Source organism: Melitaea cinxia, chromosome 19, assembly GCF_905220565.1.
Source record: "Melitaea cinxia chromosome 19, ilMelCinx1.1, whole genome shotgun sequence".
Taxonomy (NCBI): domain Eukaryota; kingdom Metazoa; phylum Arthropoda; class Insecta; order Lepidoptera; family Nymphalidae; genus Melitaea; species Melitaea cinxia.
Genome location: NC_059412.1, coordinates 13,046,094 through 13,118,182, shown reverse-complemented (window position 1 = coordinate 13,118,182; position 72,089 = coordinate 13,046,094). Strand labels below are relative to the sequence as shown.

Genomic DNA, 72,089 nt, shown 5'->3' with positions numbered 1-72,089 from the left:
GAATTGAGTTAATACTCAAATGGATCAAACATTTCTTAGATACTGGATCTAATGCATATAAAACTAGTAAAGGATATTATGTGGTGTGGCTAAGATCATCTAAATATTCTTCAGTGAATTATGCTCAGAAATAAGCAAAAAGTAGAGAAGTCAATATATATTCCTCCATCTTTGATACAATACGCTGCAGCTAACAGACACAAAATATACCAATGTTTGCTTATCATGATAATGAACTTAATTTAAAAAAAGAAGAATATGGGTAATGTCTTGTTTAGAAGGTTAAGAGATGGCGCTAGTAGTAGTGTCTACATCTATATTTTGATGTTTACAAGTGTATTTGGATATAAAGGAAGACATAGTAAAGTAGTAAGACAGCAGGAAGGCAAAATATTCATTTCAGATCCTTTATATTTCATATTGATTAATTTCTTGGTCAATTATTAATTAACCCCTTTTTATTTTATTTTTGTTTTTCTGCTTTTATTACAATCTGTCTCCTTCTTATGATAGACATAGCTTTAATTGTCGTACAGTGTAGTGTAGTGTAGTACCAGTGTGACATCCAAAATCAAAAATAATTTTAGTCAAAGAGACTTCGAAAGCACCTTCAAAAGGTCATTTAGAAAATATAAATGTTATTTATTGTTAAAATTGAAGCTACCACTCATTCAAAATTCAGATTCTACAGAGAAGAAACGACAAGAAGCACCGCAATTACTCTTTCACTTAGTTTACTTTGTCTGGTCAAAGGTTGGTCATTGTTGTCATAAATATTTGAGCAAATGTTTGGATATTGTAAAATGGGTTATAGGATTTGGTATATTGTTCAATCTCTCTCATGCTTGCCTGCAGTTATTTTTAGATCATAATGTAGAATTTCGTTTCTTACTATTAGGAGCCTCGATAATATTGATGGCTCCTAAGTATACTGAGTTACAGGTAAATTAGCTTGGAGAAATTTTTGCGTTTGTAGTAGTGTATGGTCAGCAAATAAAAAAAAAAAACAACATTTTATTTTTAGTTTTTATTTTTTTAAAGGTAATATACGTTTGTGGCTGGAGCACACCAAATGCGTACACGTCTACGCATACGCACTACGTACTAATACGGACGTGAAAATGTGTATCCACTGCATTGTAATCTATGGAACTGTATGAGGCAGACAAGCCAGTTCCAAACATTACAAGCAGTGAATGCCGGTTTTCACTTCAGTGAAGACGTGTATGAATTAGGTGTTCTCCGGCCATAAATGTTTTATTCTAATAATTCATCAACCCCAGGCATATCACAATCATCCCCATCCTCGCTTTCATCAGATGAATTATTTAAATTAATTATGATTCGTTCTGATATTGTGTCTAAAGCTGCGTCTCTACCCTGATATTTGTTTTCCTCCTCAAGAGCATGCAGACAAACTTTTCTCCATTCCTCTACAGTTATGGCGTTCATTTTTTCTTCAGCTAATGACATTATAACCTTCATATTCATTGCGACATTCTTTTTTGCGACATATGTTTTCACTATCCCCCATATATTTTCTATAGGATTAAACTCCGGATGGTATGGTGGTAAACGCAGCACAGTATGACCGTGCTGTCGTAATATTTCGTCTATCTTGTACTCTACAAATCTCGCCTTGTTTTGCAGAATCAGTTCATATAATTGAGGCTTAAGCAACGTGGATGAATGCTCAATGTTTCGCAATGTCAGCCAGTCAATCATTTACTGTTTTCTAGAATTACTATTCGGTGCAGGATTTTGTATTGAGTTATGATATGGTGCGTTGTCAACAACAACAACAACACTATTTGGTTGTAAGTTGGGTATTAATTGAGTTTGAATCCACCTTGAATAGTTGTCATAGTTCATATTGTCGTGGTAATCTCCACTTTTTTGGTTGGCTTTAAACATAAGCAATGCATTTGGTATAAAGCCATCCATACCACCGGCATGAACAATGATTAAGCGGTTGCCTTTCGATATATGTTGCTTCAAACCTGAAGTGCTTCCATCTGACCAAGATTTCGAGAGGGTATGTGATGTATGTATATATGTTTCGTCGGTGTAAACAATTGGTCGGCGTTGTTCACGATATTCAGCAATTTTCATCAAATAATTAATTCGCAAGTATCTATTTTCGTGTTTTTCCATAAGAAGTTTCCGGTTATCTTCTGTTTGCTTCCAATTAAAACCTAATGACATGACGTGTTTTCGTAACGTGCTGACACAACCTTTATAATCGATATCTTCTTTTAATTTTGCGTGCAAAGTTTTCAAAGTGGGAATTTCTTTATATGTGATGTGGAAGTCATGAATTGTTCTTCTGATAACTTGCTGATCAAAGTTATCGATTACTATTGTAGGTTTACGATTCGGTTTCTTTTTAGGAGATTTTAATGTTACTTCCTGATCTGAAGGTCGACATTTGCTTTCTGATACTACCTTTCTGACGGATGCTATTGAAATTCCTGTTGATTTAGCAACTAATTGAGTGGGAGTCATAATACTGCTCGGGTTGTTATTACACTCATTTTCGAAATATTTGTACAAACAGTACAAAACTTCTTTAGTTTGAGAAGTCAAAGGCTTGCCTCGACCATGTTTTAACACTGGAGCCATTTTGAATTAACAATATAAAGTTGCAACACTTACACACAAATTAAACACTTCAACAAATATTATAACAATAATAACAAACAATAACAACAATCAACAAATACAAAATTTAACAATTAACGTAATAATTATAATTTTTGAATGAAATGTGTGCTTTATGTTCTAACAGTACCAAGCGACTGACGCCGGACTGCACGTGGCACCTGCGGACAGCGTAAACTGGTTTATTCTGGTTTTGTGCGTGTTTCCACTTTCCACTATCAAGTGACGATTTTTTGCTTTAGATTGAAATATCTCGGAAACGGTGCGTCCTAGGCCAAAAATAAATTTTGACCCCCCCGTAGACCCCCCGGAGTTTTAAAAACCTAGATGAAAGGAAAAAAAAAATTATATATCGGTCTCTCCTCTTTGAAGTTTCACTTCTATCGTGTGTGAATCGCGCACACACCTTTTTTTTTTTATAAAGTCAAAACCTTTTTTTTTTTAAATAAAAACTTGTTTTTATTGATAGCAAATATCAGAGTGTTGCTAGGGATAAGTATAAAATTAAATAGTAATGTTAGGATATCGAAACATTTTTGTATAGGCCAGAACGATATAGAGGAAACGCGCTCTAAGATCTGAGTAATATACACACCACTACATATGCAAAAATTTCTCGAGACTAATTTCACTTTATTTAAATCCATGTATGCCATTACTTGCCGAGAAATTTATCAAAATGTGTGGTGTCCATTATATGGACAGTGCCTTATAAAGGGTTATGACGACAATTATTTATGAACAATCATCTTATTAGTTGTAATGAAAATCACAGTAATTATATAAGTAAATATCTTAGATACAATCTACGATTTCGGAACAATCCTCTTATTACTTATAATAAAAATCACAGCATGCATACAAGTTTAATTATTTTTGATACTAATAAAATACAACCTTACAATAAAATCAGTCTCAAAAGTTAGTATATGAGGAAAGTACTTAATAATTACGTGAAAAAAAAATTCAAATAAAAAAAGAAAAACTATATTTTTACTTATTCTGAATCGCTTTCAACTGTATTGTTGTCAGCTTTAATCAAATTAGAAAAAAATAAATGATATTCCTTAGGTATTATCAATTTGTGACACATGTCCATTAAATCATTTTTATCGATTGGTATTGGCGTATTGTAAGCTGGGCGAACATCATGAAATTCTGTATTAGGGACAGTTTTGTTACGCCTTGCTCTAGGTTTATTAGCACAATCAATCCAGTTATACGAATCTTGCGTGTAACCAGTTTTATAAAATAATTTGTAAGGATTTTCTACCTCAATTCTTATTTCGGGACTTTATTCCACTGCATCTTACACCCATCAGAGCTAAAAATCCAGTTATTAACCCTTTTAAGCATCGTTTTGAAGTCCATTACCAATATCTTGAGACACTTCTGTGACCTTATAAGATTTTGCATCGGTTTTTGCAAATTGAAAAGCCGTATACTTAATGTTTAATTATTAACTAAGGGTCGTAATTCAGCCATCTGGGATATTACTTAATGAATTGGGAGAATAATATTTTCTAAATCTATGTGAGTTCGCTCTCATAGAACTCTTGCAGTGTTAAATGTTTCAGAGTAAGCAAAGCTAAATCTTTATACAAAGCGGTCTCATCTCGTTGGTCCGAAAAGTTATTCATTAAGGTATTTCTTATACCCTGGGAGGTTTCAGAGATGCCGTTCGAGGTGATTGTGCGAGCGGCATATCCGGTAATTATATTGAGGATGCCGTTTAATAAAGCTAGGTTACTAAGCTCAAATCCTGACTGCCCGAATAAATTGCGTAACAAGTTGATCGCATAAATGAACAAAACGCGTGAACACATTCGGGTTGCCGTCGAACTCGGGTAAAAGGCGTAAGGCCTTATAGACTTGATCTACTAAATCAACGCTCATTTTTTAATAAGATTTCGCTCAAATATTAAACAACTAGATTCTACACTATCGCTATTCTCTAAAATACACTCTAAATACCTATTCGCATCGATTTGATTCTGTTAATATTATTTGACCCAGAGGTCCGCGATTGACGTGGATGAAAAATTTTGAAAAATTAATAGAACTACTTGAGGAAATTAACACTAGGAAAATTACAAAGGAAAATTAAAATAAAGGATAATTAAAGTATAGGAAGGCGAGCAACTCTAGTAAGAGGTACTCACCAAATCTGCATTTCTCTGTTTCTCGATATTCGGATACTCCTCCTTAGCCAAAAAAATACAAATTAAACTTAAAATTAATTTATTAAATTAATTAAAGAAACTATAACTAAATTACATTGGTAACAACACAACAAAAAAAAAGATGTTGTTATTAAGTTAATACAATTGTTGATTCTAACATTGTTATCAGTTTCGAAGTTCCCAGCTGTCCCCATGTGGGACAAATTAGTTAAAATAGTAGTTTTAAGCCCTGCAACAAATTGCCCAAATTTAGGGTTTGTATTTAATACCTTAAGTTCCCACGAATGCATCCAAAACGGTTTTCGAGTGCATCCTGTTGGAGCCTCCTTGTCAGCCAGACTCTTAATATTGTGCTTTAGGAATATGGACGTTTTCGTTGGCTACCAATAAATTTTAAAGTACATTTTTTTTTGTCTTTAAAAAGTTAATGGGGGCTTATTGCAGTTAAATTGGTAGCATGACACTTTCCTCTTCTCAAATCTGATGATTCACTGTTTAAGCAGTCAAATAATTTGTCCATGTTGGCAATGACATTGGCTGTAGTCGGAGCTGCTGCAGTAAGGCTTCCTGTAAGGAAAAATAGATATATCAGGATGGAAATAAGGCCTTATATATAATTTAATGATATACACTTTCCTCTTCTCAAATCTGATGATTCACTGTTTAAGCAGTCAAATAATTTGTCCATGTTGGCAATGACATTGGCTGTAGTCGTAGCTGCTGCAGTAAGGCTTCCTGTAAGGAAAAATAGATATATCAGGATGGAAATAAGGCCTTATATATAATTTAATGATATACACTTTCCTCTTCTCAAATCTGATGATTCACTGTTTAACCCTTTAACGGTCACCTTGACTTTTTTTTTAATATGCAATTTATTTTAAGTAATATATATTTTTTGGCCCGAATTAAAAAACACTGTCAAAGTAAAATAAATCTAGACTGCATATTTTTCGAGAAAATCCAAAAAAACAAGTGGCCAGTAGACTGGCCACTGACCGATCTGCACCACTCACTATCACGGCAAGTTCACTGGCCAGTAAACTGGACATGCACAAAAAAAGTACATTTAGAAGGAAATAGAATAAAAAAACAATACGTAGCCATCAGCCTTATATTTCAGGACATGAATAATCACATTTCCATAGTTTGAACTATGTTACGATAAAGTTTTCTTCTAAAAATAATCACATTTTAACAAAAAGTTCTTTTAAAAATATTCATCGTTTTAACTTTAGATACATATTATAAACGAAAAATTCTTCTTAAATTTAATAATTTTTTAAATCCTATAATTATAAAATCTTAATCGGTTTGTAAAATTGTCAAATACTCATTATGTTACCTTTAGGAATTACAAATCAAAATTTCTTCTTTCAAAAATATAAAACTAACAGAAAATTCTTCCTCTTAAATTTAATAAACTTTTTAATCCTATTTTTATAAAATCTTAATCAGTCATTAAAAAAATCTACAAATATTCATTGTTTTAGCTTTAGAAATAACAAAACAAAAACTCTTCTAAAAATATAACCTTGCAAAAAATTAGATTTTCTTTTTCATTCCTGAATTATGAAATGGTACAAAGCATTCTACACATAAGGCGACATTGCACTTAACACATTCATAGGTACTTCTCTTTGGCTTAGAAGCAGTACTGCAATATCTGCATCGTCTTAAATTTTTCTTGGTTGACTTTATTGGCCTGTGGTCATTCTCATCATCGTCATTTTGAATAGGTACAGAGGGTTTTTCATCTCCAATAAGTTCATCAGCTAATTTGCTCCTGAATATCAAATGAGTCATGGGTTTTGTACCCCCAGGGTAAGCCTTCGTCCAGGTATCCTTGTAAACAATGTAGGAGTTGACAATCGCAGATTCAATTAAATAAAACCAAATTTTCATCCACCAACGTCGTGATTTCCACGATATATTATAGGATGCCATGTGTTGATCAAATTTATCAACCCCTCCCATGTATTTATTATAATCGATAATAGGACTAGGACAGGCGACTTGTTCCTTATTACCCTGACTATTAGTACGGCGCACATATCCTTTTTTGCTTGGGTTATGCATATTTGAAGCAACACAAACTGCTTTTTTCCCTCGGTCTCTCCATTTACTAACAGAAATGTTGGATTTCGTCATTGCGCAAGCACTATCACCCAAAGCCATGGTCCGGTCAAGGGGAAGTTTATTAGACGGGAAGAATTTTCTTGTAGGCATAATAGTACCAACAGCGAAAATTTTTTTTCGCAACAGCTTGACTAATAAAGGCAGAGAAGTAAAAAATCTATCAAAAAATATGCAATAACCCAGATGCTCAAACATTCCAGCTAATTTCATAACAACTGTTTCGCCCAGACTCATTTCCCTCTCAACTTGTAACTTTCCTTCGTAAACATCAAAGTTAATCATGTAACCCGTTACAGCGCAGCATATTACCCACACTTTGAAGCCACGCTTTATTGGCTTCAGTGGCATATATTGTTTTAATGTTGATCTACCTTTGAATGCTATCATACTTTCGTCTATTGAGAGTTGCTGATGCGGACTAAAAACAGAAGAAAAAATCTGTGAAAAATGGGTGAGCAGAGGTCTTATTTTGAATAGGCGATCGTAACCTGCGTTGCCCCTGGGGATCATTTTTTCATTATCGTTCACATGCAAAAATCTCATTATTTTTAAAAATCGGCGCATGCTCATGACACTGCTAATTCTTGGCACATGAAAATTTGTATCTTGCGACCAATAAAGCCTTAGGGAGGGTAAACTGTGGAACCCCATAATTATCAAAATCCCTATGAACTTCTTCAGCTCCTCTTCCGTTAGGTTCAGAGTCTGATGGCACTGTGTGGCATATCTGTTACTTTCAGTAATCATGAGATTGAAAAAAAAAGGTGTCAAGAAAAGGGTAAGTATTTGTAGTGGTGACTGTAAATTGACTTCTGTATTTATTCCAACATAATTTTTGAAAGTACTATTTTTGAAAATAGGTGGCTCACGAAAATGTTTATTGCTCCACTTATTTAGATCATCGTTTACCTCAATAGTACTTGGGGCTACTTGAGGATGGGGTGGTAGGGGCGAAGACGGGGGTGGGGGCGACGGCGACGGAGGTGGTGGCGGTGACGACGGGGGTGGTGGCGGCGGCAACGGGGGTGATAGTGGCGACTGCGGCAGCGACGATGAGGATGTTAAATTTAGTGAAGGTGATGATGTAGAGGGAGGAGGTTCTGACAAACGTGATGGTCCTGGCAGTTGGTCTCGGTTTCTCCTACGGGTACTACAGCTACTGGCATTATTGGTGATGATACTGTCGTTGAAACAGTCTTCACCATCAGAATCACCACCAACGTCAGAATGGACGGCCTGGTCATCTGTGATGCCCATAAAATCATTCCACTGGTCTTCATCAAGTGCTTCCAACTCCGAGTAAGTGTAGCTTTTTCTAAAGCAAAGAAAATTTCGTTTGTTAATATAAAATTAAAAGATTTTTATTAACGTTTCAACACTGGCACGAAAATGCACGAAAAAAGTACTAAAACTGGCGGGATTTTGGGTTATAACTACCGAACCAGAATGGTTGTGATTAATCTATTAATTAATATAAAAAAAAGCTTATTATTATATTGCAAATAATATTATTTCAAGTGATCACACCAAAACAAAAACTTTATGCAGTAGTTCAAAGTTACATATGTAATTTTTAGGTTATGTTTTTCTCAAAGACCGACTGGCATTCAATCGTTCATAAATCACATTTTTATTATAAAACTATATCATTATTGGGAATAACATTAAAGCTTAAACTATAATCAATAAGTTTTACTCACCTGTTAAAGCCAGACATATTTATTTTCACTTTAGCACATCAAAAAACATCCTGCACTCGCGCGGTGACAGTAAAAACTACGCTGCGGGCGCACAGTGGTCAGTATACTGGCCACCGTGAAAAATGGCGCGAAATTTCTTGAGCGCGCAACTAAAACGAACGCTGGCTAGCTTACAGGCCAGCGTGCTTCAACACAAGTCGGAAAAGTGCATAAGGTTGAACTTCGGAACAAAACTGTATTTAATTTCGACCTTAACGTAACAGTCCAGTTTACTGGCCACTTTGTATGAGCCGTCCTATAAGGGGTTAAGCAGTCAAATAATTTGTCCATGTTGGCAATGACATTGGCTGTAGTCGTAGCTGCTGCAGTAAGGCTTCCTGTAAGAAAAAATAGATATATCAGGATGGAAATAAGGCCTTATATATAATTTAATGATATGAGATTTTAAGGCAGTATGGAAATATTCTGAACTACATATGATTATAGAAAACCTGGCTTAGGTCTCCAAAAATTGTGAAAAACATTGATATTATATTTTGAAGTGTGTAACGTACCTTGCGATATTTTAGAAAACATTCCAGCTGCAACAGAGTGGCTTAACTCCTGAGCAGCTAGATTTACTTTCATTTTTTGCTTGTTATTGGGGTTCAAGTCATCCTTTCTCAGACAGGGGGCACAAACGAAATTTGGGTTTTCGTTGTCAATTTCATAAAATTTTATGATGACTGTGTTCCCATTTAGCAACACCTGTAACTAAGAAATTATACGTCAATATTATGAATCATCCAAGGCTTCTTTTAGTTGGTAGGGAGATCTTTCAATAAACCTTAAGAGTTTCCAAATTTCAGTCTTGATGTGAACATTAAGTAAGTTAATATTAATGTGTAAAATCATAACTCACCTCTACCTGTCTGTAGGTGGTAGTTTATATTCGTATTACATTCAGCATTGTATTTTAGAAGCTTGTTTCTAAAACATTTTTAGTAAATGTGGTGTGTCAAACATAACTACAATTTCCCTATTTTCCATAGTTATATATGGGTGTTCTGTAGATACCCCCAAGATAGTAAGAGCTTTCCTGTTGACACCATCTATATCACACACTGTGGCTGCAATGTTCACTCCAGCTTGACAACACTGATGAGGAACCTGAAATGACATTAAGAATGCATTAGTGTAACAACTTGTAGAAAGATAAGGTAAAAACAATAATTGATCCCACTTGATATTTCAGTCAATATTCAAGTGTGTATCAAAAGTTTTATTTGCCTTTGTATTAAAAACTGCTAGTCTATCTGCTGTGTAAGCAAAACCACTTGAAAAGTAATGCGCTATAGGTTGCTTAACCTTCTTCCCTATTCCTCCAATTATAAAAACAAGGGCAAAGCTCATCCATCAGGCATCAGCCCTGATCTTCCTTGTGTACTATGATCTTGAAAACCCTCTACTAAGTCACTTTTGCACTCATAATTTAGGGTTTTTTTTTTTCAATGACATCTCAGCAAACATGAGTATTTATTCATTTCCACAGTGTTTTTGTGTTTTAACAAACTTTTTGAAAATTTTGAAAACTGGTTCATTTAGTCCCACACCAAAAGGTACCTACTCTGTTCAAAAGATTCTTTAAGGCGCTTGGTGTGACTAAAGTGAATAGCCTCCGCAGCAAACAGTTGCATGTCGGGGATCTTTTAAATATTCTTAAGGCAGTTATTTTTTCTTCTTTTATTTTCGATAATTATTGAACTAACTTGTCTCCTTCAATTTCTTTAAAAATTACAATCTTATTACAATCTTAGACTTCATAGTCTTCAGACGGTTTTGGAGCTGACATATTTTTGTTATATATTTGCTGAATTTTGAAATAGGTCTTTCTTCCGTTCTGTTGGCTTCGGTCTACAGATGGGCTGAATATCACCAACATCATTCAAATTGCTTCTCTCATCCAGTGGTTCCCGAGCTTGAGAGTGTGTGGTACAAAACATCATGGAACAAGCAAATCGTGTTTAGACTGCAAGAGAAATATTAAATATTAACCCTTTATAAGGCATAAGCATCTAGGGGTGGATAAGTAAAACTGTTGATGGGTTTAGACCATATTTATTGTAGTTTTTCACAAAATGCAAAAAAAAAAGTTAAAAAAAAAACACGGTGGTAAATATTTTCCCGCTACCCGTGGCCCTTTACTTAAATTCTATGAAATGCAGTAAAACATGGTATTATGCAGAGCGGAACGTTGCATTTTTCACATATAACTTTCAACCTTTTGTCTTTTTCTTTTGTACAACACATTCTGCAACGTTTATATGTAGGCGATTCAACGGGCATATGATCTCCAACGTTGGTGAAACGAACTTCCCGGGCGACAACATGCAAAGCCTTTTGGCGGTTCTCAGACGTAGCAATTTTTTTTCTGCAGATATAGTTGACTAGACCACCGGATCGTCGTTTTCTTCTCGAGAACCCACTGATCAGTCCTCTAGCAACAGAGACTCGAAATTCAAGATGGCTTAGTTTTGTCGCATTCGTATTTTGGCAATATAACAATAATAATATATAATAAAATATTTTCAATATTTTATTATATATATTTCAATATAATATCAATAAATAATATATTTTCAATCATTCTCTTTCATCTAATACTTTTCCTGAGTTATGGCGTCTTGCTCATGTCATTCCTATTCCTAAGCTTTCCAACCCCTCCTCACACACTCATTATAGACCGATTTCCGTGCTACCATTCTTGTCCAAAGTTCTTGAAAGAATCGTTCATAAGCAACTAACGCACTACTTACATGACAATAATATCCTCAGTCCTTTCCAGTCTGGTTTCCGCCCTGGGCACAGCACTGTTTCGGCTCTTGCTAAAATATGTGACGACATGAGGCTTGGGATTGATAAGCAGCAGGTCACAATTATAGTTCTATTAGACTTTTCGAACGCATTTAACACTGTTGACCATGATATTCTCCTCGCAATTTTCGAAAACTTAAATTTCTCACCAGATGTTGTTAATTGGTTCCGTTCCTATCTTTATGATCGCGCACAAAGAATTCGAACCATTGACAAGCTCTCTTCATGCAGCCGTCTCAGAGCTGGAGTACCTCAGGGTGGTGTTCTTTGCCCTCTTCTGTTCTCCATATTTATTAATTCTTTAACTTATATTCTTTCTCTTCCTTTTCATTTATATGCTGATGACTTGCAGATCTATCTGACAACTCCTGTTGACGATCTGGCCACAGCAATTGGTCGTGTTAACCAGGAACTTGCAGTTATATGTTCTTGGTGTAAATCGTATGGACTGTCGATAAATCCTAATAAGTCGCAAATTTCCATAATAGGTAATTCTATACAGATATCCAAAGTAGATGTTTCCTATCTTCCTCCTGTCTGTTTTGGTGGCTCGAAATTAGAATTTCATGGTAGTATCAAAAATCTAGGCCTTATTCTAGACAGCACACTTTCTTGGAGACCTCAAGTTGCTGAGATCAGTCGCAAAATATATGCTGCAATCGGCACATTGAGAAAGTGGAAAAATTTCTTGCCTATCAAAACTAAGATATCACTTGCCCACACACTTCTTTTCCCTATTCTTGATTACGCTGATGTCTGCTATTCTGACCTGTCTGAAACTCTCCTTAATAAACTTGAACGCCTTCAAAACATGATCATCAGATTCATATTTGGTTTAAGAAAGTACGATCATATCTCAGATTATCGAGCACAGCTTAACTGGCTTAAAATAAGAGAACGCCGCAACTTACATCTTCTATCTTTTCTCTACTCTATCCTTTTCCATCCCACTACTCCCCCATACCTAAAAAAATGTTTTACTTTTCTTGGCTCGGACGTGCCCAGTACGTTAGGCCTTCGTTCTCAGGGTGACAACAGACTTAAACATCCTATATCTCACAGTCAATGTTACAGCAAATCTTTTTGTGTTAAGGCCGTAAAACTGTGGAATGCCCTCCCGCGAGACATTCGCCAAGCAGAGTCGATTGATATTTTTAAACGACGTGTTAAAAAACATTTTCTATCTACATATCGTTAATAACATTTATTTATATGATATTTATATATTATTATTTGTAAATAATTATTGTTACTGTATATTTTATGTATCTAATTAGTTTTTTATGCATATTACTATGTAGATATATGTATGCCTCAATGTAATTATGTATGTGTATATTATATGTATGTATGTATGTATGTATGTATGTATGTATGTATGTATGTATGTATGTATGTATATATCGCACCTTTGGGAACAAAGGGTCATTTCTGCATGTTTTCCAACTTTACAGGAAGAGCATTAATTATTATTTTTTTACGTAATTTTTTAATAACTCTGTACTGTTTTAGATTTTTAAGGCGATTTTCACAGTCTTAAATTAATTAGTTCTTCACGGACAAGCGTGAAAATTATTTTTTTTTTATATAAGAAGGGGTTTCAGAGAAACAAGCCATAAACTGAGGGAAGGCTACCAAAAGTGACTTTTTGTTACAAATCTCTTACTGTTATATTGCAGAAGTGACCTTTTTAAAAAAATAACAAAATCATGAAAGTACGTATTTTTCATGTTTAAGGATGGTTTAGTAAAATTGTATTTGATTAGAAACCAATACAAAAAAGTACACTATTGGAGGTAAAGAAGAAGAATCGGTAAAATACTATATTTATCAATAAAATGGAGGATTATTAAATGAAATAAGTCTTATTATCAAGTTTTTATATTTAAAATTCAAACAAATGTCATCAAAAAAAAATGTAACATACAATTCGAAATAAATTACAGAAAATGGCCTTTAAAGTTACTGTATAACTAAGAAAACCTTAGTACCTATATACTGAATAGTTATCAAAAATATTAGCAAAAAGTAAAAAAGAAAACAGTAGCAAACATAACAGTAGCTTGCTATGTTAGTATTATTAAATATGTATAAAAGTTAAAGTTGTACTTAATATTTAATCAAATAATCAAAAAAATCTCTAATAAATATGTCTTAGGTTCATGGCATATAAAATCTAAACAAAATTAGGCAAGTCCCACATTTAAATGTAAATAATCTTTAACTAAAATCAATCATCAGTCTTAATACGAAAGTAATTACAATACGATTAAAGAGTTCACCGTTCGGCACTTATCATCTAATGAAACGAGTATGGTGAATAAAATCTTATTAATCTATAATTTCTCAAAGTGACATAACAATATTATCTTTTATATTTAACAGTCTCACAAATAACTCTAATGCTTAAACATCTATAAACACGTTATAATATTAAATTTCTTACAGATACTAAAATCACATTTTTCACAGCATTGTTTAAGGACTTTACTATCCAATTAGGAAGGAACTACAATTTTGGTAAAAAAAAATATATAAAGAAAATCAGTAACAAATGCTCTGCTAAAAACATAGCATAAAGCACGAGTACGACTCGCATTTGTGTAATTGTAAAATAAAGAAATATCAAAATATTGTGTTGTAAATAGTTTCATAAACTTTCGGTATAATGTTGGTGTCAATTAAGTTTTGTATATCTGCCTTCTTTCGAGCAGTTAAGGGGATTTTACTCTCATAAGCCTGCTTTAATGTTACTTCGTGAGGTTGTTGGACTCTTGTGCTTCGTGTTACTGTTTGAGTACGATTGACTTCAATCCAGTTGCCCTCGTATGAAGTTTTGAAGTAATAAACATCGCTCTCTTTTATAAACTTCAGCTGACTTATTTCAGTTACTTTAATAGCTTGTCCATTTTTTGCTTTGGTTAAATTCAAACTAATATCTTCGGTCAGACTCTTAAGGTTATAAAAGTCAGTGAAATTCATTTCTTTTAAATAGAAAGGATTACCTGTCTTTTTAGCTGACCTTATCAGTTGACAATACTGGGCTGGGACGTAAATGGGGCCAGATTTTTTGGCCCGTTTTACAGCTTTCTCTATAACAGAATGGGCGTTATCAGCCGCACTTTGTGTATGCCCTCGAATGAGGAATTTATGTTGAATGGAATTTATTTGCAGTTTATTTACTGCATAATAATACAGGTTAATCATAAATCTGAAATCCAGAACAAAACTATTACTCAATAGATTAGCTCTAAATAATAACATAAGTAAAAAACTGTCTAGTAAATATTGATCTTAAAAAGGCATTATTATGATTGTTTGTTAACATCATTGAGGAATTCCTTTGCTCAGCAGTGAGAAGACGTCCATGTATAAGCTGGAATGATGAAATATACCAAATTTAAGCTACACTTACTTGTTTTTTTGTTGTCCACAACAATTATCTGAGTAGAATATTACGTCACAATTTGGATGTTTCTGAGCTAATTCTTCCAGAAAAATGTAAACGCATGAGCCAATTTCATTAACTCCACGGTTGCCTAAGCCTTCATGCCAAAAGAAACAGGAAGTCTTTTTCTCCTTGAAATCTGTCACCTAAAAACCAAGTTAATAATTGTTTTTATTTCCGTTCCAGAATCGTCAATGTTAATTATTCTAGCCGTGTATAATCTATATTAATTTGCTCACAAGGCACTTTGACCTTAGTAAGAAAAAGATGCACCACACTGCCCTGATGCAATTTTAGCATAATCGTAACAACTATAAAAAAACTTACTGTAAAATTATAGCAGTTCAATTTAGATTTATAGAAGAAAGCACTTGAGTTCCCAATAGGTACTGGCAATACAGCCTGTAAATCATATATTGCAACAATTAAATTGTTGTGTCCCAGTTCTTTTAATAGTTTCATATCTGCGTCTTTTTCTTCTCGGCTTAGTGTTTTTTCTTTCAAATGGAGCTTATACTCAACTTCTTTTTTCAATTGTTCGGGCTTGGATAAATTATGATAAGAGACGCACTGGTCACATTGATCTTTCTTAGGAGTAAAAAAAGATAAATTGAATTCGTGGTTGAAGACTCTGTTATAAAAATCATAGGATGCACAAGGTTTGTCATTTGCTTTTCGGTCTTCACAATATAAACGATGTAGTTCAGCAACGGTGTACTGTCCATCTATGTATTGGCGGGTTGTTTGGGCTCTTAGATAGTGGCTTTCTATTCTTGGTATGGAGTTTATATGTGACCGTACGGATTCATGGATTTCAGTATCTATTCTCTTTTTGGTAAGTGTACCTCTTCTATCGGGTGGAACGGTTCCTGTTGCTGTTCTTTTGTCAATGATGTGGCGTAAATATCTAGGAGTAATGGCCAAAGTACTTAATAAAAACGTTTTACACACACGAACCTTATCACCATTTATAGGTAAATGAAAACAGCTATTAGGTTTTCTTGCAAATTTAGGGTTGGTTTTTAGTCGTCGGTAGTCAGATGCGAGCGTGGTAATACACGAAGCAATATAATCTCGCTGCCTCGTCAGACAGCCTAGTTCCCAATATCCTGCGAAAAGCTTTTGTCGATCTTCAATAGAAATTCTTTTCGAACAGCTGAATAAACATTTTTCAGTACAAGGCGGTCCCATTTTTTTGGCTGGAATAACTTTTCCTGAAGAATTAGTATGTTCTTGGCCAGTATTCTTAAGAGCTTTACGTTTATTTTGCTTCCAGGCAGCAGGATTTCGGGCTTTCTTTTTAGCTTTAGTCGCAACAGGTGTATTTTGAAATTCACATTCAAACTGATATCTCATCTCCGTATTTAATTCATTGTTAGAGTCTTGAGTAGCGATTTGTTGCACGATCGGAGGTGGTTCCTGGGCATCAAGCAACTGTGTATTTGTTTGGTTTGGGGTTTCAGGTAAGTTTGTCGATTTGGCTGATTCTGAATCTGAGCTCGAAGATGTCGTACTCGAACTTGAGCTTGATGACGAAGAAGAGTTTGACGATGGAATTAGTTTCCTTTTAAGACCTTTATCGGGTACGAAATCTTTATCTCTATCGCTATCTGTTCCAGAAAAATCAGATCCATTACTTTCGGAACTGGTTTCTGTGTTATCTGTAAAAATATAGCGTATAATTAAAAACAGCGTTAAACAAAATAATATGATAATTCTTAACACAGAAATTAGAAGCATACTCTGTCCTGACTGAGATGTTTCTCCTGTTGAATTTCCCTCTTTGACATAATTAATTATTTCTTTAACATTATCTGTTTTTTCTTTGACCCCGCCTATAGTTTCTTCAACACTATCTGTTCTTTCTTTAACCTGTTCTGTAGTTCCATCAACATTGTCAGTTCTTTTTTTGACCTGTTCTGTGGTTTCTTCGACATTATCTGTTCTTTGGTTGTCATTAAGCCATTGTAATACTTTGAGATCTAAAAATAAAAATAATTACAGATTATAGACGATGTGAAATATTTTATGGATCACAATTATGCTTTTTCTGTTTATTCACCTTTTTCGTTGTTATTGCTATTATCTTGATGAGGTACCACCTCGCAACCTTTATGATCTATTTCAGAGCAGTCTTCCTTACTCAATACTTGTTTTTCACTGGATGAAGCATATATTCCTTGACGCGCAAGATTACAGAGTAGCAAAGCTCGTTTAGACATTATAAAACCTAAAAAGTATAAAATACCTATGACATTAATGTTAACCTTTCAACCATAAAGACGTTTCTTTTTTTAAATGACCCATACATTCTATTATAAAAATAAATACTATAAATATAATGTCATTTTACAACTTATGTAACATTAAAATATCAAGCAAGAGATTATTATATTTTAAAATTAAATGGCTCTTTTAGGTAAAAACCACAAATTAATCCAATAAAATGAAAATAATTTTTCAACAAATTGTCGTTTTTAATCAAAAAGTACTTTATGTTCTCATTAAATTAACTATTTATTTTTATAATAAAAAGACACTGTCTATCAAAAACAACTTATTCATTTTATAAACAAAACAATCATTTTTATAAAACGTTATTTTTAAGCATAAATGCTAGTTTGTTAACATCAAAACAAAGAGTATTTTTTGAAGCAAAAATAACACTTCTATACAATAATAACGTTCTGTCATCATATAAATACTAATCATTACAAAAATAATGTCACTTGTTTACAGAAGTAACGTTTTGGTTCCAATGATAAGAAAAGTTTTATGCTATAATATCATTTAAAAACAGAAGTGACATTATGTTTACAGTAAACAAATACCAAGATTTGGTAACAAAACGTGATTCTTAACCAGAAGTAACATTATTATTGCAAGAATTATGTAAACAAATAGTCATTACTTACCGTAGTGCCTCTCCGTCACAAATGCGCAAGTTCACACTTCGGCTGTCAAAACACTACTGACAGGATGAGACGTTACGTTTCAAGCAAACGGACCAATCTCGCGAAATAATGTAACGTCCCCCCTCCCTCTAAACGATGTTATTCATGCGATTGTCACCATTTTTGCTGTGTATATAAAGTCGATAATCGCGGTTTCTTCTACATAATATTTAAGTCGTTTTTAGAAAAAATTGCAGAAGTGACGCTTTGTTCCCAAAGGTGCGATATGTGTTTCATACATTATATACTAAAATATTTACTTATTTATAGGTTTTTTTTTTTCTTTTTTAATAATTATGTAAGTTTATCATATCGTAGTTTTTATCTATTTATAATTGATCTCTACTCCTTAATTTGTGCACACCTTAACCGCTGCTACTGTATCGTGTCCTGTACCCAAAGGTTATCTGGAAGAAATCGCTATTTAGCGATAAGATCGCCTTTGTACATCTTCTATTGTATCTTTCTTTACATGTGTCTGTATTTCGGTGTACATTAACCCTTTATAACTCAATGAAAAATATTAATTTAGATTGTCGATTTTTTAGTACGTCTTAATAAATAAAAAGACACGTATTTTTTAGTTTTTAATTATTTTTTAATAAAAGCTAAAAAACTTAAAAAATAGGGAATGTGACAGATATGTTACATTGACTCATAATGTTCCTCTACGTCCTAGGTAATAATTATGTAAGAACAGTAACTCTAGGACGTATGAAATGCTTTAAAGCAGTTATTCTGCTTATTGTAGCACAATGCTACGCCACACTTTTCACAAATGGTTTGTGATACGCCAACACAGTTCGGATACTTGCAGCGAATCCTTTTTTCGGCCCATACAGGCCAGTGCCCAATTTGGTCCTGTCGCACAGCTGTTGGAGGGACATATTGGGCTGGACCCTTACGTTTTTTTGCCTGGATTTCAGGTTCAATATTTCTCCTTGTTGCAACTGCTTTTGTCCCAATTTTGCAGAGCACCGTAGCGATCTCTTCGCGAAAATCTGCTGACGATAACAGATTGTCTTGTGGGTTCTTTATTTTGTGTACTCTTTTATATAACAGCCAAGCATTGGACATGACAAGATCTAAAAAATGGTAAAACATCCGGACCTGCCATCTTTTGCTTCGTAGTTTTATTTTATATCGACCCATTATGCTGTCGATCAAATCGACGCCGCCCATATGGCGATTATATTCCCCAACTATCTTTGGGCAGTCAATGGTCATATATCTTTTATTCACCTTGTCGTACCTTGTGACTTGTGACTTGGGTAGCTCACCCACAAAACTTGATGCAAGTGTAACAACTTTATTGTCTTTCCAGGCGACTGTGGATATCTCCGTTCCTTCGACGCTACCAACGTACTCCACCGAGTAGCCACGTTCTTTTTTTGAGATCTCTTTATCCGTTGGCAGTTTGCAGTCTGGTATTCGGTTACGTCGGATGGTACCAAGACTTAGTATGCCTTGTTTAGACAGGTATTCCAAGAGTGACAAAGACGTAAAATAATTGTCGAAATATAAGCGGTAATTTTTATTTCGAGGTATTTCACGTGAAAGTCTGACAACAACATTTGATGCAGCACCCAAATCAGGCTCAGTAAACTCAACTTTATTTTCTGCTCCTGTTTCCGGCTCAAATTTGTATGCAAATCCACTTACACCACTTAGGACATAGATTTTGTAACCCCATTTATTCGGCTTTTTAGGATTATATCTTTTCAAATTGTGTCTTGCTTTGGTAGAGCAAATTTGCTCATCAATACAAAGATACTTTTCATATGGCACATTTTGGCAGATATCATTTAATTTTTTTACGACCGGTCTAATCTTAAAAATTCGATCGTGGTTAGGATGATCGCGAGGAACATTTTTTGAATTATCATTGAAATGTATGAAACGCCTGATTTTTTCAAATTTATTAACTGGCATTGTATTTTGTACCAGGGGTGTTCCTAAATTACCACTCCAATGCTTTGTTACCCTTGGAAGATGTACTAACGACATAATATATACAAGTCCGATAAATTGTTGTATATCAGTTTCAGTAACACGAAAAGCCATACTCGGATCTTTCTGAACAATATACAGATTAGTTTGATTGGCAATTTCTTCAATCAATTCTTTGGGAAAAAGTTTAAAAAAGAACTGGATAGGACTATTGAGGTCTAAAAACTCTGGTGGCAAGGTTTCATCGCCCGTAAAATGGATCTGGTGGTCATTTAGTTCCAGGTTCTTCTTTTTCCAGCGTACATTCAGTTTAGGCTTGCTTTGACGACGTACCGACGGTCCTGGCTTAAGAGAAGGTTCCGTGGTGTCTAGGTGTTGAGAAGTACTTACATCGTGCTCAAGGTTCTCAATAATTCCGTCGATACTCGATCCTTCAACCGTTTCAAAAGGTCCCTCTTCAAAGGGGGACTCCAGATCGGGAATAAAAGATGGGTCCGCAACGCTGTCATCGTCACCATCAAATCCATCCTCACTAGCCTCATAATCAAAGAGGTACTGCGTAATTTCATCTTCCCCTAAGCTTCTGGAAGCCATTCTGTCAAATAATAAAGAAACGGTCAGTATACTGCACTATGGGAGCATTATTACGCAATGTAACAGAAATGTTACAAACAAAAATTTTATGATTTTGTCACAAATTACGAAATATTATAAGTGACTAACGATAAATAGTTAAAACCATAGACTTACCTACTAGATTCACGATACAGATTCGTATTTCACTTAGTTATTATATTTTATTTTTATTTTTGTAACTGTCATTCGCAAACAAATTCCACAAATTGGCGGTTACTAATTTTCGAACAATATTTGATGTAAGTAACGCCATCTATTAACTCACAAATGCACCAATTTCAGCGAGCAGTCTGTTACCGTCGTGAAACATTGACTTAAAATGGAATAAAGTATCAATTTGAAATTTTATGAGCAATGAATTGGTTTGTTACAGTTATGTCACAAGGTGATATAAAGGGTTAAGAATAAATAAAAATAACAAGTATGCATTTGTTATACTTGCATCTAAAAGGAAAAAGAATATGCGGACCCACCATCTCCTACTCCTTCTACCAACTGAATAGGTACCTTTTATGCGATCAAAGCGATCAACGCCTCCCATCCTTTTAGTATACTCCTTTATTGCTAACGGGCAACTGATTTCTTGTTTTGTGCCATCTTTCTGAGTCCGTAAGACAGTGGTTTTGCCAACTTTTGGATGGAATGCATTACTCAATAGTAAAACCTCCTTGGTGTCTTGCCAAACTAAGAAAGATACATTTCCCTTCACTCTCCATTTATATTGTCCTTTTGCAAGCTTCTGTTTAGTTTTGACAAGTACAGGAAGATGTTTTCTGTGTCTTCGTACGGTTCCGGTAGCATAAATGCCATTTTCATATAGATATTGCATTAGAGTGTAGTCACAGAAGAAATTGTCAAATGTAACAATAATATGATATTCCTCCAGTGCTTTATTTATCAGCTTTTCAGTCAACTTCTTCACAACTTTGGATCCTAGTGCCGCGCTTTGTAGATTTAGAAGTTGTTGAAATAGAATAATAAACTAATTTTAAAGTTATAAAATTTTAGTAGCACGCGGTCAGAAAACGGGGTAGGTTCGGAATCAGGCGCGTTAGGCACCTGATTTTCAGCCTTTATTTCCTTAGCTGGCCCACGCCGCGACAACGTACCTTAGAAAGTAAAATGGAAGGACACTGGCCTGACTAATTCCCGGCGATGATGGTCTTCAGTTCCGTCTTTGTCCGATGACCCGGCGGAGATCTCCACCGGTGTAAATGCCGGTAATCAGTCCGCCCGTTATTAATCGAGGGCAGTGACTCGATTTGTAGCAAAGTATAATTAAAGATATAAATCTAAAAATAAATCCTGGAACGAAGAAAGTTCCGAGTCAGGAAAAGAACAATTCAGAAACCAGTGTCACAATTAGCAAAATAATAAATAATTACAATTTTCTCGTTAAGTTAAGAACACCAGCAATATGTAATTATAATAGATATCATGAGAACTTACCCCAGCGGGATTTAAACCGAGTTAGGGTCGAGGTTAGGTCTCGAGGTTCGGCGGCAACGAAGTGAAACAAAAGCATCAGCGGCATCTATCAAGTCTGTTAGAGAAAAAACGCCGATATGAAACACAAATAGTCACGAAGTGTTGAAAAATGCCGATAGATGGCGCTACAAGTAGAAGCATGATAAAAATAAAGTGAAAAAACTTAACCTTTACTACAAGATCTTATTTATTAGAGTAACGTTCCAGCACAACGTTACACTAGTCCTTCCTCTGTTCCGGTTTCTGATTTTCCAGTGTATATGTAGAATTCATACAGGTACCCAGTTTTACTGTCACAGCGACACCATACCTTGTAGCCTCTTTTTATTGGTTTCAGCGGCATATACTGTTTCATGGAAGATCGGCCTTTGAAGAGAATCATCGATTCATCAATACTTTGGGATGAAGAGTCTTTGGCATTTTTCTGAGATGCCTGATTGATAAGATCCAATAATGGGCGTATTTTGTAAAGTTTGTCATAATCCTCGCTTGTCTTGTCTGGTATATGTGCTTTATCATTCAGGTGCAGATTTCGCAATATCTTCTTGAAACGCTTTATGGTCATAGTTTCTGCTATTTCGTCTACCCTGAAACCAGCTTAAGTAGTGGGAACAGAGAGTAAGAATTTTTTTTATATTTGGTAAGCTATCAGGTGCATTTTTAAGTATATATTGCCATTTTTCAACTGTACTTTTCACTGAAAATTCTTTATCATCATTAGTGTTTTTTTTTTGGATCTCTTTAAGTCTTATACATTCGGAATATATATCCTGCATCTTAATATTTAATCCGTCTTGTAATTTAGTTTTTATAATTATCATTTCAAAATGTTCAAATTTAACCGCAATTTTTAAGGACACGTTAGGAAGTATTGAAAGCCAGTTATCTTCGCTAAGGTCAAACCATTTTTCCAACCATTGATTCCTTAACTACATATAAACAAAGCCAACGGTCAATTTTTCTACAATATCGTTGATAGTGAGTAGTGACATCTGTGACAAATGTCAGATTGTCACCTGTCCTGTCACATTCAAAACACCACATCTGACATCTAACATTTCGTTCAGTAATTTTAAATCCTTTCCATCATCCGTTTTACCTTATGTGTACCGTTAAATACTTAAGTACCCATAATGAGTATTTTGTTTCACGCATCACAGTAAAGATTGAAAATAAAGTATTTTCATATACTTTATTTGTATGCAAAAGTATAAAGTATATTTACCAAAAATAAAGTAGAATACTTTATTATAAAGTATGGTTGGCAACCCTAATTGTGGCTCTCTTCGTGAGGTCTGTTGGGTGCCAGAAGAACTGGATAAATTTTGAATTATTTTTGCCCGTCTAGGACGGTTACTGCTGATTGGTTGGGGTGATTGAATAAGTTGGCTTACAACAGACCTATTACTTATATCACTAATAGGGCTATCAGGTGGATCGGGTGTGGGTGCTAGAATTCCATCATGAGGCTCATCAAGGCCATCTAAAATCCTCTGAAGTCTCGCTGTACTATACTGCACATCTTCCTCATCGGATTCTAAATTATCATCTGACACTTAGGGGTCATCAGGTAATCCAAAAATCTCCTCTAATGCGCAAGCTATCTCTAAGTCATTCAATGCCTTTTCAGTCATTTTCAAATCTGTAACAAGAAATAAATACTAAAGCTATGACCAGCTCCACGGGCAAAGGAAATATTTTTACCACCACAAAAAACCCCTACTAACAAAATTTGCGAAATCCAAAATTGAAAATATGCACAAATATCAATGAAATATACAATAAGCTTTAGAAATAATAACAACTTACCGTTCATGAATCGCAGATATCAGAGATTTATAAAGAGTCTTACCGAAACACACCCGATTTCAATCTTCCAAATGTCACAGCAAAAAACTAAAATGGTGACTTGTCATTATTATAGATAAAACATTTAGACCAAATATCCATAAAAATGTTACCAAAAGAAAAAAAACTTTTCTTAAAATTCGTTCAACAAATAATTTAGAAAAAGATGGTGGGAAATATATTCCCGCTGCCTTAAAAAGGCTTAAGTAACAAAAATTAATATTGACAAACATAACATAAATGAAAAGTTGGTGCATCAGTTATTAGATAGGTGACTGCTAGTAGCTTTAGTTGATCAGGGCACTCTGTCCTTTGGATGGTAACGCCCGGTTTCTGAAACGTTTGTCAAAGTACAGGTCTACTAAGCGGCTGTTAGATTTAAGACGGCTGTCAAAATTAGCTAGTCCTCGATTGGTTTGATTTGACATTCGGTTTGTAACATCTGGTCATGTAACATCTAATATATAAAATTCTCGTGTCGCGGTGTTTGTAGTTAAACTCGTCCGAAACAGCTTGACCGACTATCATGAAATATTGTGTGCATATCGGGTTGGTCTGAGAATCGAACAACATCTATTTTTCATACCCGTAAGTTAGGGGGGGGGGGGGGTTGAGAATGTTAATAAAATATATCGACGGCCCCTAGTATAAAAATTGTAAAATGACCGTTTCTACGTCGTCTATGAAAAAAGGCCTAAACGTTTAAGTCTTACATGTCGGTTTTTACATAGGAAAAATCAAAACATCATTTTTTGACGTAAACAAAATATGCAATTTAGAAAATGATTTGTATTGTTAGCATTTTTTACATAGTTACGTTCAAGTCGAAGTGATTCATTCTCACGTCTAAAAAATGGCAATCAGACTGACATATCCTTCTATACGTTGCTCAGTGTCATGATTGTTAGTAAGCAACGAAAAAAAAGACATCTTCTCAATATAGGAACATAATGGGCATAATACTAATAGTTTCATTAGCATTAGTAAAAAGTTAAATGTCCACCATAAATTGTTTATTTTTATTAAGGTTGTTCTTTTATTAATGTTATAACTTCTTAGTAATCAAATTATTTTTTTTTATAATTCTAATCAGACTTCAAGTAACTATTATCAATTCACTTATCATCAAATTATTTTAACACAAACAATAATAATATCTATACTTCTCGATTTAAAAAAAAATAGGTAACATGTTTTTTTTTATCTTCTTAATTTTTTATTTTATTTCTGATCAATTGTCTTACTTTTTCTTGTAACTATTTTGTTAAAGGTACAATTAAGTTGTCGATACCCTTCTTCAAATAAATCGTATTTAAACTGTACAACGTCTGGTTGTTCTGCACGAACTTTTAACTATCTTATTTTATTCCAACAAATTTTTTCTTCATTGGTGTCTTTAAGCCAGTATTTAGTATTTAGCATAGCTTTGAAATTAAGTACAAAATCATTATCAACTTCTATCATTTCATATGGAGGACCTTTTTGTTTTGCCCAACGAACCAAAGTATACCATTCGTCAGGCACGTATATCAATTTATTATTTGCTGTTCGTTCTATCAACGAGTGAACACTATCAGCCTCGTTCTGCGTGTGTCCCTTTTCTAAGAATCGATGGCACACGTCTATATTAAAAGTTTTACTTGCATACAAGTACATAAAAAAGACGATTCGATTACGGTTTTGGCCCGCTCAATTGTCGGACCAAAAACGAAAATCTTTTATACCAGCTTGAACTCTGTTTCTGATAAATGAAAACAAACAACATGCCACTTATTTTGCACCTCGTTTTGCTCGTGATTCGTCCCACATATAACAAATACCTTTTTTTAGTCCAGCATCAAACACAGTAAAATTGTAAACGGATAGTTTCCTTTTATAGTATAGTACGCTAATTTAACCGTGTGGAGTATTATTTATCTTTTGAAAATCATACATCGCTGTGCAAAATTGGGACGAATCAGACTGAGCTTCAATTTTGTCTATAGTCTTTAATTTTCTAGCAACTTTTTTATTGTTTATATGAACATTGTGTTTTATTTTATCAGCTTCAAATGGTAAAGTGTTGTTTTTAAATGCGTGGCATACGTTACATTGGTCCTTCTTTGGTAAATAGAAGGCAATATTTAGTTCATAGTTTATTATATCCTTATATTGCCGCAAAGAAGAAGCAATATTTTCTGTAACATAAAGGTCCTCACACCATTTTAAATATAAATCATACATTTTTTTGAAATTCAGTTCACTGTCTAAATATAATTTATTAGATTCTTTGCGTGTGTAATGACTTTCTACAGGTATAAAGCTATTTGCATGTTGAATCGCGCTCTCTTTCATTGCAGGAGTAATAATTTTCGGATGGTTTTGATGGTAACCTCATATCTTTTGAACACATACCCACCTCATTAATGGACAGAACCTTGCTTTCCAGTTGTGATAACCTGATGAATTCTCATTGTACCTGCCAACGCAATTAATTCTTCGGGAACTTTTTGTTGCATTTCTCTTATTTCTTCCTCTGATATAAAAAATGTTTCACCTTTTTTTCTGATTCCTTCAACATCTTGAAAGCGATGGTTGCATTAGGAATGTCTGTTCCGCGAGATACAAGATCATCCAAAGTTCTTTTTACTGCTCCACCCACCCCATCTGCCGCCCCTTTTCCATTGGATGCTTCGAAAAAGGACCAAGAAGCATAATCCAAAGTCTTTAAAAAAGTCGTAAAAAGATAAAAGTTCTTTTTCTGTTTTTATTGTGTGGCCGGGGAATCAGAAAACATGTGTACAGCTTTTAAGGAAGGAACTATTTGTTTCGCATATTCAAAAACTGGTGAAAGGTGAGCCCAAATCGCTCCAGGATCGTGGTCACAACATGGAGATATAGAACAAAACGATGTCGGATTTTTGTTCTTACTATAAATTACTCCCGTATGGAGAGAAATGACATCGGGCATCTTTGTATGGGACACTTACCTACGGCGAACAAAAATAAAATTAGGTCCGGTGGATAGGCAATTAAATCTAGTTACAATGGTACAGTTCCCATATCTGGGTCGTGGGAATAAGAAGAAAATAGACATTAAAAAAATAATTATAAATGTTTTTTTAATGGGCAATAATAATTAAAGAGGAAAAAAAGAATCAAAAGATGACAGAAATAGGACAACTCTATGTATTAATTAGTTAATCAAATGTTAGAAATATCAAAAATAACTAATAATTAACATTAAAGAATATAGTCATCAGAAGTGAGGGTAGTTAAATAAAAAATATATATAGATGTTGAAATATGTTTTATTATCGGTCCAAGGTCAATTAAAAAAAAAAACATTTTTCTCATAACTTTTATTCTGCTGCATCCAAATCTAAAATAGTTTCATCTAAAAACGCCGCAGGTGCGTGAAATTCGTCTTGATGCCCAAGATAAAAAGTATACCACACTGGCGATGTGCGCGCAACTCCCAACAGTGCGACGGCCGTGTATACAGGAACAGTAATACCCCTCGAGGCTTTGTCTTCCCTGCAATGCCGGATTTATTAGTATATATGTATAATAGCGTTTTGCTCTTATGTGACGGGACTGTATTCTGCCTCGTATTAATATTTTATTTTCTACAAACTCTCTGCGATGGTATATTTCCATTATATACACTCCGTTTGTAGAAAATGTAAATGATACATTAAAATAAAGAAGGCACACTCCACAATTGTTTTTTGGTCGAAATTGGGTGTTGTCGCCTTAGTTTTCGAAAAGTACTGTTGAAATTTACGTAAACATTGATTCTACGGAATAGGCTGGTTATCATAAATAAGTCGCTCAGCGGAAGAGTGGGCCAAGCCTTGCACATTAAATATGGAGATAATGAGCATTAATGATCTGAGAATTACATCAGTACTGGTATTTTAGTATTTTCTCTAGTTATGTAAAAATAAAACACAGACCATACAAAGTAAACATTTTATTGGTAATTTATGCTTACAAACTATTAAACAACTGTGTGTTGTGTAGGCCACTATTCTACTAAATAAGAAAGTTAGTCTTGGGTTAGATCATCATTATAGAAGTCAACTTCAGTATCTGGTGCAGAATTATTTGTCTCCAGGTTCCAATGGAAATCATGTCGAAACATGAACACTCTTGGAAAGACATATGGTAAGAGCTGTAATAGATCTTTATATTTTTTCTTTTCTATGGGGCGACCATCGGGGTACAAAATATCTAAATTAATGTCAAAGAGTTCAATATCAAAGCAGTTAAATGGAGAAAAAGTTTCACTATTCCTGTTGATGTACTTGTAATATATTTTGTATGGATTATCATGGATAATCGCAACCACTGAATTTTTTGCCATTCGACTTTGGTTCTTTCACTCTTGTCAGTATTGTTATTTATTTTTCTGTTTGTTATTAGCTTTTCTAATTTTTCAATGCTTCTGTCATCATCTTCACAATAAAAAATTTTGGACTCTTTTTTTGGCATTTGATATAACGCAATTCCAGTCTACAGGTACAAAAATGTCCTTATTATGTTTCTTTTCCTTTTCTACTAACCTGAAATCACGGTCACAAGGTAGATAGCTATGATAAGCTACAAAATGTAAAGACCGCAATAGTTGCTTTAGCTGTACTTCACAATATTGCAGTGGACCATGGCGACGTGCAGTTAAAGAGTACGGTCGAAAATAACAGAAGTGTCCGGAGAAGTTCCAAGGAGTAGTGCTAATGCTGTGTTACAAACTTTTACTAGGATATTTTAGTAAATAGTTAATAATAAAAAATACTGTATAATGCAAAGTTTAATTTGTTTTTATAATATTCTAGTTTGTTTTTTGATAGTTCTATTTTTAATAATATTTTTTTTTAGTTTTTGTTTTCCACCCGCCATCTGCACCTCGTGGACTTCCTGTCTACAGGCAATTTCGTTTTCAGGTATTTGCAGTACTGCATTTGAACTGCCCTTATTGATCTTAAATAAGAAATAAATAAATATCTACACAATGTTATAATTATATCCAAACAATAATACATATACAGGGTGTCCCAGAAAGAATGGATAACCCTGAAGCGCCTAATAGTACGGCTATCAAGGGCTCTAATAAAAATACACAAAACAAAAAATTCCAAGTGGTGCCAAAAATATGAGGTTTTTTAAAAAAAAGTACATATTTATTGACCTTGCTCTACTTTCATGTACACCACGGCCGCAAATTAATGAAATTTGTTGTGTTTTTGGTGTTATCTTTTTCCTCATAGACTATTCTATTAGAAATGCAGTAAAGAGTATGAGTATCTATTGTACTTTTTCGGAAAAAAAAAATATCAACTTCAATTTTTAGCATAAAATTTGATAAGAAAATAATTTTGACAAAGTTTGAGAGCCTTTCGTGAAAAAAAAAAGTATGAAGACCTAAGCGGCCAACTATTTCAAAAATATGCGCAGTTAATACAGATTACAAAATGGTATAATACATGATTTTATTTAACGTTAAGATGCAAAAAGAGTAAACTCGACTGAAGAAAGAAAAAAATAATGTTGTCTTAAATTGTTAAAATAAAAGCGTTAAGTTGTACATAAATCAATCTTTATTTTATAAAAGGTGTTCGAATTGTCTGCCACCGACTCTGATACAAGCTTGACATCTTCTAATAAATGCTCTTCTAAGAAGTCGTGCGTAGCGCCGTTCAGTTATTATTGAAGCGGCTTCCTGCACACGACATCGTAATTCCTCCAAACTTGAAATAGGCTTGAAGTACACCTGTTCTTTTAGACAGCCCCAGTAAAAAAAATCTAGTGGATTTAAGTCCGGGGATCGCGGTGGCCACAAAATGGGACCCAAACGACCAATCCATCTATTTGGATACGTGGCATTTAAATACACACGGACGTTTGCAGCATAATGTGCAGGACAACCATCATTTTGTAGCCAGTGGGATTGTCTCACTTCCTCAGGCACGTCTTCCTTTTTTTTTTATGTCACTAGGTCGGCAAACAAGCGTACGGCTTACCTGATGGTAAGCGATCACCGTAGCTTATAGACGCCTGCAATACCAGAAGCATCGCAAGCGCGTTACCGACCCAATCCCCAATCCCCCCAGGAGCTCTGGTCACCTTACTCACCAACAGGAACACAATACTGCTTGAAAACAGTATTATTTTGCTGTGATCTTCTGTAAGGTCGAGGTACTACCCCAGTCGGGCTGCTCCATATTTTGAGCAAGAAATTCCTGCTGTGCCCTACCTCAGTTAATCCTTCCTACCTTACCTTCCTTCAGGCGTCGTCTTTTTACTGGGGCTGTCTAAAAGAACAGGTGTACTTCAAGCCTATTTCAAGTTTGGAGGAATTACGATGTCGTGTGCAGGAAGCCGCTTCAATAATAACTGAACGGCGCTACGCACGACTTCTTAGAAGAGCATTTATTAGAAGATGTCAAGCTTGTATCAGAGTCGGTGGCAGACAATTCGAACACCTTTTATAAAATAAAGATTGATTTATGTACAACTTAACGCTTTTATTTTAACAATTTAAGACAACATTATTTTTTTCTTTCTTCAGTCGAGTTTACTCTTTTTGCATCTTAACGTTAAATAAAATCATGTATTATACCATTTTGTAATCTGTATTAACTGCGCATATTTTTGAAATAGTTGGCCGCTTAGGTCTTCATACTTTTTTTTTTCACGAAAGGCTCTCAAACTTTGTCAAAATTATTTTCTTATCAAATTTTATGCTAAAAATTGAAGTTGATATTTTTTTTTTCCGAAAAAGTACAATAGATACTCATACTCTTTACTGCATTTCTAATAGAATAGTCTATGAGGAAAAAGATAACACCAAAAACACAACAAATTTCATTAATTTGCGGCCGTGGTGTACATGAAAGTAGAGTAAGGTCAATAAATATGTATTTTTTTTTAAAAACCTCATATTTTTGGCACCACTTGGAATTTTTTGTTTTGTGTATTTTTATTAGAGCGCTTGATAGCCGTACTATTAAGCGCTTCAGGGTTATCCATTCTTTCTGGGACACCCTGTATGTATCATAAATAATAATTGATTCTACAAGATTTTACTAGTTTCACCAACATGAGTTTAATAAATTAATTTTGATTCAGTTTGTATATTGTAGTAATTAATTATTATTGATATTACGTGTTTATACTGAATCTTGATCTTAGTGCCACAAACAGATATAAATATTATGTACTATAGGTACATATTAGAAAAAAAAATAATAAAAATAAAAAATAACATACCTGTTTATTTCTTAATTTATAATTCGGACTTCACTTTTTTCTTTGTTGGTGTGGTTGGTGGTGATCTGTAGTGTGTCCGGTTGTTTAGAAGTTTTTGTTTTTTTTTTTTTTTTTTTAATTATTTAGCTAATTGCTAAGTACATGCAATATGATGCAAATGAAGTATAAACATGTTTCATATTTATCAATAAGTTACTTGTTGGTGTGTTGTGTTAGGTCTTTATTGATGTGCCTGGTTGCGACATCTAAAATAATGAATTAAAATTATTTATTATGCATTACATTACAGTGTATAATAACATATATAAATAGTAACAGCATTTGGCTACTACAAGTTATTAATAACTGTATAATAAACATACCATTTCTATTTCTGGTTCAGGATTCTCACAGAGAAGTGGTGATTTAAGTACTAGAATTGGTGGTTCTGGTTTTCCTATTTTATTGTCACTTAATAGCTGAAACAAGAATTAATGTAGTTATATACATGTTTCTTTACTGCAGATGGAATACTTATTGAAGTATGTGTGGGTCAATCAACTATTCTTTGTAAAAACATTGTCCCTACACTTAATATATATATATATATATATATATATATATTATGTGTGACTCACCATACTAATCGTTTTCCAAACTTCATATCATAAACAGTTTTTAGAATACACAGCATTGCTATTAAACGGAACTTCATTATAATCATTCAATTATTTTTAATTATTTTAACGGGAACTTAATTGACAAGATCTTGGTCCCATACAAGTAATTGCTGTTCTCATGACTAGTTCAGTTATTCATTGACGCATCAATTTAAAAATATTGCATGGAAACGCATTGATTTCCATTTTTTATCACAATCTATAATACTCTCTAAACCCATTTACATGTTTTTCAGTTTTTTAATATTTAATTTTACCATTAAAAAAATATTAAACTGTGTCCCCAGATTTTTTTCAAAACTTTTGTCCACTAAGTTACGGCCTTTGAAAGTTCTAAAATAAAAACAAAGATAGCCATAGTCATCCTAAACATATCAATGAACATCAGAATATGATTAGTAACATTCTAATAAAGTGGAAAGAAAATGTAAAAGAAATTCGCCTTGTTTTTACTTACTGTTTTTTAAAATCCTTACAAATTGTAAATATAAAGGACAGTTGATCGACCCGTGTATCTTTGATGTACCTGGTTATCCGAATCAAACTCATTTGAGTCTACAGTAAACTCATGAGTGAGTCACACTGCTATCTCATCACCAGTTGGTGGATTAGTAGCAGGTGGTGGACCACCACCAGTTTTGAATGGTTTTGAAAATCTCTGGTGAAGTCGAGCACAGAGTTGAAGGAGATGGCGTGCGATTTAGAGCAATTTGTGAAGAAAAAGACGTTGTTTCTTTCATGTTCTCTTTGCTGATAATTTCGAAAACAGAAGGTACGTAAATTGAAGGAAAATTGGTACACTTCTGTACAATGTCATCCCCTTCTAAATCTGTTTCGTCATCTATGGGTTGTTGCGGAGGTCTCTCAGTTTCCAAGCTGGACATAAAGTCAATATCTTAAACTTGGGGAATTCCCCAGCAAAGAAGCAGAAAAAGTAGGTAGGATTACTAATCTTACCAAAGCAAAAAAATATACCCAATCAGTGATCATAAATTGTGAACTGAGGAAATCTATACTATATGACGTGGTCACTGGTGGCTGGTTTTTTGGCTGGAGAAAACGAGGACCACGTCGTCTGCAAAGGCCTGGCAATATACTCCTATATCGCTGATCTTTCTCAGCAGCGAATCCAGTATGAGGTTCCAGAAGGTCGGCCCGCTAATGGATCCGTGGACGCAGCCCTTCGTGGTCTCCTTCTCACTGGTCGCTCTGGCGTAATTAACAATGACCTTTCGATCCTGGAAGTATGAGGCGACCATAGTAAATAGGTTTCTCGGGCAATGCTTGTCCACCAGCGGTTTTTTGAAAGCCGACCACCATGCGTTATCGAAAACGCCCCTCTATGTCAAGCGATACCAGAAGTACTATCTTCTTAGAGTCCATTTCCTGCCTGATATGCTTGACGAGATCGTCGAGGGCGTCTTCCGTTCCCCTCTGTAACATGAATCCGTACTGGCTTCGGTGCAGCGTAGGGAAGAGCCTCCACTGAAGTCTACTTACCATCATTTTCTCAACTGTCTTTCCTAGGATCGACAGAAGTCCGATAGGACTTCGGGTGAGTGTAGTCCTCTTTGGCTGGTTTGCGGAGGATGCATACGTGGGCGACCTTCCACTGTTTGGGGAAGTAGGATAGCGATAGGCATTTGTTCGCCAAAGCTAGGAGTCTCCCTGTCGCAGTTTATTGCCGCCGCGCATATATCCGACGTTAACCCGTCTAGGCCTAGAGCTTTTTTGCGATTTTGGCTCAAGAGAACCTGGTCCAGCTCAGCGGCCGTAAATGGCGGGTCATCGTCGGACAGATTAACTCCGCGGGAGTTTTGCTTTCTATGGCTTCTCGGATCTGTTTGTGATAGACGGTCTCGGTGTCTACAGAGTCATCTAAGTAGAACGTTTTAGCCAGGAGTTTTGCTGACTGTTCTGGTGACAGCGTTTCGCCGGATTCGTTCCTTAGCAGTACGTTCTCGTCCCTACGAGAGGTCTTTCTGATAACTCTGTAGATACCGTCCCCATACACTTTCACAGCCCTGTGCCGTACAGAAATCCTTCCAGCTCTCAGTGGCTGCTTCATCTGCCGCCTGTTTGTATTTTTCCTTGGCCCGTACGTATTCTTTTATGACGCCAGCCCTTCTGCGGGGTACAGCATTTCTTATGCGACGTTTGGCTCTTAATTGCTCCTTTTTCAGAGAGTCTAGCTCAGCCGACCACCAGGGTGGTCGGAGATCGCTTTTCCACGGTTTTATCCTCGGAATGGTCGTCGCACATGTGCGGTGAATAATCGTGACATATTTTGCGATCATTCCCTCCAGCTCATCCTTGTTCGGACTTTATGGACGGCACCCAGAGTGACGCTTTCTTCCGCGAGGCCGGATGTAAGAGTCGCGGTGAAATCTGTCCATCTCGCTTTTTTGGTGTTGTATCTACGCGTCGAGATTGGGACCAATGGTTTTAAGGGCCCCTCAGTGCGCAGACTAAACGTTATGGCGTTGTGATCAGATGTGATCAGATTTCGTTCCACTTGCCAGGTTTCCAGTCTCGCGAGAAGGGACTGACTGGTTAGGGTCAAGTGCACGCAGCTCGAGTATAACCTATCTTCTCTGTAAGTCTCGAACGTGGGTACATCCCCATTGTTATGAATGTGGAGGTCCGTTTCAGTGATAAATCCGTGGAGTTGTGCTCCTTGCTGGTCTTCGGAGCTGATGCCCCACCAGTGACTCTAGGCGTTGACGTCACCGGCCACTATGTGATGGTGTGTGGGAAACTTCGCAGTAGCCGTTCTCACCTGTTTGAGATATGGTTCCATATCTTGGTCCCTTGGTTCGAAGTAGACGGACAGTATGCCAAGTTCGAGTTGGCTGGCCTTTACGAAGACGGCGGCCACGTTCTCTGTGACAATTTGGGGATCATGAATGACTTCCACGTTGTCACCGAACACGATAATCGCCGCCTTTACTGGTTTCTGGCGGCCCAGGGTACACTGAATGATCTTCGTGCCTGGGTATTAATTACCTCATTTCGCCCGTTCTACCTTCAAGAACCGTATAGATAGATAGATACGGTTCTTGTACTGGGGCGAAAGAGATCCCCTTTTTCTGGGCCACCTGAAGCAGTTCGCTAGTTGCCAACTTGAGCACTGCAGGTTTGCTTGTATAAAGTGCAAAGCGCATCCTGCACCTTCCGCCTCTTTGTTAGGGACCAGAACTTTGGCTCCCAGGTCGCCCTTAGCAATATTGCACCCGTGATCTCGCTATATTATCATATTTTATTCATTCTGGGCACTCCGCGCTGTATGCAGTGTGTCCCAGGTCATGACCAGATCTTTTGGCTCTGAGACAGTTTATACACTGGGGTAGGTCACTCTTCGCTTTCGAGGCGCAGTTCCCCTCCCGTGTGTTCACCAGCACAGTAATTGCAGGCGTCTTTATCCTGTTTGCAGAGTGCCTTTTATGTCCGAAACCAAGGCATCTCATGCACTGGATGAGGGGGGACTGATCCTCGACTGCGCATCTACCGAATCCTATATATATCTTGCCTTTGTCTATTAACTTTCTCCAGAGCACTGGGAAAGCTCGATCACAGGGTGGCACTCGTGGGAGTTTCAGGCGCGCTTCCTAAACCGCACCTTCATTTTAAGTGCTTTAAGGATGTGGCCATTTTGGGCCTTGATAAGGTCTACTATCTCCTCGTTGGTGTAACTTGAAAGCACTCCCCGCACGCAAACCAGGGGGTCCTGGTTTGTGGGCTCTCGCGCCGTCAAATCTGCGTTTTTCCGGACCTGACCCCTTATCCTCTTTTGAGGCGCATCTCACTACAATTTTTTGGTCGCATGCTTTTCGGACCCTTTCCATCCTTGCCTCGGACTTCGTTAGGTCTAGCGAGTCTTTGATTTTGTTCAGTACTTGCTCGCCAGTTTCCTGCGGGTTGCGGGACGAGATGATGAGAGTATGGTTGGGTCTTTGCTCCGCACTCCTTGTTTGGGTCGAGTTGCGACCTGGGCGTAGGTAGTCGGCGTCCAAGGAGCCAATTTTGTGACTCCTTCTTTAATTGTATCAGGGTCTCTTTGACTTTCCAAACCGCCATCTCTGTCTCTAGTGACGGTTTCTTTGGGGAGGCCGTGATCTTGTTCGAGTCCCTCAGGGTGCGCAGCAGTGATCTCCGCTTTTTCGTTAAGTCTTTCGAATAAAGGGGTCAGGTCCGGTTCTGGGTGTGTTTGAGGATTGGATACTTTAATGTTGGTTATTTTTATTTGGTGTAGAATTTCTTCAATTTGGGTTTTCAACAACGTGTCCATATTTGGTTGTGAGCTGCTTTCGTCGTCCAAGGCCAACGGAATGTTGTTCTTTAGAAAGCTTGAGATCGAAACTATCTTTCCCCCCACCGCCTCTAGTGCCTCTTGAGATACGAAGTTCGTCTGCGGGGGCACTTTACTGCCGGCCTTAGCCAACGAAATCGCCTTCACGATCTCATTTTCTTTCTTCTGGAGCTCCGCTTGTGTCACCCGGAGTTCGCGTATCTGATGAAAGGGCTCAACCGTCTCGTAGCCCAGCCAGGAACGCACGGCTCGAGTCTCCCTTAATGACTCTGCAACATCTGTCTGCACTGTTTGTATCCCCGAAAGGAGCGTCTTTTTCATTTCTGTGAGCTCCTTTATATGGGCTCTTTCAACCCTCACTAGCTCTTGGGCGATACGGGCGCGCTCCTTCTCAAGAGCACATTTGTGCCGGTTACGTGAGTTCAAAAGCGACAGGACCGTTTTATACAGCCCCTGTAGGCTCTTAGACTTAGAGGGTGATCTTTAACTCCTGTTTCATTTTCTCCGCACTCTCCAGTGCTTCCTTCCCACGTTGCAGAAGGTTGTTGGCCACACTCGTGACCATGTCCATCTCACCGCCTGTGCCTCTCCTTGGTGTGGTATATAGGAGGGAGGTTCACCTGCTGCTCGCCGATGCAAGCGAGCCCTCCGGGGACGCCTTAATGTCCTCCAAATCCGAGATAGGAGGCTCAGATGCTGTATCGGTGTGGACCATTACTATTTCGGCCACATTTTTATATTCTTGCTGTGTCAGTTGGTCGCTTAATGTCGACGGCAACGGATCAGCAGATGCGACTGTTACGGTGGCAAGCTTTTTTAAAACTCTTCTCCGAAGCAACACCGATGACTTTGAGGTTACTGATGACGCCTCGATTGCTTTCTTGGTGTTATGGCTCGAAGACATTTTTTTTTTTTACTCCTGTTACTTCCTGCTACGACTTACTAACTACTATACTTAATACTACTTACTATTTAAGCTTAACAATAATGTACTCTTTGACTAATTTGGTCGGTCAGTTGGACTCACGTGGCTCAAAGCTCGATCGTCGTCGATGTTGCAGCAGCACGAGGACGCCGGTGTTGATGTTTCCCCGTGGAGTACCAAGTTCGATGTAGTGGTGACCGGTGGTGATGGTTGGTGGTGTGATGAAGGTTAGTGTCCGCTCCTAAGGTTGTCAATACGAAATTTCTGTTGTAGCCAAATTTTCTCCGACTTTACTCACGAGCTAATCCTCTTCAGAGCTGGTCCGCAGATGGCAGGACCAAATCCTCGACAGATCGGTTGTCGTCGGTAGAGCGCCGGGTACAACAGACGCGTATCTATGCGGCGTGCTTGATGTACGTGACGTACGTGCCTTCGTCTCTAAATAATGTTGTTACTAGGTCTTGTCGGCGCCGGTCTGGCGGGCACGTGGATCTTATTACTCTATAGAGAGGCTATATGTACGCACTCTGGGTGATTATATACCTGGATCCAAGACCTATATAGAGACGACAAAGATGTCAAACGGCGGGCTTCTTAGGCGGCTCCGAACCGTCAATTTTCCGACACCGTGCCTGCAGTTCTTCCGCTCTTTTCAAAGCTCTGAAGTTTTGACGCCAATAATTCGGGAACCAAGGATTCCACAGGCTTGCGAACACTTACTCGTACTGTTATGTTACACCTTAAGCTCTTACGGTCAACAGTTTTTTTTTTACACGTGGCGCAAAAATCCTATTTTTAAGATTTTTTTTCTCGGAACCGACGTTGTTGTTGCGAGTTTTAGACTTGTACTCTGTAATATGACACTTGTCTCATTGACCTTTTTTTGACATATAGAAACTAATCTTAAAGAGTTTATTAACGATGTCGCGGTATTGCCGCTTAGTACTAGCTTTTGCAGAGCACTTGCGTGTTTCGAATCACTCATTACATAAATTAAATTAAGCGATGAAAATTTAGGTCTCCCGTCTAGGTTAATTTGATTACTTCTACTGCGAGTATAGTGAGATTCTATTATTATGAGCGGTTCCTTGCTTCATATCATTGTTAGTAATATTATTATTTAAATCACACTGAAAAGATTTGTGTCCTCTACGTTTACATTTAAAGCAAATAATGGCTGTGTTTGTAATAAACATATTTTCAATTTTCTCCTTGATACTATTTTCTTTTAATTTATTTTCCAAATCGAGTAATCTACACTTTACAAATTCAAAATTTAATTCCTTGTCGAGGGATTCCAGTGTATTTATTATGGTATCATACTCCTTAAGCTGCGTATCGACTTCGCGCTCCTGGCGCGCGCGCCATGAATGACCGCGCCGAGAGTGCGTTCCGCGGAGCGCGTTCCAAAGATTTGAAGTATATCAACTAAGCGCGCCTGGCGCGCGTGGCAACTGTTCCAGTGTTTGACCGTTCATCATGGAAGCTAGTCGTGTACGAGCAGCAGCAGCTTTTGTAATTATACACAGCATTATAAAAAAGAAAAAAGAGAAACGAAAAGTGCGTTGGTGGATAAAAGAGCTGTACCGAAAAAGAATGCAGTATGGAGTGACACTTATAATAATAATAATAATAATATATTCTTTATTGTACACCAAAATATAAACCAACAGTAGTAATTACAAAATAAAAGATGTACAAAGGCGATCTTATCGCTGAAGAGCGATTTCTTCCAGATAACCTTTGGGCACAGGACATGATATAGTAGTGACGGATAGGAAGTGTACAATATTCTTAAGGATGAATAAAAATAGTGTATGATAGATTCATTAATTCATACAAATACACATATAAGTACAAATATCCATACATAAATAATCAAAATAGTATTAATATACGTGTATAAATGTAAAATATATATTGATAATATAAAATATGCATGTTAAAATCTGAATATTATTATATGTTAAGGGACATATAGTACTTCTTTAGACGTTGCTTAAACAGGCACACTTATAAGAGATATGCAGTTCGAAGTGATAGAAGACACAATAAAAAACTTCACAAGAATGTCTACAGAAGATTTTTATTACTTGCATAACTTGATAGAGCCAAAGGTGAAAAAAATGGACACCCAGTTTCGCGAAGCTATCACACTGACTGAAAGGCTGGCTATAACTTTGAGATTTCTTGCCACTGGAGACTCGTATACAAGCTTGCAATACCTGTTTAGAGTTTCAAAGCAGTCTATATCTAGGATAGTCCTAGAAGTTTGTGATGCTATCAGTGAGGTTTTAAAAGATTGGGTAAAAGTAAGTGAAAAACACTGTATTAATTAGTATTATATTTATTTAACTTTTTTAAATTAAATTACTTCTCGTTAGCTTGAGTTGACGTACTGGCCAAAGAATCAGTATTTAAACTTGAGAGATTTTGAGGCTCTTGTGTTGTATACCCATAAAGTGGACTGTATTTGCCTAAATCGGCTTCAAAAATTATATTGTTTATTGCCTGTTTGACATATATTAAAGTATGGCTGTCATATTTTCTTAATTCATTTGCTATGTGCTGGCCATAACTGAAATATGGATCAGTAGCTTGCGACGGTTCGGTTAAAATTTTGAACGCTTCTGTCAACATTTTATCGTCCTCTTCTTCTTGTTTCCTTTTTTTTTTTGAGGTCTTCTTGGCAGTTTTTTCCGGTGCTTTTTGAATAATATCATTAAATTGTTCTTGTGTATTACACACTTTATTTTGTGGTGTAGATTCCTGAAATATGAACGTGAATTTAATTAACTTTGTATTTTATAGTTATTTGTAATTTTACAGATCCCCACATCCGACTGGTTGGAAATTGCTCAAGAATTTCAAGAAAAATGGGATTTTCCTCATGCTATAATAGGTGCCATGGATGGAAAACACGTTATGATACAGGCACCTGGTAACAGCGGCACGGAATATTATAACTACACTTTTTTAGTATCGTACTCTTCGCTCTCGTAGACGCGGACTACTGTTTTAGATACGTTGACATTGGTTCCCAGGGGAGACTTTCGGACGGGGGGATTTTTAAACGTACTACATTATACAAAAGACTCGAAGAAAAGTCCATGAAAATACCTCAGCCATCGATACTTCAAATACCATACACCCTCAGAGTTCCATACGTTATTCTGGCAGACAAAGCATTTGCACTAAACGAATACACAATGAAACCGTTCCAAGGGGAGCCAGAGAGGGGATCTCCAGAAAGAATATTTAACTATCGTCTGTCAAGAGGACGTAGAGTAGTGGAAAATGCTTGTGGAATAGCAAGCTCGGTTTCCAGGGTTTTAAGGAAACCTATGTTACTGTCACCCAGTAAAGCTACAAAAGTAGTTTTGGCTGTTATACATTTGCACAATTTTTTGCGAAAGAGGTCCAGCCAGAAATACACACCACATGGATCTTTAGACACGGAAACAGTAACTGGAATCACACCAGGTAGTTGGAGAAATGACGGTGATCATTCATCATTACTCCCTCTCACTAATGTACCACGTAGAACTGGGAATGACGCAAAGGAAATACGTTTACATCTCGCTCAACATTTTGCCACTAACGGAACAATGCCCTGGCAAAATAGATATTGAAATTAGTAATATTATTCACCTGCGTAGCGATTGTTGCATCATCTTTATTCCCATCGTCTTGCATAGTATCTGTTGTATAATTTGGTGAACACTTGTCTTGCATGAAATTGAAATCATCAAAACCAAACCATTTTGATACGTAAATACTGTCCCGACCTGTGAACAATCAACCAATAACATATTTAAAATGTATATGTGAATTTTTATTTATGTCTTCTAGCCTGCCTACAAATATTTCACCTGAGGTAGGGCACAGCAGGAAATACCTGAGGTAGGGCACAGCAGGAAATTACCTGCTCAAAATATGGAGCAGCCCGACTGGGGTAGTACCTCGACCTTACAGAAGACCATAGCTAAATAATACTGCTTTCAAGCAGTGTTGTGTTCCTGTTGGTGAGTAAGGTGACCAGAGCTCCTGGGGGGATTGGGTATAGGGTCGGCAACGCGCTTGCGATGCTTCTGGTGTTGCAGGCGTCTATAGGCTACGGTAGTCACTTACCATCAGGTGAGCCGTACGCTTGTTTGCCGATCTAGTGGTATAAAAAAAAAACAAAACCACAATCATCTAAATCGGTCCAGCCGTTCTCGAGTTTTAGTGCGACTAATTCTTATTTATTATATAGATAGTTTAGTTAATTTCTCCGTAAACTTATCATGCAAATACATGTTATTTTTTATATAAAACTAAAAATAATAAAAAATCTGTATCATAATAATTACCAGAACCAGTGATTTGGCTTTTAGATATTCTCCATTTTTCTCTTCTGTACGATGATAGGAGCACAGTCATTTTTTTCTTTAACTCCGGCACAGGGACTCCCATTTCACTACTGATTTCTCTCCAAGCATCTTCTCTAAGCGATTTATTATGATACGAAGAACTTTTGTTGTTCCACAAAAGTTCTTTCATACCATATAGCTGAATTAACTTACGGCAACTTTGGTTATCCATAATTATTATTCGGAGCGCAACAAACACAAAAAATACGACGACCCGTCTCAATTGGCTCGCGCGCCACGACTGATACGTGGTAAAAAACCGACACCCGACGGAACGGACCGCTCCGCGTTCGGGCGCTCCAACGAACACCTTGGCGCGCGTTCCAAACTGGTATCCATTTCGCGCGGCTGGAGCGCGCGCCAATGTTCGAACTCTCGGAGCGCGAAGTCGATACGCACCTTAAGGTAATGTTATAAACAGGTTGCTCCACCTTATCTAATTCCTCTATCCTTGCACCTCCACCTTCTAATTCATTAATTATATTTTCAAAGGTAATTAAATGATTAAGTTTATTTGAGAATTGATGTTTCAAAGTAATGAGTTTCTTTTTGAGTAATACTTTGTTAAATGTGCTTCTTCTTTCAAATACTCCACTTAATAGTTTTAACATTTCTAATGCACTGGTTGCTGGTTTTACTACTTCCAAAAATTTATCATTTCAGCAGTTTATAATTATCAATCTTTTTATAAGTGTCTTTTTTTAAATTATCTTCTTTCTTTCCTTTTAATAAGTACGCAATACCTTTTTCTTCAAATAAAATATTTAATCTAAATTTCCAATTACTAAACTTACTCCCTTCACAAAGCTGCGGATAAACCTCTATACTCGACATTCTTAATATTAGTTCAGTACAATACTTTCGGAATGAATTCAACCATAGAAAAATAACTTTTGTTTCTCAGGGCCGACGAGTGGTTCATGGCGTCCATTTTGATAAATTTTAATTTCTTCTTTAACCTTTTGACCGCCGTAGTCACCTATACTTGACAAGGGCTCGCGAGTCCTGTGCGCCAGCGACGTCTATAGGTGACAAAAAACCCGGACCACAAAAATATTAAATAAAATTATTAAAAAAATGTTTCTAGTATTTTAATTCAACATTTATGAAAATAGAATATCCCCGCAACATTTGAGTATAAAAAACAAGTCTTTTAGAGCTACACGTACTGAGAAACATTGAAATAAAAACATGCATTCTTATTCCACGTAAATGATATGTTCCGAACGCCGAAGTCGTCTATAGTTGACCGCTAGGGATGTGACGCAAGAGGTATAAATAAATAATAAATAAATAAATATTTACAACATACACACATGGTCATCTCGATGGCTCCTAAGTATACTGAGTCAACTAACAACTTTTGATAATTTAATTTTTTAAGATATTAATAACATTTACTTTATTTCCTATCTACCTATGTAACAAAAAAATAAAGTTATTAAAAGTAGAGTTGACTCAGTATACTTAGGAGCCATCGATCTGTTCCTAAAGTAAGCAACTTAATGCTTGTGTTATAGGTAACAGCTGACTGGTATAGCTATTTTTTTTTTTTTTTTTTTGATAAGCATACATATAAATAATACACATATAAATAAATATATATTATACCCAGACTCGGGGTGGGAATCAAACCCATAACCTCCGGAGCAGAAAGCACCTGCTGACCTGTAGTCACTACAAACTGCGCCAACGGGCTAGTCAAAATGGTATAGATGATTTATATATTCTTTATTGCACTTTAAAAAAAATCATAATTACTAGTCATTTTTGCAATTAGCTATTCAAAATTCAACTCAAACTTGTTACATTTTCTATAAATAATTTGATATTTGAATAAAACAAAAGGTAAAAAACATAAAACTATTATCAGCTAACACATAAATAGCAAATGAATAAAAAATCAAATAAACTAAAATCAATCAAATCGCCATAATAAATCTGATATCTCAAATCTGGCGCATCTCTAGCGCGTAGTCATTAATCCGTTCTCTACACGCCGTTGTCAAGTATAGACGACACGCTGATGACGTCATAAGCGAATAGCGAGAAAACTAGTGAAGTGCAAAACGAGCGATACCTTAGAACATCATCGCATTTTGGAAGGCGTCGATGATTTTAATAATATACAATTACCAATAATTTTTTTCTTTATTTTTTTCATTTTTTTATCTAAGAGCAAAATTACGATTTTCTTTCTCATTCTCAAAATCATCTGGCAGCATCAATATCATCTCTAACCCCCACTCTCATAAAAGCTTTTTTTCTGAGACCCATGTCGTGTCGTGTGTCGTGAAATATTTGATTTGTAATATTGCTACTTACTCAGTACTGTTTTAGTACTATTTGCTACCTAAGCAAAAAAATATTTAACGCATGTAAATATTTCTTTTAAACTAAGGCTGGCATCGACCGCACCGATTATATTAATTTGCTTCATCGGATCAACTATTGAGTTGGGGAACAATGGAACACGGGACACTATGAAACAGTGTCGATAAAAATTTGAATTCTACACTAATTCGTGTGGTCATGCTTCGATCAATTACAGCGCGTCCTGCGTCAAACGAGGACGTAGTGAAATATGGCGGCGTGACAACGATGGAACTGTGAATAGAAAAATATTCCATTTTTAACCGACTTCCAAAAAAGGAGGACGTTCTCAATTCGACTGCATTTTTTTAATGTATCTTCAGAACTTTCGACCGTGCGGACCGATTTCGACAATTTTTTTTTAATCGAAAGCTGGTGTGTGTCATTTGGTCCCATTTAAATTTATTTGAGATCTAACAACCACTTTTCGAGTTATATCTAATAATGCGTTTTTACTTGACGCTTTTTTCGTCGACCTACCGATGTACCGATTTTGATAATTCTTTTTTTGTTGGACAGGGGATATCCCTAGTTTGGTATCATGATAAGGAAACCAGGATCTGATAATGAAATCCCAGAGAAATCGAGGGAAACTCTCGAAAATCCGCAATAACTTTTTGCTGGTCGTACCGATTTTGATAATTTTTAATTTAATCGAAAGCTGATGTTTATCATGTGGTCACATATAAATTTTATCGAGATCTGATAACTACTTTTTGAGTAATCTTTGATAACGCGTAGTTGCTTGACTATTTTTTCGTCGATCTACGTTGTATTACTCGTCGATGTAATTGAAGTCGGTTTTTTTTCGTTTGCGAGCAAACAATAATTCTTGTTCAAAAGTTGAGATTTCTTTTCAAATTAAAAATCATCAAAATCGATGCACCCAGTAAAAGTTATGCAGATTTTCGAGATCTCATTATCAAATCCTGGTTTCCTTAGCATGGTACTACACCGGGGTTATCTTCTTTCCAACAAAAAAAGAATTATCAAAATCGGATCATAAACGAAAAAGTTATCCCCGAACATAAATAAAAAAATATAAAATATATATCGAATCGGTCGAATTGAGTAACCTCCTCCTTTTATGAAGTCGGTTAAAAAACTACAAATTTGAATTCGGTTAATTTTTTTCTAAATTACTTTTCATGTATATATCAATTCGATTCGAAATCGATATATAGCCTGCGGCTTCCTTGCGTGCGACACAGCACGTCTCTAAAGAGAGTTTCAAAACCGTAGGCCAGCTGCGCCGTAGTCGTCCAGTCGTGACAATGACGTCATGGCGATAGAAAAGAGTGTTGTGCTTTACTACGATTATTTTTGTAATGTTTGTTTTTTATTTATGTTGTTGTAAGTATATATAACGAGTGTAAGATAACACAAGAAAAATATTAAAAAATAAACCTTCCTAGATTATATAAGTAGTCATTTATTGCATAAAAACCAGCAAAAACAAGTCACTGTGGGGTACTCGATAACGACTCTTGGCAGCACTATTTTTTTCGTAGGTATTTTTGTTTATTTTATGCCTTGGCGTACAGGGCACGGGAATGGTTTTGAGGCGTGGCGGTCAAAAGGTTAAACAGTACGAAAATGAACAGAGGTCCGTTGATGTGAGAATTTATATGATTTACCTAATAGTTCTGCATGTTTAGGTTGTTAGGCCCCCACGCAACTCACTTAATTAAACATTTCTTTTTTCTTTCTTACATTATAATTTAAAACAACACTTGAAAAAGTAGGATATTCAGAGTAATAGCATAGACTATAAAAACTAGTTACATATTAATATTCTAACAATGGTATCTTATTCAGCCGTTTGTGTCCCTCAGCTGTTCAAAGGCCTCTCTTCTCTCCCCCATACTCAATAATACCTACCTACCTAATTATTTTTAGTACCTATGAATTCATTTTTAACGGATATTTAGGCGATTTTTATTTATTTTTATTTTCCGACATTTCGACATCTTTACAGAAGCCGTGGTCACGGAAGACTGGAATGTAGGTAGTCTAATATTGTACAGTAAGAAACTATAACTTGAAACTATTCTACTAGTGCCATCTATTTCTTAATCTTCTCGCATATTGTTCCGGGTTTTTAGTACCTACCTAGTTAAGCAAAGTGTGGTATGGCTCTGTTATACGGGTTTTTGTTTCGAGTCATTTTAAAAAAAAGGTGAAAAGGAAATCTGAACTTGATTTAAAAGGTTACTTTATTTAAGTTAATTAATTTGAAACAGTGGAAAATGGAAAAGGCAAGTGGCCTGACCCGAAGTTGACTGGAGACTGAGCCCTGAAGACTCGAGATTAATAAGCTTCTAATTCAAAGTGCTTACGAGGCACCAGTGTCAGGGTTATTACATACATAACATGTATATAACAGCCCCCCGGTTAAGAGGGAAACTTACGGAAACTTAAGTTTCCGGTAGTAATTATTTAGTACCTAAACGCGGAATAGTTGAAACTGGTCTAAGTTCAAAATCAGGATTATCGTTATCTGTAATATTCTCTGTTATAGGATTAACCGCGAGCTTTTTAAAACACTTGCCCCTTTTACAAAAATAGCTTAAAACTAAGGAGACACATAAAATTAAAGATAATATACTAATAATAGGAAAACTTACATGATTATTAAAGTTGCTAGGTTTTTCAACAATATTCAAGTTATCAATTATTTCATAGGATACAATTTTAAAAGTTTTTAAATTATCTAGGCTAACACTTTTAATTTTAGGAATTGGTATATCAACATTTATTTTTTTAAGACGATTAAAATTACAGCAACTATCATTAATTATATTAAAGTCCGAGGATATAGAGGGAACATTAATTCTTGGATACGTTTTTGCAACTAATTTTAGATTCTTAAAGAAGGCTGTACATTGAGAAGGAATATTAAGAATACCTGTACCGGTTATTACAAATTCAAAGGCACTGTGATCGCATTCTATAGATAGTTTTGAGGGTTTTGTTTGAACAAACACCCATTTATTATTGTTTAATCTGTGCCAAATATCTACATCTCCAAAGATAAAATTATAAGGGCAATTTTCAGGAATTGATGACAAGGCTTGGGTGATAATTTCTACTTCACAGGACGGATTATTAAGTACAGAGTAAACATCTGTGATTTCATAAAGGTAAGTTTCGGTAAGTATCTTTTTACAAGTATGTAGATTACTAAGGTAAGTATATGATAATCTATCTATACTAAGAGCCAGGAACTGTTCTGAAGGGAGAATCATAGCAAACGAGTTCAACTTGTCGCTGTCGTGTGGGGTTAGTAAATGTATGTTTTTATATACATTAAATTGCTGTAGGTCTACTAAAGGAAGCTTAACTATAAACATTATTCTATTATTTAGATGATAACATGTTAAATCGGCTATATTAATAAAAGTATGTATATTGCTTATATCTAAACTTACAGGAAAATCTGTATACTTAGGAATTAACTTAAGATTATTGACAATATCATTATACAATTGATTTGGTGTCAGAATTGATGGGTGTAGAATATTGCTTTTTACAAATAAAATGGCATTTAATAAGTCTTCGACTCTAAAGGATAATGTAAATAAACATACTTTCTACACTTACAGTATTAAATTTATGGGTTACATTAATGATTATCATTTTTAATTGGTCAACGACATCATTTAACTTTGCTTGGTTCAAGTTAATTTTATGCAAAGAGTTATTAATATTACTGATCGCGATTGAGAAACTGTAATTATCTTCGTTAACGAATCAATAATCTTTTTCTCATTGCTATACAGAGCTTGAATAGCCTTATAGTAACTTTCAGCATCATCTTCATTTAATGTGCCAAATATGTGTTTAAAGATTACACCTATACCGGAAAATTTAAATTAACGATTAATGTTTCAGTTTCCAGAGAAGATTTGGCCTGCCTGGTGTAATTGGGTGCATTGATTGTACCCACGTAGCTTCAGTAAAGCCCAATAATAATAGAAAATTTATAATAGAAATTTATAATATAAACCAATTTATAATAGAGAAGGGTATCATTCATTAAACGTTCAAATGGTAGATATTATATTTATATATTCTAGTTGGCATGTTATAGCTAGATAAAACATTTCTTAATAAAAGTTTTATTTTTCAGATTTGTGGTGGAGCTACACACGATTCACATATATGGTCTTCCGGTATAGTTGAATCATATATGCGAGAACTTCATCAAAATACGGAACAGTTATGGCTATTAGGTAGGTATCTAAAATAGTAAAAACATCTAACAGTAGTTAGTTTTCATGTGTTTTGTCTACAGAAACTAATTTTTCAGGTGACTCTGGATATCCACAACGTCCTTGGCTTATGACACCTATCCCCAATGCAGTTCAAGGTTATGTTGAAGAAAGATACACGCAGAAGCATGTGCAATCCCGTAACTGCATTGAGTGCTGTTTTGGATTACTCAAAGCACGGTTGAGATGGTTGCTTAGAGATAGGGTTCTTCACTATCATCCTCATGTAGCTAGCAACATTACAATGGCATGTTGTGTGTTACACAACATAGTTTTGAAGGCTGGCTTATCTCCATTACAATCACTTCTTGTTGCACATGACGATGGGGATGATATAACCATGCAAGATTCCACACCCACTGCGACTTTGGGTAGCCAGAGTGAATTAGTCCAAGGAAGAAGCCATGCTGAGATGTTTATTAAATAGGTTATAGTAAGATTATTTTAAGTTAATAAGATTTTATTTACATTGTCTAGTTATATTCATTCACAATCGTTTTTTTTTTTATATTTGTAATTTGAATAATGAAAATAAAATAAACTTTTATGTAGATACTTTACATTTAATATGATTAATAAGTTATTGATAGTATTTTGTAAATGTCCAGTTAATTTTATGTTCAATGTAATGTACGTACTTAAATATAAAATAATTAATAAAACATCATTATTATTACAAATAAGTTTATTATTGTTTTTATTAAAACATTGATATTCGTGGCATACACAGTTGAAAATAATTGTGTTTGCAGGCAAACGAAGAAAAACCGACTTCAATTATATCGACAAGTAATACAACGTAGGTAGACGGAAAAAAAGTCAAGTAAATACTCATTATCAAAGTACTCCAAAAGTTGTAAATCTTGATGAAATTTGAATGTGACCACATGATAAACATCGGCTTTCGATTAAATTAAAAATCATCAAAATCGGTATACCCAGTAAAAAGTTATGCGGATTTTTGAGAGTTTCCCTCGATTTCTCCGGGATCCCATCATCAGCAGGCCTAGCCAAGTTACAAACGTTTTGTATCGAACGTCTTTCTACAATCTTTAACGACTCGGCGTAAGTGATTTTAAGATCCTGGTTTCTTTATCATGCTACCAAAGTAGGAATATCTCCTTTCCAACAAAAAGAGAATTATCAAAATCGGTTCATAAACGACGAAGTTATCTCTGAACACACATAATATACACACACACACACACACACACACACACACACACACACACACACACACACATATATATATATACGGTCGAATTTTTTTAACCTTCTCCTTTTTTTGAAGTCGGTTAAAAAAGGTTTTTTCAGTCATTAATACTTTTATTTACAATTCACTCAATACCTACATTTTAGGCATTATTTGTTACTTTACATAAAAATCAATTAGCTACAGTTATTGTACATAAATATTAGTTTGATTATTACATTTCAAGTATAAATTAAAATAGGTTTTGTTATAATATTACAAAAAAGATCAATTATTTTACTATTAAGTTATATTAAATAAAATTTCATAGGGCCAGGTAACCCGAAAAATAAATATTTCATGAAATCTTGACATTTAAGGATTGTACTGACCCTTGGAGTTATTCTACTGCTTTTAATGGTTATAATTCTGAAAATACATCTTACGGCCGCCAATCATACTTTAATCAACATAAAACCTAAAACTGACTTGCAAATTGCAAAAATCGTAAGGAAATTTGAATTTCATTCACCAATTCGCGGGCTGGAGGTTCCATCTTAACTTAGACGAAATAAAAATGATACACAATTTATACAAAGGCCACGGGCGAAAATGGGCCTGAACTTTACTGTCCGTTACATCATTAAAATATTTATCAATATTCGTTTCAAGTTTTTTCATTACCAATGGCGAAACGATTCGTTATTTTACCATGGGATAGTAAATTGATTAATAAATTGAAACACTTTTGTTTTCCTGTGTCCTAGTATATTTTTCTGTCCTATAGACACTTCAAATGTTGCTAGCTGAGAAAAACGAATTATTGGATTGCTGATTCGTTTCATTTGTCTTTATTTTTAAGGTTTTTTATTATGTACTTATGTTGCATAATAAGAGTATGCAATGCTATCGTGATTTGCAATGGTTATAATAGTTTTATCTAAAAAAGAGATTAGTATAAAAAACGACTACCTTTATTTTTTAAGGTGGCAATCAAAGGTGTAAAAACATTAAGTCAGGTGTAAGTCAAGTGTCAAAGCCATTCACTCGTTTTGTTCTCAGCTTGTGGCAGTGAATATTTTTGTGTTTTGTGCATTTCGTTTGATCTTTTGGTTTTCTTTCACGACTTTCGCTACGTTTAACAACAACAGCACAACAACAACACACAACGACGTTTTTTACATATTAGTTGACAATTCTCGAAGAGGACGGAACGCCATCCGAGTTTATTATTGTAATTGTGTCTTAGGTAGACGAACAGTAGGTTGCTGTTGCCATTAATGTCCGTAATATGGTATCTAGGCTGGGCAAGACATCAAGAAAATCTGATACCACCTGCACAATTTTTTGATAACGTTCTAATAATTTATGATGATGAATAAATAAATGTTAAAATAATTAACCATTTTTTATTTAACTATCCCTTTATTATTGACAAATGAAAAATAACAAATACATAGATTCAATTGTAATAAACATGCTTTATCATTGAACCGTAGGTGTCCATAATCGTGTAATTGTACTTTAAATAACACAAGTACTGAGTGAATATAACGATTTGAGGTTATTTTTTTACTAAACAAAGTCATCTTGTAACTTTTTTCTCCCATGAAGGATTTATGCAAAATATTCTGTATTTGATAAAGGACTATAGTTTCTATAGAATAACACTAAAATCATCAATGTAACGTTCAGGCCCAACTTTCTATGGACGTTCGCCCGCCTCCTTTAGAGATGGTTTTAAAATTTAGAGGTGGTTGATTGGATTTAAAATTTAGAGATGGTTGATTGGAATTTAGAGGTGGATTAACTGAGGTAGGGCATAGTGGGAAATTTCCTGCTCAAAATGTGTAGCAGCCCGACTGGGGTAGTCCTCGACCTTACAGAAGATCACAGCTAAATAACACTATTTTCAAGCAGTGCTGTGCTCCTGTTGGTGAGTGTGGTGACCAGAGCTCCCGGGGGAAATGGGAATGGGGTCGGCAACGCGTTTGCGATGCTATCGGTGTTGCATATAAGCTACGGTAATCGGTTACCATCAGGTGAGCCGTATGCTTGTTTGCCAAAAAAGATGAGAAAAATAAACAATTGGAATAGCAAATATACAAACAAAAATTAATTTTTCCTATGATATTGCAGGCAATTTGAAATTGTTCATAGCCCTCAACTGAGACCACTATCACTACATTAGACATTTTAAGGGTAAATCTGCCGAAGGTAGCGAAGGTCTAAACTGTGGTGTATCAAATTGTCTAGTATCAGCTAAACGACTTAAAATTACATTTTGGCTTTCTTCCATTGCTATCCTTCGCGATTCTAGTCGCAACCTCTCCGTTTATCTTTCGTGGAATTTTTTTTCCCGGTCGGCCTCTAATTGTGCTCAACTGCCGCGAACTCGCTTGTGGCTCGTTCAAAAGGCGTTTGTATTCGCCGTGTGCGCGATCGAAACTGCCTGCGGCGCTGCGGCGTGGATGTGGTGGGCGACGCCGTGGGTGACAGGCTTGCCTGATGCCGCCGCCTCTTCAGAGGCCCCCGCGACGTGGACGCGGTAGGCGACGTCGCTGACGGCGGCGAGTGGTGGAGGATGGCGTGAAAGTTCTCCAAAGGGAGTAGGTGGCGGTGAAGCACGGGTGGTAGATGCTGGTGTTGCCGAGAATAAATAATTACAGTCACATATTAAAATGTGCTCAAATGAATTATTTAGCCAAAACATTGTTGTAGAATGAACGTTTGACTCAGTCGTGTCAACTTGGCTACCAACTTAAAATCACTTACGCCGAGACGTTAACGATTGTAGAAAGACGTTCGATACGAAACGTTTGTAACTTGGCTAGGCCTTCAGGACACTAGCGTTCAACAGCTTTCAAAAAAATTTTTTATACCACACTCTAGTTCGCCTTATTTCAATGGGATTTATTGCAAGCTGCTGGTCTTTACGATCTACGCCACCAATACAGATAGTACTGCACGACAGTCGGCTTCGGAGTATCGCCACAGCTGGTAGTTGCGAGACCATAATATGTTGAAACAAAAGCCACGCGATTTTTATCCCTCCACACCATAAGATCCACATCTCCCGAGATGCAACCGAACACTATACCGACTGTCATGTCTTTTTTTATGATACTCGCCAATTCAGATGGTACGAATCGGTGGTTTATCCGGAGCGTTCCCACGCAATTAAATCCACGGACCTTAAGTTCTCGCGCTTGTGCAGGAGAGTTGTAGAAATTGTCCATCCATATTGCGTGCCCTCTATGCTCAAGACCATTTAAAAGTCTGATCACGAGAGCTGGTACTATCCCAGAATCGGGATCGTCTCTGGATTCACATACTTCGTATGTTTTAATACCAACTGTCGCTGCTTTGCTACGGATAAATTGGTTTCTATCAAGCCAACCCTTCCACATGGTAAGACTGTCGTCAAGCACCACATATAAACGGATTTTTATAAGTAGTCCAAGATTGATTGAATTTTGAGAAGTATAGCCTGCGAACGGGTCAAAAATTCAGGATGACAATTGGAATTATTATTGAAATGGAGACATTTCGACAGCAGCTGAAAATGGTCAATTGTCAATCTCCGTGGAGAAGCCAGGAGTATTAAAAATATCTTTAGAGGTATTCCAGTACTCCTCTAATCGACTTTTGGCCACCACGCCCATTGCCAGAACGATAGCAAGACGTGTAAACTTCATTTATATTTGTATCTCGCCAACGAGTAATCCGGCTATTAGGACAGATGGTCCCATCCCACCAACGTGGTCGTTGTCAGTTGCTGTGCATACATATTGGTTTCTCTGGCAATAACTTCAATTATTTCATGATCCCATATGGCAATAAATGCTTCATATGGATTCGTGAAAGAAACCGTAGAGCCAATATTTTGCGAGAACGGTTCTCGCCTAAAATGAGAATCAATTTGAGGCATTGAAAACGCTCCCGATTCAAATTTATATTTGTCGCTCGGCTCCATTGAAGTTTCCAAATTAGGCGTCAGTGAGGGGGGCGACGGCGAAGGGGGCGCTGGTTCACAAACGGATGGACGTGGAGGCCACTCCAAAATAATGTTGATACAACCTTCTTCAACCTCCTCATCCGCTTCGTCCATAAACATCTTTGCCACCCGGGGCACCATTACTGACTGGGTAACTTCTTCTTCTTCGCCTGACTCCTCCTCATTGCCTGAAAGGAAAACGGTTACTAGTCGTAGTTTCTATTGTAATATTTACTTTCGCGATTGCTCAAAAATAAAGGAAGATGACAAAATGCGCTTATCATAAGCAATTAAAGCACCTATTTCATCATCACGGAAGCGTCCCCTTGTATTTGACCAATGGCGATCGCGATTTCTGGAAAATAGAACTAATATTTTAACATACAAACTCAACCAAAACTTATATTAATATATTTGATTAATTTTTACACAGGCCGCGTGGTCTTTCGTGTGCTTGCTCCACTGCTCGCACGACATTCAACGTATCTGAAAAAAAATGAAATTATGAAAAAAAGTACAACAACAAAAAAAATATTGTTTAATTTAATAAGTGTTAACAAAAAAAAATGTTTAATTTAATAATTTGATAATTGGAGATCGCAATTTCTGGAAAATAGAACTAATATTTTAACATACAAACTCAACCAAAACTTATATTAATATATTTGATTAATTCTTACACAGGCCTTGGCAGGCTTACACTTGGCCCGCGTTTCTGCCGATAGATTTTTAATAAAAAAGTAACCTACTGGCAACTTTCAGCTTTCATTAAGAGCAACTAAAATGAAGACGTACACTTGTGTAGCAATGTCATTGCTGGGGCTAAAACCAATACCGAAATCAACAAGACCATCAGTTTTTTTACCTGTCCAAATGGTTTGATGACTAAGCGCCATTTCATCTGCTACAAGGGTACATAAAATACGTTTACCTGTTAAAGCATCTCTCATCAAAAAACTCTACCTATTTTAATAATATAATCTTTGTGAGTATTTACAATTTTAGACCTTTCTGGATCCTCCAAAACTTCTTTGATGCGCCTAACTTCTTCATCAGAGGACTGGACCGTGGTGATCCAGTCTTCTGTATTTACAGATAAAACGTCTAAAGTATGTATATCATCTGTACCAAGTTTTTTATTGGTACCGAGCGCATCAACATGAGACAATCTGTCACCAGGGCGGTATTCAATTTCACAGTCGAATTCCAAAAATTGGATCCACCACCCAGCTATGCGTAGTATGAGATCCCTTTTCGTAAATGTCGACCGCAGTGCATACAGTCAGTGACTATAGTAAATTTAACTCCAATAAGGTATGTCCGAAACTTATTCAATGAATTAATAACAGCCAAAGTTTCTAATTCGAACGAATGTAGCTTCATTTCATCAACCGAAGTTTGGCGACTGAAGTACGCTACAGGTCGCCAATGATCTGTACCCCTTCGCTGAAGCAGAATACCTGCAACGCCAAACTTACTTGCATCGGTTTGCAATTGTGTCTCCGAAGTGTGGTCATAAAGTGCGAGTATAGGTCTTTCGGAAAGCAGTTTCTTTATGGTTTCATAAGACTGGATTTCTGCTTCTTTCCATTGCCAACCAATATCCTTCTTCAAAAGGTTAGTTAAGGGCTTTGCGATAAGTGCAAACTCTTTAACAAACCTTCTGAAGAAGCTAGCAAGGCCCAGAAACCTTCGTACTTCATGCTGATTTCGTGGTGAAGGAAACTTGGAGACCGCTTCGGTCTTTTGGGACCCAGGCTTAATACCATCCTTATTGTCTTCAAATCCAAGAAAGTCAATACTTTCTTGGAAGAAGTTACATCTTAGTATCTTATGGATAACTCTCTAAAAAATAGCTGGTGCATTTGCTAACCCGAAAGGAACACGATTGTATTCATATTGTCCATCGGGTGTCACAAAAGCGGTCATTTCGCGAGTTTTCGGCTATAAAGGTTGTAATGGGAGATGGAAATCAAACCATGTCGAATGCTTTAGTAAGACTACTTTATTAATATGTTACTCACGTAATTTATACTTAGGTTTAGGATATATGTATATACGCTAATATAGTATAATACGCTATAATGAGCTAATACACTACACCTCCCATCGGAAGCAAAAAAAAAATTAACAGTACAATTTTTTTTTTTTTTTTTGTAAAAACTAATCTAACATACAAGTATGCTGGATATAAAATATGTTAAAAATATGCTAACATAACATTAAACAATATCATTTTAAAATAAAAATTGAATAAATGTCATATTTACTATAATTATAATAGGTTACAATAATATATGCTTAATCTATTTTACGTCAAAATAGTTTTCTTTTTTTTCATACTTTATTAAAGACACATTTTAATTATTTATTATTATCAAACAATAATACAAAAAACAGTTTCAAGTCAATATTAATTATATTATGCAATAATATTTAAGTGAGTCACAATTATACTTATAGTTATACAAACATATATCGAGTCCTTGTTTCTTTGTTATTCATAATAAGGCTTAGTTCGATTTTTATGAATGATGTCTAATTTTCAGTTTACTTCGACCTCTACATTTGGTGATAAATCTCTAATGACATTGTAGGGTCCAGAGTATAGAGTTTTTAATTTATTACTAGTCTCATTTTTAATAAGGATTTTGTCATTGGATTTATATGTGATGGATATATGTGAAAGTATTTGTATAAATATCATATTTCTTTTTCCTACTAAGCTTACTGTTAATTAAATTGTTACGCGCCTCCGTTTGCGATACTTGTAACCTGTATTTCAGTTCGAGGGGATAATTATCATTGTTATATAAGGGTTCAATAGTTCTTGTAAGATTACTTGGCAAGCTGCATTCTTTCCCAAAAACTAGTTCATACGGCGTAAACTGGGTAGAGGTGTGGACAGTTGTATTATATGCAAAACACTAGAACGGCAACCAATAACTCCATGTTTCTGGTCTTTATTCTGTATTGATTCTTAAAAATGAATTTAGACTTTTGTGACTATTTTCTAGTGCGCCAATACTTTGGTGATGATATGCTGTGGAATTCAATTTAAAAATATTTAAAAGTTTACATACCTCTTTAAAAGTATCCGCCATGAATTCTGTACCTCTATCTGTTGCTATCTCTTTCGGTATACCGTACCTAAGAATAAAATCTGTAACAAAGGCTCGGGCGACCTCGAGTGATGATTTTGTCGTGAGAGGCATTGCGCATACATATTTTGACAACTCGCATTGTAATGTGAGAATGTACATGTAATTATTGCTATCTCTATCAAGTGGTCCTACTAAATCTAAAAATAATTTTTCGAATGCAGTATTTGCAGTAGAAGTAATTGACATTGGCTCTTTCAGCGAAATTGTATATTTTTGCTTTTGACATTTAAAACATTTACTAACAAAATTCGTTACATCTTAACATTTTTGAATATCATATCAAAAATTGACCGCTCCAGCGGGATTCGAACCCGCGTCTCCGACTGACCGTGTCGGCGCTCTAGCCAATTAAGCTATGGAACGATGTGCCCGCTAGAGCGAAATTCTTGATATGATGATTTTTTACTTTCGGTTTAAGCGAACCGTGGCGCCGTCTATAGTGAGTTCTTTACAGAGACCCGTAACTATTCAAAGTTTCATATAACAATGAAAATCTTTGACAGGAGACGACACCATGCTATTTTTAATATGTACGATTTTATTTTTGTTACATTTCATTACATTACATTTCGTTACATCTTTTTCAATCCCAGGCCAAAAGTAATATTTTTAATATTATTTATCATTCTTCTGATGCCCGCGTGGCCACTTGTCGGCAACAGATGAAAATCGTTTAATATTACTTTCCTATCGTCAATATTTTCAATACGCTCAACGTCTTTTAAAATACATAAACGGGGGCCCTCCCAATTTTTATAGTTTTTGATTTCGCTCACTAGCTTTTCTACAAATATATAGTTATTTTTATTTTTTATTATGTATATTTCGTCGATCGACATTTTTCTACAAAACTTACTCAGCTCTCTCGCAAATTCGGCTCGCGAAATTTTTGAGTGATCGTACGAAAAAATACTATTTTCATAATTTATTTTATTCTTATTCCTTAGTATATTCAAGTTATGTTTATCTATAAAGCGTAATTCTACTGAATTTTTGGGTTTTTTATGAATATCGACGACACGTGGTTGATCAGGCCAAGTGTTGCCACTATTCGTAGGATCAATTTGGGAATTTAAATTCAATGCTTTCATATCACTCATTCTTCGTCTTTGAGCACGTGTCATCACAAATATACTTTCATTCATCTCTTTCAATTCTTTCGAAGTCACAGTCACACGAGATAATGCATCTGCAGCTGCATTCTCTTTGCCTGTCACATATTCAATAACATAGGCATACTCTTCAAGCACGAGTCTAAATTTAAGTAATCTACTGGATGGATCTTTCATATTAAATAGATAAATTAAAGGTTTGTGATCTGTAATAATTTTGAAACTTCGGCCGTACAAATAAGGTCTAAAATGCTTAACAGCCCAAACCACCGCTTATAACTCCTTTTCAATGGTTGGATAATCATATATTATTCGTCCCAATACGTTATATATGGATACTAATTATACATACGATCTTGATGATAGTTTTTTCTCATGTTCTTCATCCAGCAGTTTTAAAAGTGTAAACAGTATATCTTCTTCGCCTTATACATTATGTGATCAACTATCGTCGGTATTCTGTGATTATCGCTCTTTCCTAAATGTCGTGCATATGATGGCCCAAAGTGTTCCCAGCCATTATTCAGATATACTGGCATCCTTCAGTAGTGATTCTATTGATGCGATCTTAATTTCAGAATCATTTTTAAAACCATCGCTCCTATCTAAACAATTCGCAATACCAGGATATGTACTGATTCGCAATGACAGAGTTGGTAAGGGGGGCGGAGGGGTGGCTATCTATCTTCGTTCTGAAATTAAGTATACGGTCGTCGACACGTCTCCTTCAAATTATTCAGAATCAGCTGAACACCTAGCTGTTGAATTATTTTTACACCATAGCAAACTATTACTTACAGTCTTTTATTGCCCGAATCTTAATATTGATTATTTTAATGGATTTGATACTATCCTTAACAATTACCGCACCATTTACCAGCATGTCATTATAATGGGTGATTTCAACACTTGCCTAATGAAAGATAACCTTCGTGCTCGTAAACTACGTGCCTTACTATCATCTTACAGTCTTCATCTCTTACCCACTGCTGCGACTCATCATTTTCCTGATTGCAACCCTTCTCTGTTAGATTTAATGATTGTATCTTCAATTGATAATGTTCCAGTTCATGGCCAACTTTCCGCTTCATTTTCTTATCATGATCTACTTTTCCTGTCCTATCGTGTGCGTCCCCCTAAACGTATACCTCAAGTAATCTTTCGACGTAGCTATAAGAATATTAACCAGGAGGCGCTGGAAAGTGATGCTTCGAATATTGATTGGTCTGATGTATTGAGTGGCATCAGTATCGACGAAAAAGTTAATAGCCTTAATGCGAAAATTTTAGACCTTTATGATCGACATGCACCACTTAAAAGAACCAAAGTCAAGCATAATCCCGCTCCCTGGCTTTCCGATACTATCAAGGAGCAAATGGCATTAAGAGATCGCGCTAAAAGGAAATTCAAAATTTGTCCTTCCGGAAGTAATCTCCAAAAATTCAAAACTCTTCGTAATCGATGCAACCGTCTTTGTCGTGCCGCCAAACATCAATATTTTCACTCTTCTCTTTAAAATAGAAGTACTTCAAACGTGTGGAAATTTCTTAAGTCCGTGGGTATCGGTAAATCACCTATCCTTTCAACTAGGGATTTTGACTTAGATGCTCTCAACAAATTTTTTTCCCATTCTCCTACGAGACTGTGTTCTAACGTCAAAAAAGGCACTCTAAAATATTTATCAGAATTACCATTATCCAATACTCCTTTCTCCTTTACACTTATAACTGATTCAGATATTAAAACTGCAGTCCTTTCAATTTCATCGCAGCCCGCTGGCAATGACAAGTTATGTTTGAAAATGATTACGCTGATTCTTCCATTCTTATTACCGATTCTTAACCATATTTTTAACTACTCTCTTACCACCAGTACCTTTCCGAAAGCCTGGAAACAAGCGAATGTTATTCCTTTGCCTAAAGTTACCAATCCTTCTTCTTTAGCTAATTTCCGACCTATTTCCATATTGCCTACTCTCTTAAAGTTTTTGAATGCATTGTCCGCAAGCAGTTCTCTTTCTTTTTATACTCTAATGATCTTCTCAATTCACATCAATCTGGTTTTCGTCCAGGCCATAGCACAACTTCGGCTCTTATCGACGTAACTGATGATATTCGCTTAGCCATGGAGAATAAATCGCTTACAATCCTTATACTTATTGATTTTAGTAATGCTTTCAATTCTATCGACTTCGACATCCTTCTTGGCGTACTAAAATCTATTAATACTTCTTTATCCGCGTTAGCTTCAAGACTAAAGTTTCTCTTGTGCAAACTCTCATACATCCGATCATTGATTACGCCGATGTCACTTGTTTAGATACCACCGAAGAATTGCTTAACAGACTTGAGCGACTACAAAATTTATGCTTGCGTTTCATTTTCGGCTTAATAAAATATGATCATGTAAGTCACTTTCGTAAACAGCTTCAATGGCTACCTATCCGCCATCGTAGAAATTTTAGAATACTTTGTTTCCTTTTTAAGACTCTTTTTAATCCTCGTTCTCCTTAGTATCTACGGGACCGCTTTTCTTTCTCTCACGACGATGATTCTCCGTGCAGATCACTTAAACGTTCTCTTCTTCAGATGCCCACCCACCGTACCGATTTTTATTCTTACTCCTTTACTGTACATTCCGTTAGACTTTGGAATTCCCTACCATATGAAATTCGCTATTGCAAAACACTATCGCTATTTAAGAAAAGAGTGAGAAAATTCTACCTTAATCAATCCTAGTCTAAAATCAATTTAATTAAGTGTCCTTATGCGTATTGGAATTTATTATCGTATGTATTATATTATGTATCGTATATGTGTATGCGTGTATGTATAAGTATCGTATTATTTGTATCTACGTGTGTATAAATTATTATGTATTTATTTATATATTGTATAATTATGTATTTATATTATATTTTTATTATCTATATGTTTAGATTGTACACGCTAATTTGCGACTGTTTTATAAGTTTCCTGTAGCAGGACTACTGGAAGAGATTCCATCATGGGATAAGTAGTGCCTTTGTACCAGGATTGTTTATAAGAGCTATTTCCCTTTGCTTTCCTAGTGTACATAAATTGTTAAATAAATAAATATTTTTTTTCGGCTTTATTAAGAGTTCTACTGGCAAAAGCAACAGGGCAATTATCTGAATTCGATAAAATAGCTCCAATTGCATAGCCTGAGGCATCTGTTTGGATTATAAATTGATTTTTCTCGAAAAAATCGGGATATTGTAATATTGGAGGCGATATTATATGATATTTTAAAGTTTCAAACGATTTTTGACAATTTTTGTCCCAATTAAATTTAACATTTTTACGACACAACGCGTTTAAAGGTTATGCAATTTCTGCAAATTTTGGTATGAATTTTTGATTAAAATTTGCCAAAGCTACAAACCTCCTAGTCTCATTAACATTATGTGGAACCGGGCAATTTTTAATAACACTAATTTTTTCAGAATCGGGTAGGACACCTTCACTAGAAACAACGTGCCCTAAATAAAGTAGTTGCTTTTTAAGAAAATCGCATTTAGACGGGTTTAATTTTAAATTAAAGTTCCGAATCCTTTCAAAGACTTCAATTAAATTTTTATTATGATCTTCTAAAGGAGAACGGTCATCTGTGACCCAGACCCGACAGAAACGAGACTTATCTCAGTTTTTTTGTTATTGTTCATATAGTTAAAATATATATTTTTTATATTCGAAATCAATGGCTAACACCAAAATATTGCCTTATGTTTTTGTTCAGGCGATACAGAAAAAAATAATACAAAATGCCTATTTATTTACTAAATTCGTAAATAAATGACGATACAATAGCTTTGAGATGTATCTAGGTGACCTGGAGATGCAGCTGGATTATGTAATTTTTAAACTTCTAGTGCAACAACCAACTTAGGATTCATTAAAATCGTCATATTCGATGATTTATTGCATAATAGGAGTTATATGTATAAAAACGGTCACGCCTGCATGCTATGGCTCAGATAGCCCGGTGGATAACTATTTAACCTTAAAGGAATAATAAATTGAACAAAAACATTTTTTTTTATTCAAATTGGTAATTTTAAGAATTTTCCACCTTGATGTCTTTGAAGGCAAATTTTAGCAAAAGTAGCCCCATTAAGTACAACTTTTTATTTATGATTATGAAAGCTGAGACTCTGGAGATGTTTTTAAGCCTAATTAGAAACCATAAAATCGCCTGTTTAGATTTTTAATTCTAAGTTGAAAATTGAAGTCATAGTTCTCAAAACGTAAAATTTTCACTTTACACTTAGATTTTCACAATTTCCATCAAAGTTAAGAAGCTGAATCTTTTAAGCGGGAAGCTACAGCTCATGACTATTTAGATACAAAAACAAAAATCCTAAAAAGTCTTCAATTTTTTTTTTAGAAATTTTTTAAGTTGTTCAGGTAAAAATTCTCAAAAACATATAAAAAAATTCATAACTCGAAAACTGCAAAATCGCTGAACATACATAGGGGTGATTCGGTTACCCCAAGGGGTGCTCTATCTCTGGAATTCCGCTTATCACTACTTTTTGGGACATCCTGTATATATATTTATATAATGATATGCATTTCCAGTATTTAGATTGCGATTTACTCAAATAATACTACCATGTTCAATGTCCGCCATGCGGGCGTGGTAACGAAACACTATTGTTCCGAACATCCCACTTCTGAGATGTAAGAATCATTTCAGAAGGGTTGTTAAATTAAAACCACAAGTCTATATTAACATTATGTATTTGAAATCACATTAGTTACTGTATCTAACATATTTTCATTTCACTATTAATATGTTATATCTATACTTATACCACTTATCACTTAATAATATTACATTCGTTTACTTGTGATTATACATAACTAAATATAAATAATATACTGTTATTATAAATATTTTTGAATATCATATAAAAAATTGACCGCTCCAGCGGGGTTCGAACCCGCGTCTCCGACTGACCGTGTCGACGCTCTAGCCAATTAAGCTATGAAACGATATACCCGCTGGATCGAAATTTTTGATATGATGATTTTTATATTCGGTTTAAGCGAACCGTGGCGCCGTCTATAGTGAGCTCTTTACAGAAACCCGTAACTATTCAAAGTTTCATATTACAATGAAAATCTTTGACAGGAGACGACACCATGCTATTTTTAATATCTACGATTTTATTTTTGTGTTACCCCCTATTAGGAATTCTAAACATTTTTCTCTCTGGGACCATTGACTCTCACAATAACCATAGACTATATATATTTAAGGTGTTACAAACAGTAGATCAAGGAATGATAGCACGCTGAGATATGCAATAATATTATGTTGTGTTACATTAGTTTATCAATACTAATGTCTAATAAATAAAAGAAAATTTAAAGTTTGAATTATTATTTATTTCAAATTATAGATTATCTTAAAAAAAATACAAAAAACAAAAATTCTTCATAGTCTTAGAAAAATCGACAATTTTTTTTTTCTTAGGTATCACGTAAAATTGAGATCAAAAATTATAAATCGACCTTATACTCTACCAAAACAACAAAAAATAAAATACTGTTAATATTAAATGAACATCGAGAAAATAATCGTCAAACATTGTTTCAAAAAACTTGTACCTAATCTAACTATTTTGCTTTGACATAACAATCGCCACAAATTGGAGTCGTATGCTCACGGCATATTCTTTTGGAACACAATTTACAAGATGTCTTAGTTTTTCGATCTGTTATACCCGGGTTATGTAAGAGGAATTGCTGAGTCCTGTGACGCTACCGCGTCAGCAATATTGTCATACGATCATTGTTAGAACCTTTGGTAGTCAGTCTAATCCCATATCCAGAAGGCATCGGCTGCCTAAAGATTAAATAATATTCCAATTCTAAATCCTATTCTAGTTCTAGTGAATAAATATAGTTAATGTGAATAAGTATAATAAACTTTAAATAAATATTAATAAATAGTTTTTTTTTTTTTTAAACTAAAATACTATATCCGTTATAACATTTGGTGGCAGCGTGAAAGGATTTCAAAAGAGATCCTCGGTACGCCTTCCAGTGTGAAAGTGAAATAAAACGTGAAAACAAAATTAATTAGTGATAACTATTTTACTATTTGTGTTATTATACTATTTCTGTGAGAAAAGTTTAACTCTTGCATGTGAAGTGAAAACAAAATATATATAATAGAATAAAATAAAAACTTTATTGTGAACACAAAACCGTAATTATTAAATAAACATTCGTAAAAGTGAATTATCATCATAGTTTGGTCGAACGAGATCGAGCTTGCATCCAAGGCTCCACACTGCAATTGCGAAAACCGATATGCTTCTTATCAGGACCACCGTGGCGTTCTGCGTAACGTGAGTCTGGCTTACGATATACCTACACAATATATTTATAGAATTGAGGTGGGCTTTTTGTAATAGTTTTATACAATAAATTTGTCATTTTAAATTCTAAAACAGTTTGTTACTATTACATTTTTCCTTTTTTTTTCAATATCTTGTGCGTATATTTTCACTGTTTCTTGTTTTACTATATCGAATTAAGTATTTACTACGTATATTATTAATTTAAAAGAACCATGGCAGAACCTAAAGTACCAAAAGCTGCTAGAGTCGAAACATTACACGTACCGACCCACGTTGATTTGCCCTCCGAATCTGAGGATGAAAGACCTATAAATACCGTAGAACAAAGAAAGCAGAGAGGAAAAAAGACGAATTCAACTCCCGAGTTAGAACTTAATATTCTTTTAAAATTCATAAAACCATATGACGGTTCTAGGGAAACCCTCAACTCATTCCTGATAAATTGTAACAATGCATATGACCTTGCAACAGAAGTCCAAAAACCAATAGTATTTAAATATATTCTATGTCAGCTCAGTGGCAAGGCCGAAGTTGCCTGTTCCATTAAAGAGTTTATTTCTTGGGAACAACTCAAAGACTTTTTAAAAAATCAATTCAGTGTGAGGAAACATTACTCGCATCTTTTAATGGAATTGCAAGAATGTAAACAAGAGTTGCAGGAATCTGTATCCCAATTCTCTTTGAGAATAGAAACGTGCCTGTCCCAACTTTTGACCGAAATTTCGCTGAGCACGTCCAAAGTCAAAGAGATAGCGGGCCGAACGGCGGCCATGGAAGAGTTAGCTCTCCACCACTTCTTAATAGGCTTACACCCCAGAATCTCTAATATTACCAGATGTAGATCTCCTAAAACATTAAATGAAGCGACAAACATAGCTATTTCCGAAGAACGTATTCAACAAACACTGTATAAATCTACTCCGCGATTAATGACTGAATTAAGTAAACCTATGCGTAGCAGCTTTAGCCCTAAACCTGTACAACATTCTCAAAAGCCCCAGCAATTTGCTCAGAATCAACCAAATTTACCAAAACGCGACTACCCCAGTACTAGAAACCAAATTATTTGTAGGTATTGTAAGAATATTGGACATTCCATCGAAAATTGTAGGAAAAGAGAGTATAACAATAGAATGTATAATCAACCCTCGTCATCTAGAGCTCAACAACGTGTTAACTTTACCCGCGAATGTGTAGAACAACTTCGTGATGAGACAAATGGCGATGATGAAAAAAACTATCGAATGTCTCACGATGGTGTCGTGTGAGACACCCCAAAAAGAAAATCGACACTAAATTAGTTAATGCTAACTTCACTAAATCCACTGAATCCACTGAATCCACCGAATCCACTGAATCCACTGAATCTTTTAAAAACACTGTATCTAATAAAGCGACTGTATCTTTTAAACCTACTATATCTAAAAGAAACACCGTGTCTCCTAAATCCACTGTATCCTGTAAATCCAATGTGAGTAACAAAACCACTGCGTCTTCCGGAAGTCTGTCCACAGAATCTACTGAAACCGTGCTTCCTATTAAAAAAGAATTAGATATATTCGAAATTACTTCTGATCCAACAAAAATATTACTTCCACATATTCAAGTACATACTTCTTTATCTAATAAGCCTCTATCTCTATTAATAGATTCCGGATCCTAAATAAGTCTAATTAAATTTTCTTGCATTCAGAATCTTCCAAAACTTACTCATGAAACCATTAATCTTAAAGGAATAGATCCCGCAGAAGAATGTACCCAAACTATGGGTCACTTTAATCTTAAATTGTATTTAAATAAATCACTACGCAAACACGTATCCTACAAGTTTCACGTAGTGAAAGATATTAACTTGCCATACGATGGAATAATCGGATCAGATATGTTAGACAGTTTCAAATGCGCTATAGATTACAATAAAGACAATCTAAGAATAGACAACGAAGATGTTAAACTACAATTTCGCGAACCAACCTATATTATTCCTCCTAGAACAGAAATGATAATTGAATGCTCAGTTAAAAACCCCGAAATCAGAGAAGGTTTCATTTTGGATCAGAATATATGTGACAATATATTGATAGCAAACTGCCTAGTTAAAGTTAAAGACAATAATAGAATTAATATATCTGTTATTAATATATCCGACTCTTTAATTACACTAAATTCTAATCTCGATCTTCCAATCTCTAGTAAACCAAAACTTCTCGGTGTCTCAAAGCCTGCTATTTATCCAGTTAATTTCAGTAATAGTAATATTAACACATATAACAGAACCCAGTCTGTTCTAGATCAATTAAGAACTTCTCACCTTAATGAAGAAGAAACTAGCGCTCTTTATGATTTATGTTCCGAATATTCTGATATATTTCACTTACCTGGAGAAATATTAACATGCACTACTGCAATTAATCACGAAATAAAAACTAACTCTGATGTTCCTGTACATACCAAATCATATCGCTTCCCCGAAGTACACAAAGAAGAAGTAAGGAAACAAACCGAGATGATGTTAGAACAAGGCATAATAGAACCTTCTAACTCTCCTTGGTCGTCACCTATTTGGGTAGTCCCAAAGAAACAAGACGCTTCTGGGGAGCAAAAGTGGCGAGTAGTGATAGACTATAGAAAGCTTAATGACGTCACGATAGGTGACACTTACCCTATACCCCAAATAAATGAGATCCTAGATCAACTCGGAAATAGTAAATACTTTTCTACATTAGATCTCGCATCTGGGTTTCACCAGATTCCCATGAATCCAGCTGACGCAGCCAAAACTGCGTTTAATATTCCCAATGGACATTATCAGTTTACTCGAATGCCTTTTGGGCTAAAAAATGCACCAGCCACTTTCCAGCGGCTAATGAATACTGCACTTTCGGGGCTTCAAGGCATTAGATGTTTTGTGTATTTAGATGATATTGTTATTTACTCTCATAATCTACAATCTCAAATAGAAAACCTAAGATTAGTATTTCAGAAGTTACGCAAATTTAATCTCAAACTCCAACCAGATAAGTGCGAGTTTTTGAGAAGAGAAGTAGGATATCTGGGCCACATTATTACAGAAGAGGGAGTAAAACCCAACCCAGAAAAAATCAAAGCAGTAACAAAATTTCCTTTACCAGAATCTCCTAAGGACATCAAATCTTTCTTAGGATTAGTCTCGTACTATCGCCGTTTCATTCCAGAATTTTCCAAAATTGCAAAACCTTTAACTACCCTATTACGTAAAGATACTCCCTTTAAATGGGAGAACCAACAACAACTTGCTTTTGATTCCTTGAAACATAAATTAACCACTGCTCCTATACTCTGTTATCCAGATTTTACTAAACCTTTTGTTTTAACATGTGATGCCTCTAACTATTCCATCGCACTGTCTTATCTCAGGGTCCAATTGGCAAGGACAAACCAATTGCTTTTGCCTCGCGCACTTTAAATAAGAGCGAATCTAATTACAGCACGACGGAGAAGGAATTATTGGCCATCATCTTTGGTTGCAAAACCTTCCGTCCATATATATATGGAAGAAAGTTTCAAATTATCACAGATCATCGTCCTTTAAAATGGTTATTCAATCACAAAGATCCAAGCAGTAAGCTCCAGAGATGGAGACTCAAACTTGAAGAGTTTGATTATGATATTATTTATCGTAAAGGAAAACTTAATTCTGTAGCCGATGCACTATCACGATATCCTGTAAATCCAGTTTATCCTGAAGATATCCCTAATCCCAATAATTCCTCTGATTCAAATGATTCTCTCATAGATCTTGAAGGAATAAATCTTAGCCCACAAAGTGGAGATTTAAACCTTGATTTCGATAGTCTTGATATTCCATCTCCTGAATTATCTTCCCAATTAGATCCACTACTTCTTCCCTCTGCTAATGATCCTCCAACACAAAGCGTAGATATACACGAAAAGTCTGTTTCCATGCCTACTGATTATCCTTCAGTTCCTAATCAAAATATTTTACATCCTAATCTTAAAACTACTAATATCCCAGTCGAACAAGAGCATACCGACCTTAATGACATAAATATTGACCTAGAGTTGTTAAATCCTTCTACTTCTCCTAATACCAACCGTTCTGAAGAAACTGAAAGTATAAAAATATCAAACGCAGATTATTCGAAATTCCTGAAAGAAAGTGCTAGTAAAAATATACAATATGACGCTAAAATAATTGAACATAATGAATCGTTACTCAAATCTCAATGCAAAATTATTTTAGTCCCAACATCTATCGACTTAGACGAGTCAAATCCTTACGTTCAAGATATCTTAAATAGTATTGAAAATTCAAATGAAATCATGTATTGCGAGAAACAGCTTTACTCCTTTAATAAAGTACAATATAAAAATAAAGATACTTACCTGATTTATACGAAAGTTCACCATTTTAACGAAAGCTCTTATTCAGAGATTTTCCAAACTCTGAAACTAGTAAAAAATCACATATTAGAAGAGAATGGTAATAACATAAATGAAATTGGAATATCTGATTTTAAAAACCCATTTGAAAGTAATTCATTTATAAAAATTTATAACATCCTTACTTACTTATTTCATAATATTAATATGACCATTCACATATACCATGATAATATAATTTATCCAACTCCTAGTGAAATAAAAAAGATTTTACGAGAAAATCATGACTTACCAATCGCTGGTCATCTAGGCTCCGTCAGAATGCTTAAAAGAATACAAGAAAAATATTATTGGAAAGGTATGAGACAAGATGTTGAGAATTGTGTTAAAAGCTGTTCTTTATGTCAAGAGAATAAAGCTCTGAGAAAGGTTAATAGAGCTCCAATGCAAATAACTACTACCTCCAATGGCCCCTTCCAAAGAATAGCCCTTGATAGCGTTGGTCCTCTACCAGAGTCAGGAACGGCAAAACTTAAGTACATAATGACTCTGCAAGATGATCTCACGAAATACTCTGTAGCGTATCCTCTTCGTAGTGTTTCTGCTGAAGAAACGTGTGACTGTCTTCTACACTTCATTTCATTGTTTGGTATTCCAAAAACTATTTTGACAGACCAAGGAACAAATTTTACTGCCGACCTTTTCAAAAAGACATGTTCATTCTTAAAAATAAAGCAGTTGTGGTCAACACCCTATCATCCACAGACACAAGGAGCATTAGAAAGGTCACATTCTACTCTTAAGGAATATCTAAAATCTTATATTAATGAAAACCAGGACAATTGGCCTCGTTATGTTTTTACAGCCATGCTAGCCTACAATACCGCTGTACATTGCACAACGCATTATACACCGTATGAATTGCTTTTTGGGCACAAAGCCTTCATTCCAGATTCAATTTATGATAAAGAACCATATATTACTTATCCGGACTACGTTAAAATGCTCCAACACCGACTTAAGTTTTCTCGTGAAAAAGCTTTCGAATATATTCAAAGATCTAAAGAATCCTCTAAAACTTATTATGATCATAAATCTAGAAAGATTCAGTATAAAGTAGGCGATTATGTTTATCTCAAGAATCATCTGCGACTTCGAAAAGCCTTGTCATCTATTTGGAAAGGTCCATTTAAAGTTGTTAAAGTCCATGGAAACAATACTCTTTCTCTGTTGATAAATAGACGCCACGTCAAACATCATTTTGACGAATTAAAATTAGCAGAAAATATTGAAACTTCTTCTAATTCTCCTTTGTAATTCTATTTTATTATGTTATACTTATAACTTTATACAATCATTTATTATTTTATTAGATTAGATTATAAGATTATTATTTCCATTTCATTCCAGTTATATCATTTGCTGGTACCCACACGCGTCAGCAACACCAAGCTTCGTCCACCCGATCTCTTCCAGTCCCGGCATCTATTTTGATTATGTAGGCAAATTGAAAATTAATAATGGCCATCTCAGCGTATTGATGCCAATTAACATATCAAACATCAAACTGCACATAGAAAACATTTTGTCCGTTTTAGTTACCGTTAGACATCTCTGTCAACAAACAGATGCTCTTGATAACTCGGAATGCTACAATATGCTTAATCCTCTAACCACATGGTACCATGATATCAATAAGCAATATTCCTCTATTTCTCACTTATTGGACGACAAAATAAAACGTGGCGCAAGGATTGGTGGTATGGGTACAATTTTCAAACAGATTTTTGGTACTTTAGATCAAAATGACGCTGTAAAATATGACAATGCAATAAATACAATACAAAATAATAATAAAGAATTAACTTCATTAGTTAAACAGAATATTCTTGTCACATCGTCGGTAATCTCTTCTTATAATTATTCTCTTCATAAACTTAAAACTAATGAAGATAGTTTATTCAATGCCATTGACAAGCTCTCTTTATCAATGAAAAATGTGTCTGCTAATTTAAATAAATTAATTTTAACCTCAGAAATAAATTCTATTTTAAGTAATTTAGAAACTTCAATCCTTAACTTATCGTTCCAATTAGAAGATTTAATTAATGCTATTCTCTTTTGTAATATGAATACTCTGCATCCGTCTATCATAACACCGAGACAATTATTTCAAGAGCTTGTCGATAGCTATAGGCATTTGCCTAACAATATGGAAATAGCAGTAAGTTTAGATTTAAGTTCAATATACTCTATTATAAATATGTCTAAGTTAATTTGTTACTATCTTAATTTTAAGGTTGTATTTGTATTACAAATTCCGCTAGTTGACTCTCAGGAATTCTATCTATATCATAATATTCCATTGCCCGTGCCTCACGACTCAAATAAGCCAGACTCTTTCACCATGATAATACCGGAGAATAAGTACACAGCGATTACTAAAGATAAACTTCAATACACCAGTATTGACTCTCTTGATGGATGTAAAAACTACAATTTCCAGAGTTTTATATGTAATATTATGAACGTCTTCTCAGTAAACGCCAACCCGTCATGTGAAAGTGAGATACTCTCCAAAGTGATTACAAAACTACCAGTGCAGTGTAAAACAAAATTTCTAAATGGTAATTTGGATATTTGGAAACCACTAACAAATAATCGATGGTTATTCGTGCAATCTCTACCTACCAAACTGTCTATAGACTGTGTTAACTCCGAGTTGGTGGAAGAAAATATTAAGAGTGTCGGTATAGTTACGTTAACTAAATATTGTACAGCTTATTGTAAGAATACGAAATTGTATGCAAATAATAATGTTTTAAATATTAGTTCACCATTGATGAGTTTCTCTAATTTTAATTTAATCAATGACACATGTTGTAATTTAAATAAATATAAAGAAACCTTTGATAATGTGCCTCCTATTAACTTGCAAAATATAGATTCAGAAAATTTTAACTTTAACTACACTCGCGTGCAACTGAATCGACTCAAGCCGTATGTTGGTATATAAGTTTGATTTTTCGGAAAATGGCTTATCCGATTTTTGTAAAAGTTTTTTTTATTCCAAAGACATATATTTTTTTTCATAAATATAGCCATTTTCAAATAAACAATGAAAAAACTTTTTAAATAAATACGGTCAAACATGAGCGTTACAGAAATTACCTGTTGCGGTACCCATGAGTTGCGAGACTAAATCATGTATAAGAGCTCACGTGACCCATATTTCTTATCAATCACTCGTTAGACGTTGACAGGTACACATCTACTTAAGCTCCCAGTATTTTAATCGCGATCCAATGGACAATACCTCAGATGCAGCGGTCCAAGTTGTAGGTTTGTTGCAAGCGGGCCATAATCAAAGGCAAGTCGCTCGTAAACTTAACATGAGCCAATCAGCTGTTTCATGAGTATACAGAAGGTTTCAAGAGACCGGTAGCTTCGTTCGGAGACCACAAACCAATAGACACCGGAGCACATCTGAGACGGACGATCGCTTCATTGTCTCAACTTCGTTGAGAAATCGTTATCTCACGGGCGTTGATGTGCAACAGGAGCTCAGAAGGGTTCGAGGAGTGGCTGTCAGTCAGTGGCCAATTAGAAGACGGCTGAAGAAATCTAATTTAACTCGTAAACGGCCAGCCAGAGGCCCGAAACTGACCGCAGGTCACCGTCAAGCCCGACTTTAATTTGCTCGTGAACACCTCAATTGGACTATTGAGCAATGGAGCTCCATCCTGTTCACTGATGAGAGCAGAATGTGTCTCCATGGCAATGA

General features: G+C 35.4%; 5 protein-coding genes across 5 annotated transcripts in view; 1 reads left to right on the top strand and 4 right to left on the bottom strand.

Moving 5' to 3' along the window:
• LOC123662935 overlaps positions 1–384 on the top strand; it is a 4,504-nt gene extending 4,120 nt beyond the window's left edge. The window contains exon 3 of the mRNA XM_045597700.1: positions 1–384. This exon is cut by the window's left edge and continues 358 nt beyond it. The gene's annotated coding sequence lies outside the window, so the exon portion shown is untranslated.
• Positions 385–1,257: 873 nt separating this feature from the next.
• LOC123662783 lies at positions 1,258–1,725 on the bottom strand. The gene has a single exon (XM_045597580.1). The coding sequence runs from the start codon at positions 1,723–1,725 to the stop codon at positions 1,258–1,260; it is 468 nt and encodes a 155-aa protein (XP_045453536.1).
• An 11,676-nt stretch (positions 1,726–13,401) lies between these two features.
• On the bottom strand, positions 13,402–18,029 carry LOC123662782. The gene is made up of 6 exons (XM_045597579.1): positions 17,900–18,029; positions 17,047–17,214; positions 16,727–16,966; positions 15,312–16,645; positions 14,952–15,130; positions 13,402–14,747 (listed from the first exon to the last, which is right to left on the bottom strand). Exons 2-6 carry the CDS (start codon positions 17,204–17,206, stop codon positions 14,162–14,164), a joined length of 2,499 nt encoding a protein of 832 aa, XP_045453535.1. The 5' UTR covers positions 17,207–17,214; positions 17,900–18,029; the 3' UTR covers positions 13,402–14,161.
• Positions 18,030–18,643: 614 nt separating this feature from the next.
• On the bottom strand, positions 18,644–20,482 carry LOC123662781 (piggyBac transposable element-derived protein 3-like). Its single transcript, XM_045597578.1, has one exon. It carries the CDS (start codon positions 20,480–20,482, stop codon positions 18,644–18,646), a length of 1,839 nt encoding a protein of 612 aa, XP_045453534.1.
• Positions 20,483–39,335: 18,853 nt separating this feature from the next.
• LOC123662924 lies at positions 39,336–41,830 on the bottom strand. Its single transcript, XM_045597694.1, has 3 exons — positions 41,357–41,830; positions 40,656–40,792; positions 39,336–39,773 (listed from the first exon to the last, which is right to left on the bottom strand). The coding sequence occupies exons 1-3, from the start codon at positions 41,586–41,588 to the stop codon at positions 39,375–39,377; spliced, it is 768 nt and encodes a 255-aa protein (XP_045453650.1). The 5' UTR covers positions 41,589–41,830; the 3' UTR covers positions 39,336–39,374.
• Between the last annotated feature and the right edge of the window lie 30,259 nt (positions 41,831–72,089).

What these genes read in the sequence shown, in the direction of transcription:
- LOC123662924 (XM_045597694.1), bottom strand. Translation starts at nt 41,588, where the DNA reads ATGGATAACCAAAGTTGCCGTAAGTTAATTCAGCTATATGGTATGAAA. An exon ending in AAGCCAAATCACTGGTTCTG is followed by an intron (nt 40,793 to 41,356) that starts GTAATTATTATG and finishes GATTGTTCACAG; the next exon opens with GTCGGGACAGTATTTACGTA. An exon ending in ATGCAACAATCGCTACGCAG is followed by an intron (nt 39,774 to 40,655) that starts GTGAATAATATT and finishes TTCATATTTCAG; the next exon opens with GAATCTACACCACAAAATAA.
- LOC123662782 (XM_045597579.1), bottom strand. Translation starts at nt 17,206, where the DNA reads ATGTCTAAACGAGCTTTGCTACTCTGTAATCTTGCGCGTCAAGGAATA. An exon ending in TGAACTGCTATAATTTTACA is followed by an intron (nt 15,131 to 15,311) that starts GTAAGTTTTTTT and finishes CTTGGTTTTTAG; the next exon opens with GTGACAGATTTCAAGGAGAA. An exon ending in TGTGGACAACAAAAAAACAA is followed by an intron (nt 14,748 to 14,951) that starts GTAAGTGTAGCT and finishes TCTGGATTTCAG; the next exon opens with ATTTATGATTAACCTGTATT.
- LOC123662783 (XM_045597580.1), bottom strand. Translation starts at nt 1,725, where the DNA reads ATGATTGACTGGCTGACATTGCGAAACATTGAGCATTCATCCACGTTG.
- LOC123662781 (XM_045597578.1), bottom strand. Translation starts at nt 20,482, where the DNA reads ATGGCTTCCAGAAGCTTAGGGGAAGATGAAATTACGCAGTACCTCTTT.